General features: G+C 37.1%; 1 protein-coding gene across 5 annotated transcripts; it reads left to right on the plus strand.

The window, feature by feature from the left end:
* Nucleotides 1-26,210: 26,210 nt before the first annotated feature.
* On the plus strand, nt 26,211-59,087 carry LOC129246421 (zinc finger protein squeeze). Of its 5 annotated transcripts, none has more exons than XM_054885246.1 (4): nt 51,918-52,914; nt 52,965-53,052; nt 53,626-54,313; nt 56,854-59,087. In XM_054885246.1, the coding sequence occupies exons 3-4, from the start codon at nt 53,861-53,863 to the stop codon at nt 58,279-58,281; spliced, it is 1,881 nt and encodes a 626-aa protein (XP_054741221.1). In that variant the 5' UTR covers nt 51,918-52,914; nt 52,965-53,052; nt 53,626-53,860; the 3' UTR covers nt 58,282-59,087. The 5 variants fall into 5 exon arrangements, with proteins under 5 accessions (XP_054741212.1, XP_054741246.1, XP_054741221.1 ...); XM_054885256.1 differs by having other exon boundaries at nt 51,918-52,137; XM_054885263.1 differs by having other exon boundaries at nt 51,918-52,131.
* The last annotated feature ends 13,002 nt before the right edge of the window (nt 59,088-72,089 follow it).

Below are 72,089 nucleotides of genomic sequence, written 5' to 3' on the forward strand. Positions count from 1 at the left end.
TTCAAATCAAAATATAGATTTTTATTCCGTTTTTAAGAAACGGTATTGCACTTGAACTCTCCAAAATGGTGATATTTGTATGATTCTATTCATATACCCAAATTAAGTTCCTGAGTATTTCGGAATAGAGTTTCCTTGAGAGGTAAAAGAAGTCATCGACAGCCATCTTAGCAGTTTCAGGAAAAAAATTGCCAATTCTAGAGCTGGCAAAATCAATCTCGTTTAAATATATTTTTGGATCGCACTAACATCTGTATAAACAGAGTCATTGAACAGAGTTAGATAAAGAGTTGAATCCAACAGAGTTTCTTGTTTCCTCTAGGGGAGTCACATAAATTACCTCCATAGAGTAGGCTGCTCCATTTTTTGTTCAGCCACAGTTTCTAAGGCCTATACGTGTTTTGCTAAGTGAAGGGCAGTGGCAGAGTAGCTGTTCCAGAGTTCATCCCGCGTTGGCTTCGTGACATACATATTTTGCATGAATCGTTCTGCACTAGCTTCAGTGTGACCCCACTAAATCTTACACACTTTCCTGGGAAGATATAAAATATAGTTTGTAGACCTGGCATTGTGCCTTGTGAATTCGCTTCTTGAATCATTGATACATCTACTCATACATATATATAATATCTAGTCGTTGTTTGCAGAGAGGTGGTTGTATATCAGCCGTTCTAGTTACAGGAAGCGTTGCACCTGCTTTGGCTAGTTTATCCACTTTCTCGTTTTCCTCAATTCCCTTGTGTCCTAGAACCCAGTAAATGGTGGCTTGTTTCTCAGTTCCTAGCTCATCCATCCTGCTATGGCTCCTATGAATGCTTGGATGTCGATTTAAAAGTTTATTTGAGAGTTCGGATGCGTGTTCTCTATGGCTAAGTCTGCTGCTTTCTTTTCTGCGTAGATCTGAGCTTGGAATGCACTGCAATAGTCCTGTGAATGTTTATAGCCTAACTTCGAAGAGAATACCCCGGCTATAACACCATCTTCCAATTAGGAACCGTCTGTGTAGATCTTAAAGGTGTGGCGCGCTGAAAGTTATCCCTTCCGCCATCCGTCCTTTTCTCACGCTACCTTTGATTTCGTGTTGAAATTAGCGTAACGTAGTCCGAGTTAGAAACCTCTGCATATCCGGCTGTGACCATAGGGCCTTTGAACTAGTTGTACTGTTGTCAATAACGTAAGTGCTAAAACTTCTTTTTTCGCTACTCTGCCTATTGGGTAAAGGTCAAGCACCTTGTCAAGTGCCGCCGTAGGAGTGGTGCGCATTGCACCCGATATACACAGCTCTGAAACTCTTTATACTTTCTCCAATTTGTTAGCGTACATCTTCTTATTCCATACTAGAATACCATAGAGCATTATTGGTTTTACTACCCCTCATTAACTAAGCTCGTACCGCAATATTCGCCTACCAATTTTTATAAAGCAAAAGTGCCAAAAAAAAAAAAAAACATGGGAACACTGGGGAAGCCACATCATATATGGTATGGCATAAATATTTGTTAATTAAAATATTATAAAACAACGGTAGCTAAAGACGGTGGCCGCTATAACCACGAAAATGCTTAGACCGAAGCGAAACAGCTCTATATAAAAGTATGCAGAACTTAAGCGTCGGCAATGGAACAGGATGTGAACAAATAAAATAAATGGAAAAAATTGTGGCCTGTCATTGAGCGCTTTATCTATCGGCCTGGCTTTATGGAAAATGTTGACGGCTCACACAAACACATTAGGTAATGCCTCGCCAGCTGCTGTAGGGGAAATGGCAGCAACATTATCAATGGCGACATCGTCATCAACAACAGAAACCAAAATTGCAGGAGAGGAAACCAAAACAACAATTACAATTGCAGCAGTCACATCATCTACAATAATAACATTTGCCCGCAGCAATTGCGGTAGCCTCTCCGGGATCTTCCACTATGAGTAAATGCTAGAAGATGGACGACAATTCGCTTTGACATTTTTACAAAGTGCCGCGCATTTAAGTTAATGTTCGTTGTTTGGCAACGATGAGAAGTCGGCAGCCAGGAGCCAGCAACCAACGCAGGCGGACACGTGGAGGCTGGCAACGTGACGGACAACTGAGTGATGACTGCGTGCGATTTGCGCCTGGTCATTTGCGAAGACATAAAAATAAGTGTGTGCGCTTGTGTATGTTTGTGTGTGTTTGAATTTACGAAATGACGGTGAATGCCCGAGGATAACAAACGCCGACGGCATCATTTAATCGCTTGCAGCTGAGTAGCTACAGATGAGAAACAGATCAGCGTTAAAGAAGAGACGTGTGCACACGCAGGCGACAGGCGCAACTGATGGATAGATGAATGGATAAATGAATGAATGTGCGAATGAGTGAATGAGTGGCGAAAAGTCGAATGGTGGTAACGTATGACTTGGCACATGAGAGACGGCAACTAGCGAAGAAAGTGGAGCTTGGCGCCTTTACTCAACAGTTACCCTCCCACTCTACATTTACCCACCCACTTCTGTTGTCTGGCTGTGGCATTTATAAAGCGACAAATGTCAAGGATAACAGCATAACAATAATAACAAACAATAACAAGGAAGTTAAGCGGAAAAGTGCAATGGGGGCAATCGCCGTTTTCGGCTTTCGGGAGAGGACAACATGCAAGCGCAGAATAATCGTGGGACAATCAGCTTTGTACAACAATCAAAACAGTCGGACTGTGGGGTAAAATAATAAAAATTTCGAAATTAAAGAAAAACTCATAAATAGCTACTATCATAGTTAAAGGGGCTGAGCGCCTACTCTAATTTCTTGCGTCTTGATGACAAATGGAAGGGCGGACAGTTTCAAGCCGACTCCGAACGGCAAATGGTTTTTTTTTATGAGGAACGGTTACATGGAAGAAATGCATTCGTAGATTTGGTCATTTGGTCCTTCATGCACGGAGATTCGGCTACGGCGGCCGCCCAATGGCTTAGTGTAGCCAAAAAGCAACTATAGTTCTCCCGCTCCAGCCTTTGTCCCCTTCTAGTCCATGGTCTTAAGCATTCATAAACGTCAGCCCGTCAATTTATTTGCTGCAGTTCGCTTAAATCTAAGCCACTGCGAGTTGCGCTGTGCATGAGTTTGGCCTAAGAATGCAGCGACTTACAATTGAATACAGCCTTCGACTTCAAATTATAGAAAGATTTTCTATAATTTAATGCTGATATTTCATGTGCGCAGTGGGCTTCTGATCACGGACTAAGAGAATAGCAAGAACACACAGGTGAAGTCAACTCTGGTGGCTGCAAATTGAAATGGGCTTCGAAATAGAAATCTTCTGCCAAAAGCTTTCAATCTGGTCCCAGAAAAAGCTCCACATCCTGTGAGGTGAGTTGGTGCTTTGAAGACTTCGAGTTCGAAAATATAGAAAGCAAAGTTGAGTTTTGAAATTCATTTCAAAGCTTTAGAAGAGCTTTTTCCAGGTTTAAAAAGCGGGCTTGAAATACACTTCAACGTTTTTTTTAAACTGGCCAGCTAAATTTCTCCGACTGATCTATGCCTATGGCGTATTTGACTCTTTGGAGGTAAAATCCTTGTGCCTTATTAATTTCTGCTTGCATTCTTTCACAAATACAATATTTTTACATTTTACATTTAATAAACATTTCCTCAATTTGGCCCACTGTGTCGCACCGCCAAGCTTTGTTATTTTTATCTTTCACTATTTCGATATTTCACTTGTTGTTGTTGTTGTCATATGCCTGTGTCGATGATTTATTATGCTCATTGTTGCAGCCAAAACATGTCACCACAACATAGCAGAACAGCACAGAACAGAACACAACATAGCACAAAACTAGAAAAGGCACCAAAAATTTCAACGCATAAAGGCAAGAAGAAGAAGAACAACAACAACAATAAACAGAATAAGCATGCAACATAAAAATGACACTTCTCTTACGGCACATGCGGCACTACCGCCGCCGCCGCAAAACCTTCAGTAACCAGCGAAAAGGAATTTAAGGACTTTCACAGGCCGCAGACGAGTATTTGCCGCAAATCAAATACAATACAATGTCACATTTACTGAAATGTTGTTAGTTAGTGTTTTTCTTTTTTTTTTTTATATTCCTAGCCCCACTTGATGTCTGCGCCACGTCGCCGTTTCTTTGTCCCAAAAGCAGCTAAGATATCCAAGAAAAATGTGTCTTTTGACATTGCATATCCGTTTCAGTTGGTCAACCTTAGTGAAGTTTGCTGTTAGGCTTTTCAAACTCAACGGATACTAAGCTTCCTATTGACTTTATTTCGCTTTTGAAAAAACACAAAAAAAAACAAACAAACAACCACTAAGTCTTCTGGTCATTAGCTCTTCTCATGCACATAGTAAATACATACATACACACAAACATGGCAACTGGTTTGGTCAACTTTTGTTGAATTACACGCATCAAGACATTAGCCCTGCGTCAGTCATTTGTATCGGTTTAAACGCGTGTGTGCGACTGTCAGTCTGTCATAAATCGTTACATTTAAATTACACATATGCGCTGCTATGCCAATATTATGTACATAAGTGAAGCAACAACAGCGGCCGTAAGTTGATGGCAACAACTACAATTGGCGATACCACAATCTATCAATAAAATGGGTCACATCTGCAACATGCCACAATTTATGCTGTCGTTACTGCTCTGAGCTCTTGTGGCAGTAATGAAACCACATGCCAAACTCTCGAAGTTTTTTCTATTGCACCTTCGTGCAGATCACTCCACATTTGGTACTCGTAATTCATTTTGTTCTTTGCCATTCCCCATATTTCACCATTTAAGTTTTTGTGAATTTTGGATTTTTTTTTTTTTTTTGCAATTTTAGGCAAATTAAATTTCACTTTTGACATTTTAATAACCAAAGTGGCTGTAGTGTGCGAGTTTGTGGCAAACCAGAAATTCTTAGCTTTTTCTCTTAACTTCTGCCGAGGCACCATTCAAGAACAAACAAATTGAAAAGCCACACGTATCAGAGTCTTCTTTATTTACACGCTCGTTTTCGAACATCGTAAGCGATCGCACAAATGTGTATTGTACTCGTATATAATGTAAATGTATACAAATATATGTATGTGAATAAAGCGTGTATACTAGGTTGTTCAATAAGTTTTGCGGTTCGATAAGAAAACATAATTATATGGTTTGAAACGCACTTTATTATTCAGTATAGTCTCTCTGAACATCAATAAATTTGTTCCAACGAGATTCCAATTTATGAATTCCATCCCTGAAGTGAGAATCTGGTAGGGCTGCAAAATATGCTTCCACAGCTGTTTTGACCTCATCATTTGATGCAAAACGCTTTCCACGCTTTTAGGCCTGGAAGCAATCGCTAGGGACGAAATCTGGTGAATACGGTAGATGCTCCAACAATTCGAACTTTAATTCATGGATTTTAGCCATGGTCAAAATGCTCTTGTGACACGGTGCCTTGCCCTTATGAAACGAATTTCTTTTATTTTGTCTTTTTCACAAGTTTTTTCCTTCAGCTGGTCTAAAAGTTTACAATAATAAACAGGATTTATTGTTTTACGAGTTTCCATGTAATCCACAAACAAAATTCCTTTCGCATCCCAAAAAACTGATGCTAACACCTTCTTGGCCGATTTCTGGACACGAACTCGTTTCGGAGTCGAAGAACCAGGATCACAACACTCTTTAGCCTCTAATTTTGAATTAGGATCGTTGTGATAGACCCAAGTCTCATCCATACTGATGGATTGATGCATAAAACACACTTTACCCTTTCGAGAACGCCTTTAATGTTGTTCCTTTGTTAGCGAATGCGGCACCTATTGTGCGCGTAGCTTTCTCAAGCCCAATACTTCACTCAAAATATTGCTGGGCAGCATAGCAATGAGATGCCCAGCGTTTCTACTAAATCTCTTTCAGTCACTCGACGATTTTCCAATACGATGTCCTTTATTTTCTCTACTATTTCTGGTGTCGTTGCTGTTTTAGGACTTCCCTGCCGTGAATCATCTTCAAGGCTTGTACGACCACGTTTAATTTCAGCAGCCCAACTTCCTACTGTACTATTTGATGACGAAAAGTCCTTATAACTTTCCACATTCGTTCATAAATTTTCTTTCCCGAAATAAATACTTCTTTCTTTCCATTGTAGCAAATGCTGTGGCACGTCGATAGTAAATGGCTTGTAAACAAAGATCGAGTTGACAGATTGAAATGAAACTTCACCAACCAAGGGGCCGGACAACGATAGCATGGAATACTTTATTTTGAAAACGTTGGGTAATTTCAGCACTACATTTCGTAGTGCATCCCCTGAGCTGAACTCCATAGGTCCGCACTGGTTTAAGGATTTGTTGTATGCGAAAAGACCGATTGGCGATATGAGAGACCAGTAATTCAGTGAACTGCATCGAAAGTAGCGTCTTAAGTTCGTACATCAGTCCTGACTTTATCTAAAGCCTGTGCCACATCTAAATAGAAAAATCGCGGAGCAGGCGGAGCAGATGTTATTTTCCTCCAGAGCTTCTTCTATGCTATGGACTATTCTATGAAATTGGTTTATCATAGAATGTGTTCTCTTATTTTTTTTAAACGTAAGGCAAATAGCTTCTCACAAAGTTTTCCCATCAATGGCAGATTGGGCGATGCAAGGCCACCACATTGGCATTTTCCCTGTTTTAGGAATCATTACAATTTCAGAAATTTTGCATTGTAGTGGAATCTATTTTAATCTGTTGCATGCATACATAATCGTTACTAGTTTCATTAATTCCTTAAATGTTAGGTTAAATGGTCCAATTTCGGAGAGTTCTTGGACCGCTGCAGGTGATGTGAAACTATAATTTGTTTCGTGGGGTTATAATAACTTTTCAAGATGTTGCGCAAAGACCTCTCCATATCGCTTCTCGCTCAAGTTCGAGAGTTATTTAATTTTTTGAACGAAGGATTGTGGATGATCGGTGTTATGTACGTCTTGATATGTTTCCACAAATAGAGGAGACTACAGTTCTACGCCGCCTCCGACCGGCAGATGGTTTTTTATGAGGAACTTTTGCACGTGGCAGAAATGCACTTGGAGCTTTGACATTGTCTGCAGAGGATAGACCACCATTAAACAAAACTTTTCCCATTCATTAATGCTTCGTGCCCTTTTCCGAAAGTTTAATGGTTAAAAAGCACTCCTCGAACTTTTTGTTTTCGACTACTATAAATTTAAGCCATTTAGAAATCAAGAAGTGAAATTGTCTATTTTACAAAGTCTTGTAAATAATATGAAATTAGCTTTGAAGGGCTCACATTTCGTCTATCCATTGAGATTAAGCTAGGTTTCTTAATTTAAATATCTAAGGAAATAATAATTCCTATTTAAGATTGTCAAATTAATTACCCAGTACTCTAATTCTGTTATATTCTCCTTTATTCAGAACTTGCGCGAAATGCTCCTCTATCTATGACTATTTTCACCCTGCCGTAATATTAACAATTTTTCTTTCGAAGTCAAAAAGTCCATCCCAAATTTTAAATTCCATCACGAAATAAAATGTAAATATGTAGAAAAAAAATTATAGCAAGAACGACCTTCAGCCACATTTCCACCAACTTCTTTTCCGCTCTGCCACTGCACCCTCATTTAAATAACCTTTCAACCCCCCAAATTAACTCTACTGCCAGCTTAACTGTTTCACACAAACTCAAAAAATACGGAAAAAGAAACTGTCAAACTGGAAAGTGTATTTAAAAAGTGATTTTTTTATACAATATTTCAATACCAAAGATGTAAGTAAATATTCACACTTGGTATGATGAGGCGATTTACAGACTTCTTAAAGAAACTTCAAGCAACATTTTGCGCCACACAACTCAGAACATTTTTACATTCCGCCCTCTTCTCGTTCCGCAAACCTACACACTTAATGATAAACATAAGAACCAAGATTTGAGTATGTGGCCGCCGAGCCCGCTACGAGCGCGCTGTATGTTCGACGCATGTGAGCCTCAATGGCAATAATGATTTATGGGCGAGTTGTGCCAGAGCCGCCAATGCCGCCGCTAACACCACCAAGCAAGGAAAACGGCAGCAGGAAGTAGCTTGAGACAAGTACTCGTACTACAAACCCTCTTGAAGGCAGGAGAAAGCAGCTTTGGCAGCCGCCACAGGCATTTGCTACCGTTGAACGGTGTTGGGGACAGCCGACAAATGAGCCTCGCTGTGTTCAAGACTCGACGAAGAAGTGCGGTGGGCAGACATTCGTATAAAGAGCAACAAAGGCGGACAGAGAAACAGACAGCAAGACAATTCAAGTGGCAATGTGGCAAATGACAGCGAAAAGCGAAAGCATAATAGTATTGCAAATTTCCATGTGACAGTGAGGGGAGGTCGAAAAATGCACGTAAATTGTATGAAGTGTCTTGCGCTGGATGTGTTTTTCAAAAGATAGTGAATCGAATTATCGCAATAAGTGTAGTTGAGATATAAAGTTAAGTTATTTTGGATCTTTGTTATCCTTAGCACTGACATGATGTGCATTAAGGTGGAACATCTAATAATGTTGCGTGTTCTCCAGTCCAATTCTAGGAGCTATTGTATTTCATAATTCCCGCAAAAATTTAAATTGAGTTAAATTGAAACAGGGTTGCTCGTGAGTCCGACTGAAAGTCGGATTTACATCCGGCCAAGGACTTGTCTCTCCAGGACCATTCCCTATATGGGCAATTTTTAATGTTGCTACAACAACAACTTTGCACTTTAACAAGCATAGACATCCAATCGGGGCGTTATTTAGGCATCATTAGTCAACGAAACTCACTTCTCAAGTATAGAGAACTCCATCGTAGTAAAACCAAAATACTGAAACTCCAGAATTTAAAAGCTTAAGAGATACTTCAGACATAAACGATAGCACAAAACATGTTTACGGATAGCTCGAAGTTGGGCGGAAGAGTTGGTGGGGTAGTATTCTGCGAAGGGCTGTTGTGTTTACCAAGCCGAGGTAGCCGCAGTTAAGAGAGAAATGAATTTACTGCTAACTTCTGTAATTACTGTAAAGGACGTAAATATTTACTCCGACAGCAATTAGGCAACGAGGGCCTTGCGCTTGTTGGAACCTTGAGAACCTCTGTTCTACTCCTTCAAAGATATGTCCCCATCAGCTCAGCAAGTGCTTGGTTAGTGCGCGAGCGTGCAAGGTCGCGATATCCTTCTGGCCACTTTTAAGGTTAACAAAGTCACAGCTTTTGAAATTGGTAGGTATCCTTACCGGGCATTGTCCGTTAGGTGTCCATGCGGTTAGTCTTGGAATTGCTCAAGTCCTTTCTGTAGAAGCTGTCTGGAGGATGAAGTGGAATCATCTCAGCACCTTCTTCTCAGCTGCCCTGCTTTCGTCGGACACAGATTTAGACATCTTCTACAGAAGATGACAATATCCGATGAGGCGTACCTTGGAGTGTTTCATAGAAAGTTCTGCAGAAGATTTTTGAACCTTTGCACGTTGGCAACGGCGAGTATCGTAAGCGATGGAACAATGAGCTGTATGAACTTTAGGACGACATAGACATAGTCCAGCGGATAAAGATTCAGCGACTTCCTTGGGTAGGTCTTGTCGTCCAAATGGATACAACCGCTCCGACTCTGAAAGTATTCGATACGGTACCAGCTGGTGGTAGCAGAGGAAGAGGAAGACCTCTTCTGCGATGGAAAGATCAGGTAGAGAAGGACTTGGCTTCACTTGGGGTGTCGAACTGCCAAATCACTTAAGCGTTTATCGCGCCAATCAAAAGGAAAGTAAAGAGGAAGAATTAACATCCAAGCTACGGAAAATTGCTTTGACAAGATGCGCAGCCTTCAAATATACTTTTGAATGTGAACCACTCCTTTCCAATTCCATTCCCTCAAAGCAATTTAATTGTGAACACAATTCTTGCTACTTTTCGACCTCCCCTTTTGTAAGCACTCTGCGCTCGTCGCCAAGACGGCTTGGCTATACTTTCAAGCGCTACAACGGAGGTTATGCTTCTCATTCATTTAGCACAAACTGATTATTTTCGTATTTGATTTTATTAAAATTTGTCGCATGACTGCTACATATACTACGAGCCCATAATTTATGGCATTTAGACAACACATGAGCATACACACACATACAAGTATGCTAGTATTTATATGAAAGCTGAAATGAAATATCAGCGCGTTTAGCAAAAACCCACAGGAATTTAGCTGTCGCTTCTCGTATATGAAATTTATATTAATTATTGCTAGAGACATGCACACATACATGCATATGTGGAAATTTGCAGCTCCCAGCGTCTATACGGATGCTTCCAAATTGCATGTGTGTATGCGTGCTCGCATTTTTCTAATCTCATAATCCAATACAAACTATTAAACTTTAATTTGTATTTAAAAGCAATCATTTCGCCTTAGAAAAAAGAAGTTTTTTTACCAAAAACTTGAATCAGCTCAGCGCACTTGTTAACAACTTTTCCCATAAATGGCCTTGCAAGTCCCTGCACAGATTTCTATGTGACTTTTGTTTTTCTTCTAAAAACTTTTTCCGTTTGTTACCCCTCAAGAGCTTTCACCCTATTTCCCACTGTCCACCCATGTGCGCAATGATTTTTTTTTTACATATTTTTTTACTAACTTTCAACCACTCAAATACCTACATACATACATGTGTACAGTATGTGCGAAAAATAAGTTTCCAAATATCCTTTATTATTTATTGTAAACTTTTAAAACAAAAAACTTTTATTTTAACGATTTTTTCGCTGTGAATATTTCAGTTTTGTCATACTAAAATTGTTCGGGCTTCAGAAACATTCCACATAAAACTCAACCCTACTTTTCATACTTCCCTTGCTTCCCAATTGCGTGCATTGTTTCTATACTGACGAATTTTTTATGCTGATTTCAATGAATTTTCCTACCAAATCTACTGCCAGTTGTTTCAAGCCGCTTTCGACTATTTCCTGCATAAATTCTTTTTTATTTACATTTACATTGAATTTCCATTTTTTATTTTCATTGAAAAAAAACAGCTTGTCTTGGCTTCCAATCTGTTTGCTTGTAATGGACTAAATCTTATTTGTGCAATCGTCAGTGAATTGTGTCTCTTGAAGAGGCCAACCAAGAACCTTTTTTAACGATTTCTGAGGTCACTCAAAGTAGCATTTTAGGGCCTCTCCTTTTCCTGTTATTCAATAATGGAGGTTTGCACTTCGACTCAAAGGCCTTTTGTATCCTATACTCATCGCAATCGCTCATCCAAACCTAGTTCCCCTAGTAAATTTAAGATGGATGTCAATTGAGCTGAGTGTATCTACTTTTCTTCTGGTCTTAACAGGCCGAGCGTTTATTCCTTCTTTTCGCTATGGCATCGCATTCGAGAAGAAGGTGTATTGGAATTTACGGGAATTCATGTGAGAATTCCCGTGACCGTTCTCAGTTTATCCTTGGGGAGGGTTACGAGTTTTCTAAACATCTTTTGGTTGCCCCCCCCAATAAGGGTTTCGCCGGAAGTAGCCTCATAGTTTGGTACCAGCTAACCTCCCTTAGCCTTAACTCTTCACACTGAAAGACCCGTGAGGACTAGCAATTCGCTCATTGCTGAGATTCCTGTCTAAATTGATGTCTGCACCTCCGCTTGGAAGATTCTTGGAAAACTACCTATCGGCACAGATCGTTTGGTTCTGAAGTCGTACATTCCAGCGCCTATGCCTTCTTGTGCCTTCGAGCCATTTGTGTACCAATGCAGGGTATATTCCTGGAGTTTTCTTTCAAATCCAGGTGTAATCCAGTTTACTTTGTCGTCCAGTTCGATTCTGAACTTCTTTTGGATGACTTTAGTTATATCATCCCTGGAGAGCCGGGCAATCCACGGTGGGTCTTGACTTTGCTTTAACTAATGTTGCCGCCTTAATCTTTTGGATACCATTCCCTAGATACTTTTCGCAAATTTTATTTTTCACTTTTTATTTCTATGTTATTTTTTCGGCTGTAAAAAACTATTTTTATAGACAATAATTCATTAAAGAAATAATAATCAATTCTTCTGGAAACGTTTTGTGACAGAAATAGAATTTATTAAAACTTATTTGCTTTAGAAATATACTTTTTCAACATTGATTGTTATACTGACATAGACTAGCAAGTACCGTAACCCTTATATTTCGATAGGGTGATTAGTTTCTATGCATTGCCTTTGAAAATGAGTATGGTTAGAAATTATTCACTAGTTTAAGGCTGAACACACCATCCCAAATCAAAGTCCTCGGAAACTTATTTTTTCCACGTACTGTATTTCCATATAATTCCATTTATGTATATATACCTACGTATGTACATACTTACATTTGACTGACCACCATGACTTGTTACGCGCGGCAAGTTTTTTTGCGCTTCCGAAACTCACCAGTTTTCCCCCCGGTAGTGGCACTGATGTGCATATAAATATATGTGTTTCTGATCATAGTGGCACCATCTTTGGACGGGTAATTTTTTTCTTTTTATTTCTCTTTGTTAGCGAGCCCCTTGCTTTGTCTATTGGGGGCGTGAAATAGCCAATGATGCCATAAAACGATTTCGATTTTCAAACTCTGTCCAACCGTTTGCTCGATGGTCAATTGACTCTGTAGCCACTGGTGTTTGTATGCGTGTGGGATGGTGCATATTTGATGAAGTTACTTTTCCAAATAACTACAATAAATTGAATGAAATAAACTCGAAATTGCTTAAAGTCATTTAAAAGTTTGAAATTGTGAAATGAGACGAAATATGTAAAATTTGTATAATCTACGAGTATTAAAGACTTAAAGGGACGTTTATAGAATATTTACACAAAGGTTAGATACGGATACAAATGGAGGAAAATTCAGAGGTAGATTTTTCAATTTGAGTTTAAAGCATTACAAAGGGGTGGATGATATGTGGAAAGGCGTAGCAAGAAAAGCTAGGTACACGTGATTTTCCTTCTATGATTACAATGAAATTAAATGTAAAAAACTTACAGTAGCTTATTCTACTTTTTTAAAATTTTGTAATAGTTTTCAATGAAATGAAACGTAAGATTTTATATTATTATAATTTTTTTATTTTTTTATTTTAGCAGTCGGGGGGCTAAGATGAAGCTCTAACTTGTTTAAATAGGGGTGGGGTAAAAGTAGTACATTTGCCGAAGACTTGGTCCTACTACTATCAGAACCCTTTCCCTCAATTTTTGAAGGAGCATAGGCTGTACTCATCGATGGGCTGCAAGTTGCGGTCCCAAAGTCAACTCTGAAAAAACGGAGTTGATGCTATTCACCAGAAAATAAAAAACCTCCACCTTTTAGACTTCCTAGATTAAACAAACAGTTTCTTACACTCTCGTCAGAGTTATATTGATGTAATACTTGACCTCAAGCCCCATTAAAGCTACACCCCGAAAATAGAGTTAAGAAGGCCAGCTTACTACTCCTGCTAGTCTATGTTCGACAAAACATGGTCTCTCAAACTACGAGTCGCACTCTGGATGTACAACTTAATGGTTCTGCTAATTTTGACATATGGCTGCCTGGTGTGTGGGTAGCTCTTCGGAAAGAATATAACATAACTAAATTAGAGAGAGTGCAGAGGACTACATGTGTTGGCATCACTGGGGCGCATAGAAAAAAACCTACTGCCGCTCTTAAGGCTGATCTCCAAGTTCAATCTATTGCTGGTCAGAGTGCTATTAGGTTGAAGGAGGTTGGCCTTTGAAGGCAAATTCCTGTAAGACGTGGTAGCATTTTCCTCTGTACTTCGTACAGATCTCTCCATCCACAAACTGGGTTTTGAGGGTTGTGCGAAGGCTCTATTTCCAAACGAGCTGGATTGGAAGGAGAAGAGAGTCTGCACGGACATAGACATCCTCTGTTTTCAGCGACGGATACAAGATGGAATCTGTCTTTGCAGCGAGGGTTTTCTCTAAATCAGCCAAACGCAGAAAAAGACAGATGGAGTTTTATCTTTTCGTGTACTCTCTCAAAAATAATTTGGCTTTACCACGATAGAAACAGGACGCTGAAAGTGCCAAATTCATGGCGTTGTTCCCCAGTCACTAGGTAATCGGAGTTCATGTGGAGAAGCTTGGACTTCCGTAGAACACCCATTGCAGAAGTTGTGGATAACCCGCAGAGAAATAGACTGTTGAACACTTTATTTGTAAACATCTGGGTTTGGCGGCTAGGCGCTTGAGGTTACGTAGTGTACCTTTTGGCGATAGCCTAAGGCATTTCTCCAGCCTAAGTAAAAACGCGAACGAAAAATGGCATGGACTACCTACCAACACGAATCTATTAAAGGTGGAATCGGTAAATCCGCCGATTTGTTTTTTTCCTTTCGCCGTGTCCACGTGGCTGAAACAAGGCGAATCCATTCTTTGTTTTGTACTTTGCCGTGACAATCAAACCTACAAAACATTGTTGTTGGTCTAGTACTACTACCTTTAATGAATGCGCCTGGGCTACTTACTTATGTTCCCTCTCTTCTCTTCTCTTGCCATTCTCCAATCATGACTAGCCTACTTTTTCCTTAAAGCTCATGGTGAAAATTTTATCGGCCAATCGGAAAATCTGCCAAAAACTAACTGCACACATACATACATACGTATGCAATAACGTAAGATTTTAAATGAACGATTTGCCATAAAATTCTCTACTCAAAAATATGCTATCGCTCATAGTGTTATTAGCCGGCGAAAATAGCTAAGCATTCATTATCCTCAGACAAATGAGCCCAAACCCATACATGAACACCAGCCCGGACTTTACACAGGCACGCGCACGCACACACACACTCACACATACAAATATTCAGCTAATCCCACACTTTTCTGGCCGTCAACGCAGCCGACGCCATTTGAAAAATTCCAACTCATTTGTTTCAAGGGATTTACTTGTTTGTGATTAGATGAAACGCTGGCAATACTGCTAAGACAGACGCTGCTGCTGTTCGAAGTTCAAGGCTGAGCTGCGCATGAAGAAGTGAGCAAAGAATTTATAAATGAAATTTATCACAACACGCAATCAAACGCTGCTCCTTGCAATTTGCCAAAATATCTACTATTATTGTTATTAAATAAATGGATTAGCGCATTTTTGTACACAAATACATGCATGCATACATACATACAAAGGTGTGAAAGTGTTATTGGCTTAGTTAAGAATTATTTCGAATGGTAGAGCTATTTTGATTATCGTCATTGGCTTTACTGCTAATGCTGTTGTAGTTGTATTCGTTTTGTTACGTACCAGATGAGACGATGGACGAGGCCTTATTCACTGCGTTAAGTAACTATAGCAAAAAGTTACTTACGAACGGACGGGTTCCAGGACAACGCGGTGTTCAAGGAAATGAAATTGCCGCTGAATTGGACAACTGCGGATTAGCGATTACCCCACAGGAACCAGAGCCAATTGGAATCAGTTCTGCAGAAATCAAGAAGTATGTACAATAGCGATTATTTGTGCAATTTACCTAAAGGGCGATGGTCCAATCTACAAAGCTGCAGTACTGCAAAGGGTTTTGTGAACAGAAAACTGTCGACTTTCTTAAAAAACTTGATAGAAAAGACGTCCGGGGTGTATTATTACAGGGCACAACCCATTGGGTCAGCATATGATCACCATTAGAATCATTGAGGACCCGATTTGCCTGTCTTGCTTAGCCGGTTAGCACTAAGCATTTTCTTTGTGAGTGTCCGGCCTTTGCTAGAACAAGGCTACGAATTTTTGGTTCCGATGTCATGAAAATGAATAAAATTCGTTCTCTCAAACTAGTGGATATTTTTAAATTTGCCGAAGAATCTTGACGGTCGCCGTGGCCGAATGGGTTGGTGCGTGACTTCCATTCAAAATTCAGAAGAACTTACGTTCGAATCTCGGTGAAAGACCAAAAAGAAAAACATTTTCCTAATAGCGGTCGCCCCTTGGCAGGCAATAGCTAACCTCCGACTGCATTTCTGCCATGAAACAGCTACTCATAAAAATATCTGCCGTTCGGAGTCGGCTTGAAACTGTAGGTCCCTCCATTTGTGGAACAACATCAAGACGCACACCACAAATAGGAGGAGGAGCTCGAACAAATACCCAAAAAGGGTATACGTGCCAATTATATATATATATTGCTTATGTGTTTATATACAGCAGCTGTTAAATTCACAAGTGTCAAATATAAAGGGTGATTTTTTAAGAGCTATAGGAAAGTTTTTCAAAAAAACACACGTAAAATTCAGAAAAATGCATGAAATTTTTATTTAAGTCGATAGTACAGTCCTTATAATTTAATGTTTGAAGATTATTTTATGCAAATGTTGACCGCGAGTGCGCTTCAAATGGTCCATCCGCTTAGTCCAATTTTGGCATACCCTTTCCAATGTTTCGGCCGGTATCTCACATATAAATGCTTTAATGTTGTCTTCCAACGCGTTTATTGAACAGGCCTGTCTGAATAGACATGAGCTTTAACATAGCCCCACAAAAAATAATCTAAAGGAGTTATACCGCACGATCTGGGTGGCCAATTGACAGGTCCCGAACGTGAAATAAAATGTTCACCGAACTCGCCTCTCAACAAGTCCGTCTTGTCATGCAAGTCAAGCTCTTGCATTTTGGGCAAAAAAAAGTTGGATATCATTTCACGGTAGCGCTCACCATTCACAGTTATGTTACGATTCGCAGCGTCTTTGAAGAAGTACGGTCCAATGATACATCCAACCCTTAACCGCCCCAAACTGTGACCTTTTCTGGATACATTGGTAGTTCTTGCAATTCTTCTAGCTGATTTTCACTCTAAAATCGTCAATTCCGCTTATTTACGTACCCCGTAATTGATCCAAAAATGAGCTTCGTCGCTGAACACAATTTTTCGATTCAGGGTTAAATTATAGACCAAACTGAAGATGTTTGACAGTGAAACAAAACACGAAACGTGCGTCAGCTGTTTAAACCAACTGTTTAAAAAGATAATAGCTAAAAAATCACCCTTTATAATAAGAATCTGGAAAATTCTCACAGGACTAGCTATCTCTGCCTCTGTCTCTGTTCTATCCTATCTCTTTCTCTCTGTCACTTCTCTCCTCTGCCCCTTTTACTTTCCAGAGCTACGAATACAATAGGCATTTTAGCCTGAGTGCTTAGGGACTTACGATTCTCTCGGTGCTTCTTTGATCGCCTTTTTCAAACTAAAGCACAAGAACTTATTGGCAATGCAATCTCATAACCCTCCATGGAGACTTACTACATTTTCTCCTTAAATGTGATTCTTAGCGCGGAGAAGGTTGATGCATCTGAGCAGCCAGAAGGAAGGCACATATGCTCAGACCAACCCAGTTCTATCTTAAGTTTAATAAGGGAACTGGGTCTGGATGAGATAATGTGATGAGTAGAGCGCACAAAAGCCCATGAGGTCGAAGTGCAAACTTCAATTCAATTCTGATCTAGTCTAGCCTAATAGTACAGGAACTTATTGGAAACTTATTTGTTCGTCATTTAATTTTAATATTTTTTTTATGAAAATATAGTTCTTCCTCCTACTAGAAGCATATAAATTCAAGTTTCAAACTTTAGGTAAACTAAAAAAAATTTTATCAAAATTTCACCCTTTTTGTTTTGAATTCCGAAAAATTTCGAATATGCAGTTTTATAGCCCACTAAATTTTGTTGCAATGAAATGCAAGATTTAAATAACTCAAAAATCGTGTTGATTTTTAGACGGTATTGTTTGCTTTCCTCCATATAAAAAAATGTAAAGTTTTTGTTTTGAAGAAAATGCACAAGACCGCAAGCAAAAAAAAATTTCAAAAATCAATGCGAGTTTTGAGCCACTTTCAACTTGCATTTTATTATAACAAAGTTCATTATGAGCTGCTAAGCCCATTTTTATCTCTGCGGATATGTGAATAAGCTGAATTATCTCTTCTGCGCCACCGAAAAGCTACGTAAGACCGACTAAAAGCCATTATTTTCGCTAAAAAATACTGCACGGAGTGTGGCTTCCACTGAAGATGTCATCGTGCCTTATTTTTTCGAAATCGTCGTGGGCCAAACAACCACTATGGTCGGCAAGAGCTGCTCACAGCTCTCTTTTTTCGCAATCGGATGAATTGGGACTGGAAAACACATGGCTCCAAAGGCGCATACTGCACGAGCCACAATTGAAATTCTCTAGTTAACATAGAGAAAACGAAATATTTGCATTTGCAAAGAAAACAAGAGATGATGCGCATATTGAAATCGACTGAGAGTGCATAGAGAGAGTTGACAAGTTTAAATATTTAAGGGGTAACACCACTGTAGAAATTTCAAAAAATTGATTTTTTTTTTATATGCTTAAAAAATTCTTTGAACCTTTTAAAATGCAGAACAAAAAGTTTTATACGTTACCGAAGTCTATTTCATAAATATTTTAAGCTTTTAACCAAGCGTTAATGACTGCTACCTAACGACTTCTCCAAATTTCCAAACTTTAAACGCGTTTTTCTCAAAACACGTTTTCTGAAATTGGCACGCAGCATAACTCAAACAATTTTAAATATTTTTAATCAGGTTTTTCACTACGTGTGTATAATAACCTTCTCAAGACAAGAGCGTAGGGGATTTTCGATAGATTAATTTAAACGATTGTTATAATTACTTAAGTGCCGTTTTTTTAGTCCAAAATAGAGTTTTTTCCTTCAAATGCTTGCTAATTCCACAAAAATAAATATTTTTTAAATCCCCTGTGTTTCTCTAGCTATTCTTATCTAGATTAAGAAAAAAAATGTTTCTTTGTTCCAGATTAAAATTTGCACCCTCTGCGCTGCGTGCCGCGGAGCTCCTTCAAGAGAAACCACATTACAAAAATGTCTCCAATGCCGCCATTTTGTAAAATTTTTCGATCAAACTTTGTAGTTTTGTATTTTAGTATATAGGTAATAACTTCCCAAATCAAAGTGATTGTTTCCCCTTTCCTTCTATACAAAAAAAATTCTTTAAAAATCGTGTTTATTTTACGCGTGTACAGTGGTGTTACCCCTTAAGACAACATATCATTAATAATACTGACATATTTGCAGCAATAAACGAGCGAGTAAACGCCTCAAATAAAGCTTTCTTCGCTCACTTGAAGCTATTCAAATCGCGATTGCTAACAAGAGCTCAAAGAATGAAAATGTGCATATGAAGCCCTAGTGAAGCCCATACTAACACACAGCAGCGAGGTATGGAAACTTAGGTTAGGTTAGGTGAGCCAGATTGCTTTTCTAAGACAAAACACTCGGTACCCTAAGGCCCATTGTGATACCTGCAATTGATTTCCATGGGTATAGGAAAAAATGTATTTTCGTGCATCCTCGTACTAATGTTATTTTCGTCAAATTAACAAATTAAAATGCTATTCAAAAAGTGATTTTCCGTCTGACTGTGCACGGACTCGAGCTAACTTAAGGCAAAATTCAGATAGCAGAGTTCGACCGAAGTCCACCGTAAAGAATAATTTAATTCTGAAACGATAATTAATTCAATTTCCCATGAATACTCAATTTTGTCTGTCTCAGATAAATAATGACCGTTTTTTACGCTCTCTGTCATTAGTTGCAGCAAAGTCAAACACCTTTTTGCTTATTTGGCGCAGTTATTCGCTCTACTTCATTTCCACACTTAGATGGCGCTCTTGTCGATTAAATTTATTGCCACCGGAAGTCAAACGAACTGTAGAACCAGAGAATGTTAATGGACTTATTTCATGCCCACAGCGAAGCGAATGAATTTCCGATTGGGAAAAGTAAATAAGCGGTCAATTCATGGCGCAGTTGCTAAAGTCGGCGTATTGTTTGTATGATGTTTGAGGCGCGTATTTAGTCCAGGTTCAAGTCCTGAATAGCTATAAGTTTTTCCTTGCTCAATTTCGTTTTTACAATTCAGTTTGGTAAAATTGTTGAGTTTAATTTAATTATAATTGCTTTGAAATACTGTTTTAGGTTTTTTTGAATTTGATATTTAGAAAATTTCTTTTCTGTATGAAATAGTTCATACTGGATATGAACTGATTTTATATAAATCAAAAAGGAAATATGTAGATATAAACATGCATATATTTAATCTCTTTAATCAAATCTAAGCTATATTGATGACAAAATATCATTCTAATATCCGTCCAGAAAGCCAAACCCGCATACACACATACATATGTACATATATAAATACGCATACACACACGAACGCAAAATGTATGCAAATAAAACAGCAAATCGAATAAATGACCGATTGAAAGTTAAATTAACCATTATAGATTAGCGCAAGCATGAAAGACATGTATAGGCGTACTACATCGTTCCGTATTTGACTCAGGTTCAAGTACTGTACACACTTTTTTTCTTTGTTCGATATTTTTATTTAATTTTTTGTATTTGGTTCAATTAAAATTGATTTAAAATAGTGTATTAAGGTTTTTCTAATACCTGTTATTTAGAAATTTATTTTCTATATAACATTATTCATACTTCTTTTGAATTGATTTATATGTAAAACAGCCATAAAGGCAATCATATGAATATGCATTCCTATATTTAATCTCTTCAGTCAAATCTGAACTACTTACATACATACATACACATATTGATGAGAAAATATTCTAATGCATCCAGAAAGCCAAACGCGCATACACGCATATGTATGTATATAAAGGGAGCGTGTCATTATTCTGTATTACAAAATTCTGGGTGACAAAATTCTGTAAATTGAAAAAAAATTCTGCTTTTTAAAATTCTGCTTTTTTAAAATTCTGCTTTTTAAAATTCTGCTTTCTAAAATTCTGCATGTTTAATGCGAAAAATTCTGCTTTATTGAAGTTTTGTGATTTTCGTCATACAAGAAGTAACAAAATAAACATTTATTCCATAAATATGCATATGTATATATATTCAAATAAACATTTATTCCATAAATATACATATGTATATGTTTAAGCAATTACAATATTTTTTGGAATTCTTTTTAAATATGTAGTGTGACTTAATTAATTTCTTTTCTTAATAATTCTTCGCAGCTGTTCGTTTTTTTTAGAAGAGTTCTACGCAAAAATACGGTGGATTGCGTAGCCGGAGTCGGACTGATGAGGGTTATTTTTTTGAAGCGCGGCCGAAGGCCGCCCACGCGGAAAGAAGTTCTACGCAAAAATACTGTGGATTCTATCGAAACTGAAGAAAAAATTATTATTATTATTATTTTTTTTTTTATTTAATATCTCGAATAATAACAAAAAAAAATAATAATAATAAATTAAATAATTACATTACCTCTTTAACATTGTTAACATTATATTTTAATACAGAATTTTGTAATACAGAATTTTGAAAGCAGAATTTTAGAAAGCAGAATTTTAAAAAAGCAGAATTTAAAAAAAGCAGAATTTTAAAAAGCAGACTTTTAAAAGGCAGAATTTTGTTTTTAGAATTTTGTACATACAGAATTTCGACACCAACCCGTATATAAATATAAATAAATATATACAAACCTTCAACGAACGCAAAATGTATGCATATAAAAAAAAAAAAACAACTGCGACCGCCTTCTTGTCCGTCAGTGAAAAGATGGGATATGTATACCCTATGAGCAAAAAGAACCGGGAAGGTGATGTTGACTGTTTCCTTCGATTGCCAAGGCATAGTCCACCATGAGTATCTTCCATCGGGCCAGACAGTCAATAAAGAATATTATTTATCCATTTTGAAGCCTTTGAGAGATACTGTATGTTGCAAACGGCCGGAAATGTGAGCAAATAATTCTTGGATTTTGCGTGATGATAACGCGCCATCGCACCGATCAAAGAGAATACGACGAAGGAGCTGAAGGCCATGTTGGCCTGCCGGGGGTGTTTGGAGGACTGGGTTAAACGTTGACACATGTGTGTTGCTTCAGACGGGTCATATTTTGAAGGAGATAATATAAATTTGCCTTAAATTTAACTCTGTTTTGTTTAATTTAAACATTTGATCATAGGGTACATATGTATATGCGGCTTTGCGGACAGAAATGTGTGATTCGCTGGAATTGTTCATGGAATCTAAGTCGCATTAACTCGCGACTGTCGAATAGTTAGAAGACATATTTACATACATATAAGGGTGCATATGCGAAATATTCCAATATTGACTATTTTCGAATGGTTGCGAAAATTGGCATACGAGCGGCTCGTTTTATGAATGAAATTGAAATGTGAGCTCGAACTTATGAATGAACGTTTTGTTTTTGCTCTAAATTGTTCAGCGCCGTCGTTGATAGAATCATGGCCGCTGCGACTGCGTCTACGAATGTACATATTTTGTTTTTGTAGTCGATAGACTTAGCTTTGGTCGACATGCGCATGTGAGGTATGTGTTTTTGTTGTGTTCTAGAACATTTTAGAATGTGTGGTGGCAAAGCGGCCATCGCGTTGCAATTGCTGTTGCTTTTGCGTCTATCAAAGTATTGTGTTTTTGTAAGTACAATATTAGGAATATCGACTGGGGAAAGACAAAAGTACACGGAAGCAAGAAGGGAGCGCTGTGCTCGCGCATATATCTATGCATGAATGTATGAACGTATATGGATGTAGTAACATATGAATACAATTATTTTGTAGGAAGTATAGAAGGCAAGTAGGTATATACATATGTATGTATATACTGCTAGGACATAAAGTGGGTATATATAAAGGGTGTTTTTTTTAGAGGTTAGGTTTTCAAGATGAAATAAAACGTATATAATTTAATGTTATGGCCAAGAATTTAGCTTTATTATAAAGATAAAGGTTTGCCATTATGTTTTAAAAATGATTTCGGGCAAGTGGCCGCCGCAGCTGGCTCGAATAAATTCCAGCCGAGAGGCCCAATTTTCGACCACTTTTTGCAGCAATTGGGGCCGTAAGTCAGCAATAACGCGCCGAATATTCTCTTCCAAGACGTCAATCGTCTTGGGCTTATCTGCGTAGACAAGCGACTTCACATAGCCCCACAAGAAATAGTCCAGCGGTGTTATATCGCACGATCTTGGAGGCCACGCCACAGGTCCACGGCGCGAGATAATGCGCTCACCAAAAGTTTCCTTCAATAAATCGATTGTTGCGTTGGCTGTATGGCATGTAGCGCCGTCTTGTTGGAACCAAAGGTCGTCCACATCAACATCATCCAATTCAGGCACGAAAAAGTCATTAATCATGGCTCTATAGCGCTCTCCATTGACTGTAACATTATGGCCGGCTTCATTTTTAAAGAAATATGGACCAATGATTCCCTCTGCCCATAGAGCACACCAAACAGTGACTTTTTGAGGATGTAACGGCGTCTCAGCAATGGCTTGTGGATTATGTTCACTCCAAATGCGACAATTTTGCTTATTGACATACCCATTCAACCAAAAGTGAGCTTCATCGCTGAACAAAATTTTCTTTGATGCGTCGCGCGAACCGAACCATTATTTTCGTAATAAATTTGCACGATTTGCAAACGTTGTTCAGGTGTAAGTCTATTCATTATGAAATGGCAAACCAAACTGAGCATAAATCAAATGAGAGCTGTCAAAAAGACCATCTACGAAAAAAGTAGTGCCAACTTGAAAACCTAACCTCTAAAAAAAACACCCTTTACATACATAGAGCAGAATTGTTTTTGCACTTGTTAGGAAGAAACTCGTTCTCTAGTGCGTATGTGTATTTGATTTCTTGTAAGAATGTGATGTGCTGTGACATGTGTACAAACATAAGTCAAGGTTATTTGGGCATACATGCATATGTACATACGTATGAAAGGAAGTTGATGTTCTTGCGTTTGTGCATTATTATTTTTCATATACAAATGTACATACATACATATGTATGTAAATGCTGTCGAATACATAAACTATAAATTGACATAAAATATAAAATAAGTGTTGATTTATCTTAAACCGTTCTTTTTTTCTGAATGCAAATACCTCCTGTTGACATGTATGTACATACATATTATGTATATTGTCCTATACCATCATTTATGTACATATACATGGAGTATACGTTCATTTATGAATGTATGTAATGAAAAACGTCATGAATTACTTTCAGAATTTATTAAAACTTATTCGCGTCGCGCGCATACATATCTACGTAGACATCGCAAACCTTTTGTTCACAACGCAGGCGCAGAAATAAACGCTCTGCGTATTTATCCTCCCCATCTGACTCGTCATCAATTCTTGGCGCAAATTTTTTTTTTCGTTTTTAAATTTTGTTTTTTTTTTAATGTAATCGTAAAAAAATTTGTAATAAATTTTATGTATCCGCTTATCATTTCAAAAGTAACAAAATGGTAAAAAAATAAGCAGTCGAAGAAATAAACATACCGCCTATTTTTCCTCGCCACATGTTAGACCGATTTCAATTCCCGGCGCAAATTTTTTTTTATTAATTTTTTTTTAAATTCGTTTTTTTTAATGTAATTGAAAAAAAAATCATGTAATAAATTTTACGTATTCGCTTATTATTTCAAAAATACGAAAATAGTAAAAATTTAATTGGTTTAATGTCGAGGTGAGAAATGTGTTGTGTGTTGAGGTGAAAGATGTGTGGTGTTTCTAATTTTTGTGTGGGCAAAAGTCAGTCTCTGCCGAAACTTTGTGCAGGTCTTTTATTGTCCCTTTTGTAACAGTGTAGCTAACCCTGACAAGTGTGGTGAAGCCACTGGCCGTTATCATAAATCTCATCTCGTTCCCACGATAGTCGGTTTTATATTCGGCCAAGGACTGTCACTCCAGCAGAGTTGTCCGTACATGTATGGGGAATGTTTATGCTGCTACAACAATAACAATCCATCTCATCTAACAGTAAGCCCAAAAACATGCATGGTAACTCCAGATATCGTTGATTTCTTATAACTTTTATCCTTGGTCGTGTTGCGAATTTTCCTTATAATATAAATCCACGAAACCTTTTCTTATATGACGAAAATTCTCAACACCGTTAGGGAAAAAATTTCTAAAATCAACGACAATTTTGAGTCACTTCCAATTTGATTTTTATTATATTAAAATTTAATGCGCTGAAAAACTAGGTATCCAAATTTTTTAACTAACTATATTATAAATTTTATTATAATAAATAAATTTTCCTTTATATCAATTTGAAACAAATTTTTAAAACCTATTGGAATTCGCTTTTCAATGAAATCCGCGAAATATCTTTTGAATATTTACAATTTTGCATAACAAGTTTTGACAAAATGTAGCTCCGCTCTTTTCTTCATAACATGTAAATGGAGCATACAGAATTTTAGTAATTAAACTGCAAACATAAAAACTTAAAGAGCTAGAGCTTCAACGCCTGATGCACAGCTTATACATATTTTTTAAATTTATATTTATGCATTAATTAAAAATATTTCATAAGTTAAATTAATGAATTAAATTTAAAAAGAGTTCTTTGCAGTTTAAATCGTGAACATGCATTTTCTGCATTCTCTTTTTGATACCGTTTAGTGGAATTCCTAATTCCCTCCCTAATATTTATTTACTTGGAACACTGCTTCTGCGATACACGAGAGTCATTCAATTGCTCCCCGCTCAACTCATTGCATTAATTTTTGCTCTGTTCTCCTGTCTCTCTCTGCGACGTATAGCAGCAGCAGTATAGCAACCCGCCAACAACAATGCCATCGCTGCCTTCGCCCAGAGGTAGCTGCAGCGCTACGTCGCAGCACCAGCATTGGCGACGACGCAGCGACCGATTTGAAAAAATCGTGATGTGATTTTTTTTTGCTGGTAGCGACAGTCAAGTTTTTGCTTTGGCAAAGAACGGACGCGATTTTGAGAGTAATATTAACTTGTGAAACCCCACTGTGCGTGTGTTTGTATGCGCTGTAAGAAAAAAGTTACACCAACAACAAGAAATTGTACTGAAATCAACATTTTGTAACGAATAAAAAAAAGTAAACTCATCTATGTTGCAGGAATTTTTCGCACGTGTTTTTGCACAGTTCAAAAAAATCCAAATACATAGAATTTTATTTTTCGGGAGTTAGTGCCAATAAGCGCGGCCATTTTTTTACTTCGCGTAGTTCTTTTTTATGGATGGCTAATTGTATGTGAGCGCGTTTTTTCGTATTTCATGCGACGGTGTGCCGAAAACAAAGAAAGAATATGAAAGAATGGTAAAGAGAAAATAGAATTGAAGGAGGAGGAGCAGGAGCAAAAACAACAACACCAAGAGTAAAAAGAGTGTCGTATTTTTTTTTTCTGTACTCGCTTGTGTTTTTGTGCGCGTTTGCCGTAGGCGTCGAATGAGCGGGAAGTGGCGTAGTGGAGCTGAAGTTGTAGAAGCAGCTACCAGCTAAAAACAAACATACATACACAGGTATTCGCCGCCAAAGCGCAATATTCGTTTGATTGCAAGTGTTGCAAAAATCAACAAACCACAATATTGAGAAAAGCAAAAACAAAAAAACCACCAACGCAAAAGCACAATTGATAAAAGGGGCCAGCCACTTGGGAGCAAGAAAATTTTATAAAACGTATAAAAAACGATATCGCGAAAGCACAACAAAGGAAACTAAAAAGAGCTAAAATATAGGAACATTGAAAGCGCAAGCAATAAAAACTGAAAGATTGTTTTTATTAGAAAGATGCGTTGGCGTACGATTATCGAAATTCTGCAGTGAAATTTGTAAGAACAAAAAACCCCATAAACGCTTGGCCGATTTACATTTGTTTGCCTGAGTGAGGAGTAAAAATGCATTTTTGACCGCCGCATAACACGTGCCGTTTGAGCAATTAGTGCCGGTGCATTGAAACTGTGTCACTACGAAGCTGGAAGCATCACTCATCGCTTTTTGGCTACTGTGAAATTGTGAAAAAGCGTACCGGGGTTAGTATTTGATTTATTTTATTTCTGATGGGAATTTGTAATTTGATAAAATTTCAAAGACAACCGAAATTATAAAACAATTAAGAATTCCACATTTAGTGCAACGTTTCTAAATGAACTGGTTTTAAGTAGAAATTTGAAATGTATTATGCGAAAAAAAGCATCAAGTCGATGCAACAACCCATTCAGGCATTAGTAAAATCTGTGGACTATTGACTAAATAACGAAAATTAACCAACAATAAATGAATTACGGGACTTAAATGCAATATTCATAACATTTTTTTTTTTTTCATTTCTTGTTGGCTTACAATCAATTTCAATATTAACTGATTTAAAACATTAAAAAATTAAGGAAACGAAGTACTGGACAATAAATCCTTCAGGTCGCAGTGCTAAATTACCTCATAATAAAAGTAATACTCCCGTATGGCTTGCAAACGAATGGGGAGGTGGCGATGGCAAATGATAGCGGGTGTTTTTTCTAAGAGCTAGAGAATTTAAAATGATAATAGAAAACAGAAATATTGTTGAACAACATTTTTTTATTATATTCTGGTAGATAATTTCATGGAATTTATTTTTTGTTTTAGCATTTCGGCGATGTTGTTGTTGTAGCGGCATAAACATTCCCTATACATGTACGGGAAATGCTGCTGGAGTGACAGTCAGTCCTTGGCCGTATATAAATCCGGGTCGTTCGGGTAATGTGGATCTGACTGTCGTGAGAACGCCATTTCGGCGTCTTATTCAACTGTTTGCTTATTTTTTTTAAGTAGTTTTTCACAATTTAGAAGCGTTGTTCTGGCATTAAGCGATTCATGATGACTTGCCAAACCTTATCGAACAGAGATGTTAACTAAACACTGTTTGCCATTCTCAGCGATAATTTTCATGCAGCTAAAAAACACCCGATACCACTCAACTCTCCAACCCCTTGGAAACCAATTGAAGTAGGATGTTTTTTGAGACTACAAAAAACAACATTCTCCCGACTTTTTTAAATTTGTTGTCGTAAGAATATTTTAAATAAAGGTAGGATCTTGAGATACAGTGGCTCACACCGCAATTCGAGTAAACGTTTAATGTTAGTATTTTTTGTGGTGAAACTAATTTTTTTTTTCCAAAGGAGTAAGTTGTTTTAAAACATCAATTATTAGAGAACGTTTAACAACATGGTTTGATAGATAGCAATCCAATGAAATTAAAATAAGATTTTCATTAGAAATAATGCATAATTGAATATCAACAAGTATCATTTTCATCATATTTTTATTATTATTTTTTTTTTATTGATTTGTTATTTGTTATTTATTAATTCATTTATTTATTTTTTACTTTTTTAAATATATATATATATATATGTATATATTTTTTATTTATTAAATTTTTTTTTTAAATTTTTATTTTATTATTTATTTAACACTGGCACTTTGTTGATAATGAAGCTCCGAGGGATCAAAACGAACGTCTATACAAAATAAAACCACTTTTGGACCTTGTTATCAATAACTGGAAGAGCTTACTAACACCTAGTGAATGTATCGTCATTGACGAGTCGATGATGCCGTTTAGAGGCAGGATATCTTTCCGTCAATACAACCCATCAAAAGCTCATAAATACGGCTTGAAAATCTATAAACTGTGCACAGAAGAAGGTTTTGTCTGGAATTATGATATTAACATAGGGCATGACCCCGAGATTGCTGATTTGGATAGGCCTGGGAGTGTCGTAATAAGAAATAATTAAAAATAATTTGTGAATTCTGCGTAAAATAAAAATATTTTTTCTTATGTCCCGGCGTTTTTCTCTACTTTATTATCGTACCAGCACGTCCAGTGTAGAAACTGTACAGTTCCGTTACGTCCAGTCGAATAATTTGCTTTAGAAGTTTCATATACCCCCTGACGCACATACGGCTCAGGAACGTATCAGTGCTTATCAGGCGCACGTTTCCTGAACCATATGTGGCTCAGCGGACTGGGAACGTGTTAATTATTTATTCTTATTCTTTTTATTATCTTATCTTATTTCTTTATTTTTTTTTCAACTTCTTGCAGCCTATTCTAAATGTTTCGCACTGAATTTCGTGACGTAGTTTATCCTGTAAAATGCGCTTAAGGACCTCCTTGTTTCTACACTTTCTATTTTATATAGTCGTGAGGTATTCTTCTCCCATATAGAACTTATCCTATAAATGTTCTATGACCTTAAAACAGGAATTTTTGCTAGGGAATATAAAATTTAAGTCAAAATGGTTTTATTCAATTCAGTTATTGTGTTCTGTGCACGTATTGTCACTTGGATTTATATATATATATGTATACAGCGGTGTGCACTAAGTTGGAAACGGTGCCCCTAATATGCTAAAAAAGCTGAAAATTCTTATATGTTGCATATCAGAAAGTTGTATGCCTGTACCGAATTGACAGTGCAGACAACAATCCAATTGGGGCACATAGAAGTATGTGAAAAAGAGAAAAAGGAAAATTACTCACAAGATCATACATTTTTATAAATTCTTTGAATAGACCTTGGAGGCAAGGAAAGCCAGAAGTTTTGTTGAAGACTGCCTACAAATATTTTTATTCAAACAACAAGCGCTACAAGGTATTATTTTTTTACCTTATAAAAATATATATGTATTTCACATAATCATCAAATTTCATTTTTTTTCTGAAAATACAAATATAATTTTTGAAGTTTAAATTTAATTTATTTTTTCGCTTAAGATTGAAATATGTAAAATAATGTCATTTAAGATTTATACGCAAAGGCATAGCTCGACTATACTGACGAGATCCACGACCAGATACGACTGCAACTACTGGATTGAGCAGTTTGCAGGCAGACATTAAACGACATTCATCCCGAGTATCTTCGAGAGCTGTGACGACGATCGGTGGTAATACCGCTCAACAACAACCACAAAAAACTAACGCGCATCAAGATTTTGACCAATTTTAACTATTTGTCTTGTTCTTTTTGAATGTCCATTTTTTTTTTTTTTTTTTTTTTTTTTTTTTTTTAAGAATGTCTGAGAAAACCATACAAATCCAAATTTCAAACTATACAAAAAGTAGCACGGAATTTCACAAACTTTTCATCACGGCTTTTAATTAGAATATCTAGAAGAAATTTTGCTATGCAGTTTTATTGCTTGTTAAATTTTAGTATAATAAATCGCAAATTTTATTTTTTAGCGGTCGATGCTAGCGCTGCACTACTTTCAGTTTGTATAGTAATTTAATTGTTGTGTAAACCGGGTTGGTGTCGAAATTCTGTATGTACAAAATTCTAAAAACAAAATTCTGCTTTTTAAAATTCTGCTTTCAAAATTCTGTATTAAAATATAATGTTAACAATGTTAAAGAGGTAATGTAATTATTTAATTTATTATTATTATTATTTTTATTATTATTCGAGATATTAAATAAAAAATAATAATAATAATAATTTTTTCTTCAGTTTCGATAGAATCCACAGTATTTTTGCGTAGAATTCCTTTTCGCGTGGGCGGCCTTTGGCCGCGCTTCAAAAAAATAACCCTCATCAGTCCGACTCCGGCTACGCAATCCACCGTATTTTTGCGTAGAATTCCTTTTTGCGTGGACGGCCTTCGGCCGCGCTTCAAAAAAATGACCCTCATCAGTCCAACTCCGGCTACGCAATCCACCGTATTTTTGCGTAGAACTCCTTTTCCCGTGGGCGGCCTTCGGCCGCGCTTCAAAAAAAATAACCCTAATCAGTCCAACTCCGGCTACGCAATCCACCATATTTTTGCGTAGAACTCCTTTTCGCGTGGGCGGCCTTCGGCCGCACTTCAAAAAAATAACCCTCACCAGTCCAACTCCGGCTAAGCAATCCACAGCAATCTTCTAAAAAAAAACGAACAGCTCCGAAGAATTATTAAGAAAAGAAATGAATTAAGTCACACTACATATTTAAAAAGAATTCCAAAAAATATTGTAATTGGCTAAACTAAAATATTGTTATCGCTTAAACATATATGTACATACGTATGTATGTATATTAGGGAATAAATGCTTATTTTGTTACTTCTTGTATGACGAAAATCACAAAACTTGAATAAAGCAGAATTTTTCGCATTAAACATGCAGAATTTTAAAAAGCAGAATTTTTTTGCAATTTACAGAATTTTGTAATACAGAATAATGACACGCTCCCATGTAAACCTTTATAAAATAAATAAATAAAATTATATATTATATATAATTGGCGCGTACACTCTTTTTGGGTGTTTGACCCAGCTCCTCCTATTTGTGGCGTGCGTTTTTATGTTGTTCCACAATGAATGAAAATGAAAATAATTAAAGCAGATCTAGTAATAACACCTTGTATGAATTCGTCTGCTCTCTTTGCTTCGGCGACTCCCATAGTCCAACTGTACCAGAAACAGTAACATCTTGTTCGGTGTTTTCAAATTTAAGGATCTACAGACCCTCGAATTGCGTTTGAGCAGCAGATATAGGTTTTTGGAAATTTGTAGTTACACATAATTACTAAAGTATACATACGATAAAATATTTCTTATTTTCTTAGATTTAAAATTGTTTTTCTTATTTTTTGTATCCAACACTAATAAATTAAATTAATCTTATTATTTTAACAACACCCTGTGTATTTTTTTTGTCAGCGTTGATAAAATATGTACTAAAAACACTAATAATGCATCCCAGTAATGTTACATAAGTATACATACGCGAGTAGTTGTTTTTATACGCCGCTAATAATACCGTTAGAAATTTTATGAAAATGCGTTTTGCTCATTAATAGAAGATCAGTGTTACGACTGATATCAGTTTCTCCAGACTTAATTGTTATTTAAGATAAAAAACGTAAAAAATGCCTAAAACTAAAGAAATCTCCGAGGATATTCGTAAAATGGTTGTAAAACTAAGGCGCGAAGGAAAATCTTTACAAGGAATTGGTGAAATTTTAAATTTAACAAAACCTACTGTACAGACAATAATAAAAAATTTCGAAAATAATGGAAATTATGCGAACAAACAGCGATCAGGTCGCCCACGTAAGCTTACTGAAAGACTGGAGCGGACTATTATTCGAACAGTGAAGGATAATCCAAAAAAAAGTGCGGTTGCAATTAATAATGAAATAAGGCTGAATCACGATATTGAGGTTTGTAGCCAAACGGTACGTCGTTGCATTAAGAGGAATGGGTTTTTAAGCAGAGTTGCCCGAAAAAAGCCCCTACTGAGAGCCGTAAATTTTGTTAAACGGTTGGAATATGCTGAAAAGTATAAAAATGTCCATGTTAGCGATCCAACATTTTGGGAACGAGTTATATTTACGGACGAATGCAAGTTTATGGTATTTGGAGGAGACGGGCGCGCTAAAGTTTGGAGAAAACCAAACACGGAGTTTTTGCCACAAAACGTTAATGCAACTGTGAAACATGGTGGAGGATCTCTTATGGTATGGGGATGTATGGCAGCAAATGGTGTTGGAAATTTAAGGTTTATAGAAGGTACTATGAATAAGACCATGTACATTGAAATTTTAAAAGACAGTTACATTCCCAGCACGCAAAAACTTGGTCTCGCAGAAAATGCTATATTCATGCACGACAACGATCCCAAGCATTCCTCGAATCTGGTGAAAGAGTGGCTGCTATATAACGTAAAAAATAAACTGGAACATCCACCCCAATCACCAGATTTATGTAAATGCAATTGAACATTTATGGGATCATCTGAAAAGAGCCTTAAAAAAACGATACATAACGTCCATTCCATCATTAAAAGAGGCTTTAATTCAAGAATGGAATTTAATATCGGCAGAAACAACAAGAAAATTGGCACTGTCCATGCCAGCTAGATTATCTGCTGTAGTAGATGCCAAAGGAAGCCATACGAAATACTAAAATATATTTTTTTTTAATTATTAAACAGCCGTATGTATACTTTAGTCACATAGCGAATAAGTGTAATTTAACAAAATTACAATATTTAAGCATATTTAAGTGAAATTTACATTTTTGTTTATTTTGTTTTTATTAATATATGAAATAAAATGCTTTTAAGTTTAACATTTATATACCATGTTTGATATCTTACCAAAAAATAGGACTTACGCTCCCGTATGTATAATTTAGTAACTATGTGTACATATATTCGTTTTTTTCAGTTTAATAATTTTTTCATTATAGCCTGTCGTGCCATCGACAACAATCAAATACCGCGCAGCATCCCCCCTCTCAAAACCAATCGCAAACGCTAATCAGCTAAAATTAGCAGTTTGCTCTACTACTACCGTCAGTAGCAAAAACGCAAATCGTTTTACGAACAAAAAAAATAATAATAAATATGCATTAGAAATATAAACGCGCACATAGGCAGAGCGGAAGAAATAAAGTAAAAGTATCTAAAAAACTCAGCGCGTGGCGGCGCCGCGTAGTTTCATTCATTTTGGCTCTCGCCTTCTGTTTTTTTTATACTCATGCAAATGCCTCTTCCATAGTTCACAAATCCTTTAACAGATACATCTACATACATACATACATATCCATATGTATGTACATTTGTGGGTAGGCCATGATTCCCCTTACCCACACCCACTTACCGCCTTTCATTCATCATTCAAATGCACGACCAACCGTCCCGCGCGTTATCCGCAAACGTTTATAATTTGTGTAACTTTTTTTCTTTCACACATTTTCGTTTTGCATAATTTCATTTGCTTCATTCAATTTTCTTCTAACCGTTTTTTTGTACATTTTATTTGCTGGTCTCTCTGTTGTTCTTTTTACTGCGTCTTTTTTCTCCACGTTTATGTACATTTTCCTTTTTTCGCATCAACTGGCTCAGAGAACGCTGATATAATGCACGTTCTCTGCTGGCTTTGCGTTGTTTTTTCTCGTCCATCCTCGCACTCATAATACGCTCTCCACGCAGTCCACTCGACGCTCCCTCGCACGGTGACTGCGACGGCGAACGTGGACAGCGAGCCAACGCTATCGAGTAGCCGGCCATTCGGCGGTGCTGCTCCCGTCCGCCTCGTGTTTTGTTTACATGTATTTGGCATTTAAGCGCGCAATTCTGTTTTATTGACTAATTCGTTTTTTTGTTCTTTGCTTCTTTCCACTTTTTGGCTGCTCTGCTTGGACGCAACAATGCAGTTAATCAGATGCCGCTGTCACTGCTCGGCGCTGCCGAATGTTTTTTGTGTGTATAACATTTTTTATGAGTCGTGTGGTTTTTAGTGAAGTGTTGGCAGCGTGTTGTTGTTGGTTTTGTTTTTTGTTCTACTTGTGAGCAAATAGCAATATTTCTTACCCACTTTTCTTTTTATGTTCTTCTGATGATTTTTTTTCGTTACGTAGGAGGAAGAAATTATATTTAAAGCGTGGAAGTAATGATTTAATTTCGTTGGTGATTTACGAGAACAAAATTTTGGAATTTCGGTTTTATATCGAATGACAGGAGTTACATATGTACATATGTATATTTTTTGAACTATAGATAAATTATCTTTTAGACTTAGTTTTATTTCATACTTTTAATTAATTTTCTGATGATTTTATATGTATAAATTTATGTATATTTAGTACGATAATATGAAAAAAGAGATTCTATTTAAATGAGATGAAAGCGAATATCCATAAATATATATACATATGTATGTATATACGAGTACACCCGTTTTTTTGGGTGTTTGGCAGAGCTCCTCCTCCTATTCGTGGTGTACGTCTAATGTATGAATAAAAAATGTATAAACCTATTATTCTATTTAAAATAAATAATAAATTTCTAAAATAAAGCCTGTTAATTTTAAAAGTGATCTTTGTAACTGAGCATCAGTTATTGTAAGCAAAACTTTTCCAATAAGTTTTTGAGAAATTTTGTCAGATATTAATCCGAATATAAGCCGAAGCGGTGATGCCAATTGGCCGCCTATAAGTTGCGCTTTGTACACCAATCTTCTGGGGCTATTCGAGTAAAAACAAAACAAGCGAAGCTGCCATTAGTGAGATAAGTACCGAAAACATACTGAAAAATTAAATAAACTTAAGGCTTACTTCTTCCAATAAAAAATCGTTTGACAATGAAACTGAATTTCAAACGATATATGTACCACCTTTTCTATACACTAAGCATATATCGTACATACCTACATAGATATGTATGCGCAAACCAAGGCACGTCAATGAGATAACAGCAGCAGAGCAGCTGATTTGACATTTTTCTGATTTTATGTTTTCTCGAAACTGCCCAACTTTTATTATTATTTGTTGTTGTTGTTGTTGTTGTAGCAGCATAAACATTCCCCATACTTACATACGGGGAATGCTGCTAGAGTGACAGTCCTTGGCCGGATATAAATCCGGGTCGTTTCGGTATCGCAGAACCTACTGTCGTGGAAACGTGGACTTTGTCTTTTACTTTGTTGTTGTCCAGAAAATTTAATCACCAATAAAATACACATCACTGAGAAATTTGAGATTTCGCGTTTGACGCTCTGGAGAGTTTAGGCAACAACATATCTCCTCTCATATAGCACCCCTCTTCCTGTTTCTTGGGTTGATGAGATTGAAAACAGTGACCGGTGGTTAGTTCACCGTGCCTGGCAGGGCTTGATGAATTCCTACAACAAAGCAATCCGTCGTTGTTGGGTTTGCTCTACTTCTGCTACCTCTTTGAAGTGCCCTGGTATTAAATAAGGTGTGATTAACAACCAGTACAACTCTCCTTTAAGGGACTAGTATAATGTCAAAATAATAAAAAAAGAAAATAACTCTTAGTAGTGCATGTAAATGTCGTTGCCTGCATTACGTCACGAGCTCACAAGCTGATTGTATCAAACTCATTCAGAGAAGAATATTGGTCCGTGGAACGTTCAATACTCTGCATTTTTCGAGGCGTTGAGCGCCTTTCTTCTCCGCTCCGACATTATGTTTTCAGTAAAGTGACGGAGGCAAAAAAAAAAATTTGGAATATCCGCTCCTTATAGTTATAGATTTGTATTTACTTACATATTGATTTCTTTCTTGCAGCTGTTTCAAAAATTATTAATATTTATTTATCCCAAAAACAGTCGCCAAACCCTCAGAGCAATATTTTACATTTTACTATCAAGGAAATATAGATTTAAATATTCCTTTTGCTTAGCGATGATATATCGGCATTTATATTAGTAAAAAAAAGTAGTCAAGAATGGATCAGTGCTAAGAGAATCAAAGTTTCAATTCTACAAAAGGGAGTATTTAAATAAAATTGTATGATGTTTTCATGCGATGTTTTTCACGAGAGGCTCATTTGTCAGTGAGCGAAATTGAAAATAACAACAAAATACTGCTTGTACTAAAACACCAACAATGACGTCGGAATGCTTAGAAATTTAAAATTATATCTTTTTCTACATTTTTGCGTTGTGCTAATATTTAAAAATTTTACTAATTTATTTTCCGCTTTTTGCAAACCGACATAAATTATTAATAATATTTATTGAACTTGAACATAAATTCTGCATACAAAAGAAACAAAAAATGAAAACGAGCTATAAACGAGCCGTGATTTTATGTAGCGTGAAGAAAAACAAAACAGAAAAGTATTAGCTGTTGTTGTTGTTGTTGTTGTTCTTGTTGTAGTAGCATAAACATTCCCCATACTTACATACGGTGAATGCTGCTGGAGTGACAGTCCTTGGCCGGATATAAATCCGGGTCGTTTCGGTAACGTAGAACCGACTGCTCGTCACGATCACTGCCACACGGAGTTGGCCTTTGCGATCACATCAGTGCAAAAGCAATAATAAAAGTCGTCACTGCTGTCCAGCGTTAGAACTTAGAATTTTTCGAAATGCCGACTTTCCCTATATTGTATTATTATACATAGGCGGGCATAGAAATGGGTACGCCAAGAATAATAAAATACAAACTTTTGCAGGCTCAATAAAAATAGATGAGATTTGTGAGAGAACTAGAAAAAGAGTGTTAAAAAAGACAGCGATAGCAAAAAAAAAAATACCAAAAAACCATTTTGGCATATTCATCACAGATATAAATCCGCGTCGTCGTTCCAGTAACGTAGAATCGACTGTCGTGGGAACGAACCAAAACAAGTATAAATCCGTGGTGAATAATTTTGTGATTTTCGGAGGTCCAAAGGGGCGTTATGTGAGTTAAGATTTGCTCAATGGAGAAACTTACTGCACAATGGATGGCAACTGGTCACGCTTTCCTAGACTCTAAAGCCATTAATGCAAATTTGCTGCCTTTTGCTTGCCCGTTAATGTAGTTTAACCTAGTTGATTTATATTTTTACGATTTTTATTGTTTTTTAATTATTTTTTATTTTGTTTTATTTATTTTTACTTTATTTATTTTTTATTTAATTTTTTAATTTGATTTAAGTTTTTTTTTTCTACTTTTACCCCACACCCATTTACGTTGTCCTCTATCACCGCTCATATTTAGATTTATTTTGATAATTGACAGTAGACTCACTTATCGCTAATAATTTATAATGACAACAAAAAAAATTATGTAAATAAATAAATAGTAAAAAGGAAGTGAGCCAAAGAAATAAATAAATCGAATGCCGCGTTCAATAGGAATTGGTGGCACCGGCAGCAACCCTAAATAGCACTTCTATTACTGTTAAAACAACAACAACAACAACAAGCACTTCGCGCTACCCATTCATACAATTTTGAGTTTTTGCTCTTTCTTTTTGTTGTTGCTCCTTTCCTTCTCTGGTTTTATTATGATTTAAAAAAGAATGAATAGAAAAATAGAACATTGCGGGCGCTCGTCAAAAAGTCGAATGCCAGGCAGAAAGGGAAGGTAGGGAGCAGCGGCAACACGCCGATTTGGCATGCGACCAAACAGCGGCAGTTGACCGGAAGAAATACTATGGGGTTGGGTAGGAGAGATTGGCTGCCAAAAAAGTGGTAGGTTAGCAGGCTTTAGAATTTTTTTATGGAAGCCCGCGTTGTAAATTTGAAAACCACTGAAAACCACGAAAAGTGGTTTGGTCACGACGAAAATATGTGATCGCCTTTCTTTTGGGTGCGCAACTCTATTTAGTAATATACTTTCGACTGCCGCACACACAAATATCGTAATATTTACTAACTGGCGGCGTGCGTTACTCTATTTTGAATAGAATATGAGCGGGTGTCGTCAACTTGAGTAGCCGCAGCATTTGCAAAAGTTTAGCAGCGCTGCTGTAGTTGCACGTCATGAGTTTTGCATATGTCAACACAAAAAAAAGATACCAACATGAAATGTTCGCATGGTTGCATTTTTTGTGCGCTAACGTGGTGTAAACAACGGAGTTATTAGAAAACAAAATTTCAAAAATGTTATCTCATTAAAAGACAAGGGACGAGTGAAAATGGAGAGCAAAATTTCAAGGCCATGCAACGTTTTGGGCATTTGCGTTCCGCGAGAGAGAAAACAGATATAACTTAGAGGAAAAGGAGAGAGAGAGAGCTATACATATGTCTTAGATAGACTCTAGGCTATTTTTCCTGAGTTTTTCCTTGTGGTTGCTAATTTCTGCCTATTTTTTGGCGCTTGTTTGTTGGTGTAAACTTGTAGGAAATATATTTTTGGTGCCTACTTTTTGGAATTATATATTTCCTTGGTGGCTACTGTTTTGGGGGTTTTTTGGTTGCATTTTTTTGGCGCTTATTTCCGTTTCCTGGCTAGTGCTTGTGCGTACTATAAACTGCTTTCCATTCCAGCGTCGGATTTATTGATATTGCCTTGCAGTAATTTGTGCCGTTGCTGTGGTCCTGGAATAGCTGCGTTTGTGCGTGTGATAAACGCTCGGAGTAGTGCGCGTTGTTACCACGGCTTATGTCCGGCGTTTACCTACACCGATCGAGCCTTCTCCGTTTCTTTCTCTCCCTCTCTCTCATTCTCTCTCGGGTCTCTCCCTCTTTCTTTGTCTGCCTTGAAAGTTTCACTTCTAGTATTATGTGTACTACGCTACACGACACTTTTTTGTTTTTTCACCAATGTACTTCCGATATATGTGAATAAAGCAATTTTAATTTTTGCAACTATTAAAGTTTCATATTTTGTGTTGCTATACTCAAAACCTTTAAAAGGTTCCATTGATTTGGAACTGTCTATGGTATATTAATTCCGTTAAAAGAAAAACAGAAAAATGAATATCAATTATGAGCTCATTTCATTGGTGTTCCCACTACTTGGTGCAATCATGAATTCAATCTACTCAAAATATCTACGAATCTCTGATTGTGACTACTGTCAAATTAAATATTATACATACATCATTTTTTTCATCATACTTACGCGTCAACAACGTTTACAAATCGTAAAATTGTATTACGAAAATTGAAGCTACGTGGAAAGTGTTCATCGCGCGCTCAGGCCGACTTATGGTGTTCAGCGATGTACCCAAAACCGTTCAAGAACAGCCATTACACGGATTGAAAACAACCGTTTGGTGCGACCTATGGGATGGAGGATTCATCGGCCAATATATCTTCAAAGACTAGGCTGGCGCCAATGTAACAGTAAATGACAAACGCTATCGTTCCATGATAAATTACTCTTTAATGCCGAAAATTGAAGCCCGTAATCTCCACAACATTTGGTTCCAACAAGACGATGCTACTTGCCATAGAGCCCGTGAAAACATGGATATACTGCGTGGTCTTTTCGGTGAGCAATTTATCGCTCGTCTCGGACCATTCAAAATTGGTGTTTACGGATGGCCGAATTACGCCGCAGTTGCGGCCAACATTTAAAAGGGATTATCTATCTATATATGTATATAAAATTCAAATTATAATTATGTATGTATCTATAGATCGACTTGCGTCCTAAACGCATAACGAAGTGGATAGCTTACCGGGATGGTCATGGGCTAAAAAATATTTTGTATATATAGGGGGCGTGGCACCTCCCATACAAATGGAATTTTTAACAGTCCGTATTTGTGGAAGTATTTACGTTAGACTACTGAAATTTGGTAAGGGGTTATATGACATTAATCCTTACCACATCCAGAAAAACTGCGTATAACGAAAAAGGGGGCGTGGCACCTCCCATACAACTGGATTTTTTTATAGTCCATATCTCTGGAAGTATTTAGGCTAGACCAATGAAATTTGGGAAGGGGTTATATGAAGTTAATCCCTAACACCTCCAAGAAACTGAGAAAAACGATAAAGGGGGCTTGGCATCTCCCATATAAATGCAATTTTTCATTTTCCATGTCTTCGGAATTATTTGGGCTAGACAACTGAAATTTGGTAAAAGATTATATAAGGTTAATACCTAACACCTGCATGAAAACTGGTGATAGCTAGAAATGGGGCGTGACACCTCTTATGCAAATGGGATTTTTCATGCTGCATATCACTGGACGCATTTATAGAAGAATACCAAAAATTGGTAAAAAGTTTAATGAAGTTAGTATTTAGTACTCCTAGAAAAAATATGGGCTTAGAGAAAAATGGGGGTAAGACCATTTGATATAGAAACGAATTTATATTATCAACGATAGAGGTATTGCTGAATTGAATGCATTCTCTTATTGGTAAAGCTTTATCGGTAAGTAAACAGTCCAGCAATCTAAGCGAAATATCAATTTTATTTAAAAAAAAAATGCTTAAAAACTACGCCATGCCTAGATAATAATGCCGGTTTAGCTACATAAATATTACACTCAAAGCTATATGATTACGTATGTAAGCTAAAATAGTTTTATTTTAAAATTAAACATGAAATAATCTAAATTAATAAAATAGCAAACCACACACATCAAATTGAAGTGCAAGTTTAACTAGCGGAAAATATTGACAGTGTACACCACAAGTTATAAAATCATCGTTTAATCGCCATCACTGTAAATATGTAAACAAAAAACAGCTGATGCATTCCATTGTAATATCTATATTCGCAAAAAGCTTTTAGAAAGGGGGTCATGATAATTATGCTGCGTAATTTGGATCCTCCACGTTTATGCAATGGCACAAGGCTAATCATCACGAAACTTTCACCGAATGTTATAGAAGCTATGGTTTTATCAGGAAATTTTGAAAACCACAAAGTTTTCATACCAATTTTAAACGCCTCCAATTTCCTATTAGACTGGCTTTCGCAATGTCCATAAATAAAGCTCAGGGACAATCATTAGCTGTAGCAGGAGTCAATCTAACCAACTCATGTTGTACCCATGGCCAATTATATGTAGCCTCCTCCAGAGTTGGCGCACCGAAAAACCTTTTTATTTATACTCAAAATAATATAACAAAAAATGTCGTATATCCGATCGTTTTAAATAATACCTAAACTGACTTAAAAAAGTTAAAGTTGTTTTATTTACATTGCATACTTCTTGATAGAAATGTGGGGTGAAACCCACGGGTATAAGCTAGTAAAAAATAAAAGTCATGAATAGTTCTACACAAAAATAATAAATATTGGCCAATCAATTTGAATTTTCGTTGTTTTATTTCAATTTAAAATCCGATGACTCTAAATTGATCACCCTTGAAAAGAAAAAAACAAAAATAATATCAAGTTCGCTTCTTTAACATTTTATTTCAAAGTTTGATTTATTGCGTTTTGCGAGTAATACTGCTTTTCTCGGTGGCCACGGTATCAAGAAAACGCAGCTCGGTTAAAAAACAGCGCAAAGGAACAAAAATGTGAGGCATTTTTTGAAGATACATTCGCAATAATGGGCACAAATGGATTGATTTCCCTTCTTACTTGAGTTTTTTTTTTTATTCAATTCTTAAAGTTTTTGGTTCAAATAATTTGGTTTTGTAGTCGTTATTAATTTTTCATTGAAAAAGTATTTATTTAAGCCGGTCCTAGGATTTTTTCAACTACGAAATATCATATATTTTTTTATTGCGGAAATGTAGTCCAATGTTTACCAATTTAGACAATTTGATAGGCTGATGAGGTGCTTGACGCAGATTAAAACAGTGCGCCCAAATATTTTCAGTGGTCTACTTAGACATACGCATGGAAGTTGCTGTTGAATAGATAGGTACCGAAATTCGTAAAAACGTACTCAAAAATTAAAACGACCACAGAAATCATTTGAATTAAATTTTTCTTCCATGTATGTATATTGACGGTGCTTAATCTTACTAAGAAAAAATATCGTTTAAGTTATTATTGATTTTATTACTTTAACCAAACTCATATCTTTAATTGTATCACCCTGTATATAAAAAAAACATCCGAGCATGAAAGCTCATACAATATTTTTGAACAAATTGTAAACACTTTTTTTTATATTCATGAGGTAACACCTACCAAAAATCAATGAACTCCGTAAATAGACTAGTAAATCATTAAAACAAAAAAAAAACATGTTTTTTTATAGGAAGCATTGCTCTCTCATCCCTACTGCTGTAAACCAACTTGAAAATGTATGCACAAAAAATAGTAAGAATGAAAATAGTAGGTCACGCGTGCCGCGCACATGCAACAGTGTTTGCTTGCTGAACTCAATTTCGCTCATTGTGCATATTCTCACTCGCGCAAACTCTCTCGCTGGACCAGTGATGCAAAATCAAAACCGTAAATTGTACCTTATTTGCTTGAAAATAGTACCTCATTGAATATCCTTCAAAATAACTTAAATTAAAACGTACCTGCATACGTAGAATAGAATACGAATAGAAATAGTTTTATTTACACATTTGAACAAGAAAAAGTATGGTATGGAATTTAAATGCACTGAAAGTTTAAAAGAATTACTTTATTCCGGATAAAGCATTTTTAACCTTAAATGTCAAACGTTCTTGATGAACTATCATTAATTTTTTCGACGATAATTTTTCGAATATATATGAAATGTAAGCGCTGTCGATATTCTCCACAATTTCATAAAACAAATTTACGCCTGATTAATACTAGGATATACATTTTCAGGAGTTATTTCTGTTCGCTCACTGCAATACACAATTTTGCGTGAAGACTTGGTCAAAATGGTAAACGTTTAACTGAGGAATCTCCAATTTCACGCACTGTATCGATGTTTTCTGGTGATTGCACACTCTGTGAGCGACCTGACCTTTCACCATCACTAATCGCTTTGCTGCCCAATTCCTTTCAGTAGGGCATAGTCAATCATCACTACATGCCTTTGAAGCATGGGGGAGTTTCTTTGTTTCCATGGTGAAAAGATTTTTAGAGATATGCTCTTTAGCAGACCGTTATTCGGCGAATTTGACAGAATCAGCTGATAGGCTGACATTACTTGGGATCTGTTTACAAAAAAACTGAGATTGTGTTGGTGATATACGAAAGAAATCAACCAATGACACTTCGTTGCCGTCTGAACATTGACTGATTGGACGAGTGTGTGAATAAGTACAGGGTGGCTGATGAATTTTGCTACATTAAGAAAGTCAAATAACTTTTTTTTTAGTGTATGGAATTCATTTATTTTTTTTTTCAAGTTGAAGGTCATTAAATTTTATTAAATGTAGCTTAACTAGTTTTAAAAATAATTGAATTTAAATGCCCCCCATGCTCGTTGACACAAGTGCGGCATCTTAGTAAAAAGTTGTTCATTGCTGCTTTGAGAGTTGCGACAGGAATAGCCGCAATTGTTGCCCGAATGGATTGTTTTAGTTCATCCAAATTTGTTGGCTTTGTTTTATAAACTTCTTGTTTACATAAACCCCACAAGAAAAAGTCAGGTGCAGTAAGGTCTGGCGACCTGGGGGGCCAACGAAATTCGGAGTTTCTTGAAATCAGTTTATTGGGAAATTTTCGTCGCAACTCTGTCATAACAGTCTGGGCTATGTGAGATGTTGCCTCATCTTGTTGAAACCACACAGAGTTGAAAGGAATTCTCTTTCGGCGTAGTTCTGGATAGAAAAATTCTTTCAGCATTTTCAAATAACGGTCTCCAGTAACCGTAACGGTGTGACCATTTTCTTCAAAAAAATAAGGCCCGACAATACAGCGTGAAGAAACCGCACACCACACTGTCACGCGAAGAGGATGCAATTCCGTCTCGTGGAGTATCTGTGGGTTAGAAGTACTCCATATTCGACAATTTTGTTTGTTCACATTGCCGTTTAAATCGAAATGGGCCTCATCAGACATGAAAAGGCAGTTTAACATGTTTTGGTCTTCTTCCACCATTTGCAGGATCTTCTGGCAAAATTCCAAGCGAATCGGCAAGTCTGCTGCATTCAGTTTGTTAACCATTTGAATTTTGTAGGGAAATAAGTCTAAATCTTTGTGCATTATTGTTTGCAAAGACTGTCGGCTGACACCAAGTTGAGCAGATAAGCCTCTTGTAGAAACCCTTGGATTGCTTTGTATAGCTGCAGCTACAGCAGCGATCGTTTCCTCCGTCCGAACTGGTGGGTTTCGATGATAAGGCCTTCTTGCGACGGTTCCTTGCTCAGCAAAATTATTCACCAGTCTCATTATGGTCCATCTGCTCGGGGGATCGCCGCCAAACATCCTCCTGTACTCTCTCTGTACCAAAACTACGGACTCCAGTGCGTGATAGCGGCGGACTATCCAAATTCTTGTTTGCGTGTCCCAGTTATCCATTTTAATAAATTTTAAAGATCAATCTGCAAATTAAAACAAAAATGGAACAGATAACTTAAAAAGAAAAAAAGTTATTCAATTTTTTTTTGGTAGCGGCTTTCATCAGCCACCCTGTATGAAATGGTAGTGCGAAATTTCGACTGGTGATATAATTGTGTTAGTGATATATACTATAAGTACGAAAAAAATTAACAGTCTTCGCTCATGTTGCTTCGTTGCATTGAGCAACGACTGATTGGACGAGTGTGTGAATGCATGTGAAATGATCGTGCAGAATTCGGCTGAATCTCTCAAGTGACATGGTAGCCCCTTACAATTTTCTTTTTCACCATAGTTGAAGAGCAAACCATATAGTTCATTTTTAGAGTGCTCCATTTTACACGGGGAAGTACTCGTAAAGTAAAAAATTATGTGAAAAGTGGCCTTAAAAAACTGACGGTTTATTTATAAAAGATATTCTGTAGATCAACTTAAACAGTGGGCACTAACTACCATAGTCTTCAGCCTACTGAATTTTATGATTTTAATACATATAAATGCCCCACAAAGTCTGCGTTCACCCTACAATAACTTTTTAGTGAATGAAACACACAACCTGATTTTATAATTTTTATAAATTTGTATATATTTATATGTTTATTATATGTTTAAGTTTCAAAAACAAAAATAAATTTCAAGATTCCTCACATAAGTTTTTAGATAACGGTGAATAATGGCTGTAACAAGTAAATAAAGCGACCATAAAGTGTGCGTTCAGTCTTAAAGTCTAATACAAAAACATGATATACTATATGCAAAAATTAAATCTAATATTTAGATGGATATCCACGTTGCTTCAGGACTTCACTCAGCCTATTTGGCATTGAACTTACTAGTTTCTCTGTTTCCTCTGATGTTATCTTCCACCATTCTGCCTGCGTGACACTCCGCAAAACCTCTTTACTAGTAATCACTTGCTGACGAATTCTTTTTTCCAATAGATCCCACAGATGCTCGATGGGGTTAAGATCTGGGGACTGTGGCGGTGTTTTAAGCTGTTTTGGGGCGTTGTACAAGAGCCAAAGCTTAACGATCTCGGCTGAGTGCTTCGGGTCGTTATCTTGTTGAAACCAAAATGTTCTTGATAAGCCGAGATTTTCTGCACTTTGCTTTAAATTCCGTTTTAGTATGTTCAAGTATCTCTATCCATCGTCGAATCAATAAATTCTAACTGACCCACGCCATTTGCCGCCATGCAGCCCCAAACCATAACCCCGCCACCTCCGTGCTTAACCATGCCAACAAGATTTTGCTTTCAAGAGCAGTTCCAGGTTTTCGCCAAACAATTTGACGGCCTTTTATTCCGAATATACAAAAATTACTTTCGTCCGAAAATATTACTTTTTTCGAGAACTCGGGAGGCTTATTTATGTACTCATTAGCAAACTGAATGCGTTTACGTCTGCTCACAAGAGAAATGAAAGGCTTTCTTCGGGCGACTCTACCATGGTATACAGCTTGAAGCAGAATTTTTCTGGCAGTTTCAGCGCAAATACTTTTTTTAAATGTTTGATTTATGTTTTCAACTAATTTTGAAGATGTAATCCGGAGGCTAACCTTTGCCAAGTTGATTATACAACGCTCTTCCCGGGTCGATAATTATTTCGAACGTCCTGACCCGGGCTTAGATGTAAAAATTCCAGTTTGCCGAAAATTTGTTACAACTCGCTGAATAGAGGAATACGATACAATACAATATTTCGGAAACTTTTTCCGTCTTGCCACATTTTTATAATTATTTTCCTCTCAGAAACGCTTATTTCTTTTCCCTTTCCTTCCATGTTCTTTAATTGTCTCCAGTTATAAATAAAATGGTCCACTAAGCTTTGTTAACATTCAGTCGAAGTAATGCGCAACCAAAAATTAATATAAACAAAGAAAAATATATTAAAATTAACGGTATCATCAAAATAAACAGGCTGAACGCAGACTTTTTGGTGCCACATTTACATGCTGTTGAAATTATTTTCCCGTTATCTAAAAAGTGAAGTGAGGAATCTTGTTTTTTTGCCCTTAAAAGCTGGGAATGTATAGTAGTGAATAAACAAATTGTAAAGATTTCAATTTAATCATAATATTCTATTTTGTTTTTAATAAATTTAAGAAGGCTATTCGGGTGAACGTAGACTTTGTGGGGCATGTGTTACATGATTCGTTAAATTTGAAAGTAGATACAAATGATTTTCTTTCAGTATGCTAAGAACGATTGAAATGTTATATAATAGTAATTAACTTCCCTTCTTAATATGTTCTTTAGATTATTGTTGCTGTGTCCATTGGTTGTTTTTAGTTTAGTTTTCGTTTAGGTGGTCGATTTTTATCGTTTGGTTGGGGCAAAGAAGGATCGGTGTGTTCCAATAGGAGACAAGTATATTTCTGAGTGTGGATACTTTCGCTATTGGCTAGATATGGCAGTTTCACCAGCGACGTGGTTTCCTCTTATCCCAACACGGCTTGGCATCCACAACTATTTCAATTTGTTTTGGTGGGCTATTAATAAGTCACGATTTTTTGAAATACTCGAATTTCGATAGTGTACGTTCTCGATGGTTCTACGTACAAATCATGCGCTTCCTGGTGAAGAGTTGTAGGCTGTGACGGCGAAAGCGTTTCCTTTAGATTCTACGGTGAAAATTAAAGAATAGTACTTTAGTCACGCAAGATGTATGGTGCATTCCACTGTTACGTACAGACAAGTTCAACTAATTTTACGGCTTATATTACATATAGCATTTAATTGTTTTATCAGATATATACTTTTTTTTTTCTAATTTAATAGATTATATACTAGTCTTTAATAGTGCGAAGAAACATTTAAAATAAGTCGTGAAATACTGAAGAAAATGCAAACAACCCACGTCACGTACGGGACACATCAAGTCAACCAACATTCGAAATCGTTATAGTTTTATTCAGATTTCAGCGAATATATTACAGGTGCATAAAAAGTGTCTTCGAAGGAAATTATAACTAAGAATCAAGCTTGCTACTAGCGAAAAAAAATATTAATGAAAACACATATTTATAATTCAAAAACATTTTTTTATATTTGTCACGTACAGACAAGTTGCGTCACGTACAGGACATAGTTCAACTTAAATCTATAATATATTGTATGTAAAGATCAATAGGTAAATACAGTTTTGTCTTGGCAAAGGCAATGTTTTCTGCACTCCACAACTTTCTCCTCAGTTTTAATAAAATGGAAGTTGGAAATTCCAGTTATCGCTTTGGCATTGTCCCACGGCGATGCACTTTTAGTCCTTTTATAAATTTCAGAGGATGGCACATAAATCACACGGGTTTTTGTGACTAATTGAGAAAAGTCCTTGGTTGATTGGACAACAACATATTCATTTTGGCTCATCATTTTCTCTCTTACCAGTCTTTTGATATTTCCGCCAACTCCGTCTATCACACCTTTTCCATGCGATGTAGCAAAACATTTCCAATAAAAGGGCCTTTTGTACTTTTCACTCAACATTGATGTTAGTTTAACCATATAACGGTTCTTAAATTCCGATGAAGGGCCGTCACTTCAAATAATTTCCGCTGAAAGTAAGTCTTCATTTTCTTTATGCATCAAGTCAAACAACTTATTGATGAAAACAAAAACTGTATCCTTGTCTTTCGAATTTGCATCTGAGCATATAAGATATGTTTGGCAATTGCCTTTGTAAAAACTTGCAGCAGTAAATAAAGAACTTCATTCTGGTATTCACAGCCAAAAGACATCGCAAAATCAACTTGAAGGATTCGCACATTTTCATTGCGTTGGTCTTTTTGAAATTCACCGGCTTGAACTCGTTTTAAATTAACATGCTTCATCATAATATGGATAGAATCAATCATTTTTTCTTTAAGTTCACCTGAACTTGTTTCGTGGTTTACTAAACGTAGTTTATTTTCTGAGTTTTTTTCCCATTCCTTCCATACACTGATTGTACTTAAATCCATAGAAATTAATATTTTTTTGCGATCAGAACAAGTATCACATTCATTTTTCCAGCACTTCGAATCCAAAGAAGGATCACATAAAATCATAGTCTACCAGTCGTTACAATAATTTTGTTTCAAACCTTTCAATTTGAATATAAAATTTTCATGAGTTAAACATTTGCACTGATCTGAAGGTGTGTCTTTCATTAGCAAAACGTTTTTCGGTCTTAGACTACAACATTTTGAAAACCCAATTTCGATATTAGGAAAAAATTCTTTAAAAATGAAAAAAGCTTCTTGTAGGTACAAAGTCAAATAATGCTTTGACACTTCTTCTTAATGCCGTTTTCCCAAACAACGATGATACACAATATCCGGACGATAGTAAAATGCTTTCACATCGTCATAACGTGTATCGTCACCTGGTGTGCTAATGTTTGGGCTTTCGGCTAGAGCAATGTTCATTTTACGCGCTAGTTCTGTAACAACCGCTTTTTTCTTTCTTGGTGATTGAGGTAGTGCTTTTAGAGACTTTTGAACAGCTTTAGATAAAGTCTGTTTCGACTTGTACGGAGATTCAGTACTTACCAGAGAATCAGTAGGATTTTTAAGTTCAACCCGCTTTTTTGCCCTTTGCAATCTCTTCTTGCAAGTTGCAACGTGTTGTATCGTGTTGTTATACATATTCAAAATTGACGATGTGCAGTAGCGGAGAAATTATTGTCAAAAGGGCGAATGAAACAAAAATATTTCCAGACATATGTCCTTTTAGTATACATCATGTTTACTTTTATGGCTGCTGCTCGCCCTCTCTCGTTAACAATGGGACTAACATAAGCAGCGATGGATAAAGAAGGTTTCCCAATACGTCTTTTATAAAACATTTTTTTCAAAATTTGGCTGAAATTGTAATTTAAAACTTGAACACTTTTTTTCCTGTTTCCTCTTAGAATTGGAAATTGTAATAGATTTCATATGAAGTGTAATAGCGTAATAAACTGAGAACAAATGTAATAGATCTATTACAATTGTAATAGACTGGCAACACTGATCTGATAAGCAATAGCGGCAGCGACCTCGCAAAAAGTTGTGTAAAGACTAATGAAAAAATCCGACTTGTTGTTACTCTCAATAAATAACGGTATTTACAAAAAATGAGACATAGTCACCACAACTTTTTTAAATTATTTCAGATGAGAACATAATCTCACTATGTACGTGCAATAATATATAAAAAATGCATATTTGTAAAACAGTTCAGAGTTCCACTTTTTCATGGAATGCTCCTATGATATTAAATTCTGCTTTTACTACTGCATAAGCCATACCGGAGAGGGATTTTGAGCCGCCGGTGTAAACTAATGGCCAGCTGTAAGTGTTGAGCGTTTCATTGAAGTACTTACTTTACGTAAACTAAAATTAATAGCTTTTTCCGCAAATATTAGTTTGGAAAAAATAAATCCATTATTTTTGCATAAAATTTTTGCGCAAATGGTTTACAACTGTTTTATGGTGGCTCTTTAGCTTCTGGGGTATGCTACGACTACTTCTATGCCGATCAACTTCGATTAGTTCTGTGACTTTATGGACATTGCTTTTAACATTAAAAATGCCTGGACAGACACGACGAAACCAAAGTTGCACGTAATTAGCTGATACAATGCCTGGCTTGTATTTTTAAATTGTTTGATTAATACTTTACGATATATTGATCACTACAGTCATCTACCATCTACATTTTCCCATGTAAGAATAAATGAAATGCGGATAGAACCTGCTGACAAATTGGCTTAGATGACCTAACTTGGGGCAAACATTTAAAACTCTTTTCTTATAGGCTTTTTCCAAACTGAAGTGGATTCGGAGACTTTTCATTGCCTACCGAGCGAAAGCTGCTATTATATGTTAAGCAAATTGTATGCTATTATAGGCTTTTCCAAACAGAGGTGTTATTTTGATATTCAAAGAAAAATTTTAATATAAATGATCGGACGCTTATTTCATTATGAAGAGGAAGGTATGCCGTTAATAGTGGGAAATAACATCAGGTAAATGACCACCACGACAACGATTGCAAGACTATATCCTTGTCATGAAACTTTCCATAGCTGAATTGCGAAGTGGCTGGCCCATGCCCTCGATAGCCTCACGAATTCCATATTTGAGGTCTTGAATCGATCCTGAGCTGTTGGCGTAGGCCTTCTCTTTCACGTGGCCCCAAAGAAGAAAGTCACAAGGTGTTAAATCACAACATCTCGGTGGCCAATTATGATCACCTCTTCCAGAGATAATGCGGTCCGGAAACTTTTCCCGCAAAAGATCAATGGTTTCGTTGCTTATGTGGCACGTAGCGCCGTCTTGTTGAAAATAAACGTTGTCCAGATCAATACCATCTAATTCCGGCCATAAAAAATCGTTAATCATCTCTCGATAGCGCAATACATTTACCAATACACCTGTTATTGGAAAACCCTTTATATGTATAAATAATTGGTATTGAACTTTGAATCTGCTGCCCTGTATAATCTGAACAACTAAAGGTTTGCACGCTTGTTTTGGTACCCAAAATGGATGGGGATGCGTTTGTACCTTCACCTTCGAGTTTAAAGCATCGGAGAAAAAGGTACAAGTAATTATGTATATTTTCCTCATCACTGTCCAGTGGTGGCTCTCGCGCGCTCTCTGTGCTTGTGACTGCATTTTTCGCACATGGTCGTACACATACACACACACAAGTACGCCCTGCTGGCGCCGTCGCATGGCAGCTGCCGTTGTTGCGTCTATCAATTGATTGCTGCTGTTTGCGTTTTTGAATTCGCTCACATACATACATACACACATTTATATGCACATATGCAGATAATTCGTTTTTTGCCATTTTCGTGATATCAGCAAAAAACTGATGTGTACGTGTTTCTTCCATGTGCCCATGAATGCATTTTGTAGTTTGAGTGTGTAAGTACGAAAGTGTGTTGCACCTTTTTTATTGATTTTTTTTTTCGGGTGGTTGCCTGTTTGTTGGTTGCTGGTCGCTGGTCGTTTTGAATTTCGGTCGTTTTTTCTGCTCTGCCTTTTCGTCATTCTACCTTTGGTGGTGTAAAGAGAAATTCGCAAAGCATTTTTCATTTGTTGTTGTTGTCACTTTTTTCTCAGTTTTTATTTGTCGGCTTATGTATGTATGCATATGTGTTTTCCTTACATTCTTCTCACTCCCACTTTTTGTCCATTTCTGCATTTTGTCTTTCGGCTTTTTTGGGTTCATATTTTCCTCGGTGGCGTTTAAGTGTTTTCATATTTAGGTATAATTTTTTTCGCTCGTTATCTTTTATTGTTTTATACCTGCATACATATGTATGTATGTACCAACAATTTTTTTCACATGCTGCCTTGTTGTTGCTACTCATTGACACCATGCGCTTCGTATTTTTTGATGTCGCTACTTTTCGCAAATACCGTTTTTTCCGCTACTACTATGCGTTTTTTGCGCAACGTGTGTGAATTTCACTTTTTATGTAGCAGGCGCCAATTGCATTCAGCTTTTGTCTGGTGTTATGTCTTTTTGTTGTTTACATGTTTTTTATTGTTTTAATTAAGCACGCGTTGTTTCATATCGGTTTTGTTTTTGTTTTCAAACAGCAACAGTTGATTCATGTAAAATTGAGAAATTAGCCAAGTTAAGTTGCTCAAAAAGTGAAGTGAAATGGGCAAAATATCAGCTGTGTAGCAACAGAATTTAAATTCTGTAAAAAATGTACCGGTCAATAAAACAAATAATTTGAATATTTTTTACGCACTGAACAATCGGGTGTTGTTGTAGCAGCACAACATTCCCCATGCAAGTACGAGGAATGCTGTTGGAGTGGCGGTCCTTGGCCGGTTATAAATCCGGGTCATTCCGGTAACATATAACTGATTGCCGTGGGAACTGTGTGCAGGAGTTGATAGCTGTGTACCCATTAGAAAAAACGCTTCCGAGCAACCCGACATATGATTAGCATTATTGTATAAGTATGTACTAGGGTGGCCAATATGAGCTGGAAATTTTAATCCCAGGGTTTCGGGATGTTTTTAAAATAATAAAAATTGTTAATATAAATAAAAATTCTATAACTGCAAGCACTGAATTTAAGAGGCGAATTTTTTGGAACCGTGCAATATCCAACTCGGACTTGCTAAACAAAGCTAACAAGCTTGACGTGGCGAGTATTGCAGGCGATGGAATAAGTGCTAATCGCGACATTCAAGAAGAAGATGAAATGGCAGTGGATAAGGCATACATTAGAAAAAGTGATGACAACGTTGCTAGGCAAGCCCTTCGTTGGAACCCCTTCCAACAAGTTGGCCGAGGAGTGGATAGGCCAAGTACAACCTGGAGATGCAATGAAATCGTCATTACCACTACAGTCTTGTGCAAGCCATTACTTCCACTGTGGATTCGCGACAATGAATACTGGTATAAGATTGCCAGCCTTAGGATAACCACTTCTTTTGTTCCATTTGCCTCCATTTCACTCTAGCAGCATTCTCCAAACATGTATGGGTGATTTTTATGCTGTTACAACAACAACAACCGGTCCTTTTCAGAGCCAACAGTCCAAAATGATGATAGGTAAACCATCGCCAAATCATTACGCTACCTTCTGTGTAACAGTTCTTCTAAAGCAATCCCCCGGTAAGTGTTCGGCCGATCTATGCTTCATATAAGCCTCTATCGGATCCAAACAAATTGATTTTGAATTCAATTAAGAAAATCTCCTTTCTGACGCGGTATGACGCAATGATGCAAATTGGATCATTTATCATCCATTTTAAAACTTTTTTTTACGCATTTTTCGGTGATGAAAAGTGGCTTTATTACAGGTTTACTGAACCCAATTTTTTTTCTGATATTGGGCATAAAACGGTTAATGATGGACAATTTTTTTTAAATGCGTTTGTTCTAAGCCTACAATTTTTTACAATTGTCATGAAAATTTTTCGTATTAAAGAAATGTATCTGCCGTTCAGCGTAGTCACACACCAACTTATTCGGCAACGGTGCGTAAAAATCGGTTAGGTGTAGATTTGATTTAAAACCGATCAATTGAAAAAAATCACAAAAAAATATCAAAACTTATTCTATAATATAATTGGCACACACAAATTGTTGATAACACATAATTTAGTAGAATTTGCTTACCGCAACATTTCACAACTCGACACTTCTTGCAAGCACCAACTGACCAACTTTTCTTTCCACTTTCAGCTGACGCAACGGATATCGATTTGGCAAAAAAAAAAGAAACTTTGCTGGCGCCACCAATTAACCTAAAAGAGCAACTGACCACGACACACGACGAGTGCAAAGAAGAAATTCCCAGCAGTTTTTTGCTCACCGTCCTCCGTTTAACACTTCGCGGCGTTGGCGCACTGCAACTGACGCCTGCGTAACGTACACATTTCGATCAAATTTAATAACCTTTGCGGCTGCCACCACAAAAATGGCCGAATTACCAGCACCTACGAGTGATTACCTTCATCGTTCGATCGATCAGCTGCGCTCAATGAACGAACGGAATGTCCTCTCATCATTGAGCCATCATCTGACGCCGATGGAATTGCGCAATGCCGCACAATTGGCAGCACACGATTACAAGCCTTTCAATATCAATGAGTTTCGCCAGAATGTGGAACGTTTGGATTACTCATTGAAGAATGGCATTATACAACAACAGCAATTGCTTGCTGATCATCAGCAGCAACAACATCAGCAGCAGCAAGCGCATGAGCAGCAACAGCAGCAGGTTCATCAACAGCAGCAGCAGCAACAACAACAGGCCCAGCAGCAGGTAGCGGCGCATCAACAACAACAGCAACAGCTACAACTGAAGCAATCATACAGTCCGCCAAATTCACCGGCCACACCCACTATGACCGAACAGCCGGAACAGAAGGTGAGTAGTAACGGTGAAGTGGAAATAATTGAAATTGGAGCTATCGCTTGAAGTGAATTAATTGTCTTGAGGGGAAAAACATTTTAAAGTCTCAGCTCATAATCGTAACTGCGTACAACAAAAGTAATATAAATCAAAGTTTCAGACTTTATACAAAATTAAAAAAAAATAAAAAATCATCAAAATTTCAAATCTCGTATAAAATTAACACAAAAAAAGCTTCATCAAAATTTAAAATCTTATACAAAATTAAAAAAAAAAATTATCAAAATTTAAAATCTCATGTAAAATTAAAAAATAAATTTAAAATTTCACATCTTAACAAAATTTAAAAACAAAGTAAAATATTTTATCAAAATTTAAAATCTTATCCAAAATTATAAAAAAAAATTAATCAAAATTTACAAATCTTATACAAAATAAAAAAATTGATCAAAATTTCGAATCTTACACAAAAATTCAAATCTTAGAAAAAAGTAATAAAAAAATTAAAAAAACCATCAAAATTTCAAATCTTATACAAAATTAAAAAAGAAATCCAAACCTTTTTAGTCAAAATTTTTTGAAAGTTTTAGTCAGATAAAAAGGATATTTTCGCTTCAAACGAATGTCAACTAACTACTACGATCAAGACCTCACATATACACCTTCAAATCACCTAGTAATATAGAGCGAACTCAAAAATAGTATCTGCAGCGACACCTCTTACGAGGGCGGAAACTTATTCCCAAACCCAAAATTATATTGTTGAAGTTTATTAAATTTGCTGCTGTTTGAGTTTTGATAATTTTATTTGTTGACGGTGTTATGTATTTGCTTCCATGCTCGAAAGTTTTTGTACATAGGGAAAAAATGCCAAAAATCAATACTAGATTTACTAGAATTACTAGAAATAGAAATAAATCAATATATAATAACATCTAGAGGCTCTAGATCGTCTATTCATAGCGAGTGTCAGTTCGGAAATTGTTTACATTTTTGCAAAAATGGTATTTATGTGCCTTTCTTAAGGGACACATTTTTTCTTTTCTTCTGTTATTAGACAAGAACTTTTCAGGGAAGTTATAATCCTGAAACACTCATCAGCATTTTGTTGTTGTTAGATTAGCTCGATATGGGAGATTTCACTAGAGGTATGAGAAAATACAACTCCTCTCGTATGCCATAATTAGGATCTTAAGTACCATTTTGGATTTGAAATTGTGTACTCCGAAGTTAAGTCCTTTCGACGGTGGCAAATAATATACCACACGTCTCTAGTAAAGCCCATCTTGTCATATTCCGCAAAAACGTGAACGATGGCATAATCTGAAGAGGCGTTTCTTGTGATTTTTGGGGCAAGGGCATTCCGAAAGTCGCATTAAATAGATGGTGGGAGGACTTCGCTAACATCATTCGGGGGTCGAGAGCTTAGGAAGGTGGTAAGAGCCTTCAGATGAATGTCTTTTAATGTGTGTTCAATACAGGCTCCAAAAACTCTATCTAACTTTTTTCCAATTCCATATGTCCTCCAAAAAATGCGATTTTCCTGCATTCCCAAAAATGAGCAGTAATTTTTTAGATTAACTCTTTATTCTTTTCTATTCACTTAAATATCTACCCATCGTGGCATTTATTTATATTTGGAAACAGAAAAAAGTCGCAGGGGCCAAATTTGGACCCAAAAAATTATCGTCACGGTCTTGTTAGCTGGCACATTCATCTTCACCTTCTCCGGCTTTGGATTGAAGATGTTTTGTCGCCTCCCAGAGCTCATTTATGTGAATCAAAAATAGATAGGACTTGAAAGTTAATTAAAACCTTCGTTGAATGTTAATTAAAACCTCCGTTGAATGTCTTTCTCAGAGACTTACCACTACCATCTGAGAGCTCGAGTTGCGAAGTACAATTGGGTGGGAGTAGTTTAGCCGGTTAAATTTTGGTGGATAAAAAACGTCTGCTATGCCAAGGTATAATAGAAGTAAGTCCTTACAATTGTGGAGCAAGGAGAAGCTTATTCATGTCGCCAGCCACCTTTTCTTATGTTTGCTTAAACTAACAACTCACTCTCCTTTTAGTTCAACCCGGCCAAGAGAACCTACGCTTGTCGTTAGATGATCTCTATGACCACACTTGGCTCTCTTATATCTCTGACTAAAATCTCTTACGAATATACATACATGCATATATGAATATTTATATACGAGGTATGCACTCCAGATGGCGCTGAGGTTGTTATATTTCTAAAGATTATATTTATGGCTCGATTAGGCTCATACCCGAAAATGATGTGAGCTACATGAAAATGAAAAAAAGAAAAAATAAATAAATAATATTCCATAAGGTGTTATCCATTGAGGTTCTCAGGCAGAGCCCACCCGTGTTGAACTTCCAGAGCAAACAGTAAACCTTTTTTTTTTGGGAGTTTGTTGATATTTTCCATCTATTAGCTATTAGCTAATTTTTTCTCCTCAACTTATCACATTTTATTACGCTTTTTTTCATTTGCTCGGAGCATACACCTTTAACAGTATCTCCTTTTCTCATCCTTTTAATTGCAGTATGATCCTCATGCAGCCGTTGTAGAACAGCAGCAGCAACAACAACAACACACCGTCAGTCACAAGCAACAACGCAACCAACAAGGCTCCCCCGATGGTCGTGATGCCAAGCCCTACAAATGCACCCAGTGCACGAAAACCTTTGCCAACTCGTCTTACCTATCGCAGCACACCCGCATCCATCTGGGCATCAAGCCGTACCGCTGCGAGATCTGCCAACGTAAATTCACACAACTATCGCACCTGCAGCAACACATCCGCACCCATACTGGGGACAAGCCCTACAAGTGCCGTCATGCCGGTTGCCCCAAAGCCTTCTCGCAGCTCTCCAATCTGCAATCGCACTCACGCTGCCACCAAACGGACAAACCCTTCAAATGTAATTCCTGCTACAAATGTTTCACCGACGAAATGACGCTGCTGGAGCACATACCGAAGCACAAAGACTCGAAGCACCTGAAGACGCACATCTGCAACCTCTGCGGCAAGTCTTACACGCAGGAGACTTATTTGCAAAAGCACTTGCAAAAGCATGCCGAGAAGGCGGAGAAGCAACAGCAACGTCATGCGAATGCTACAGCTAACCCACAACACCACGTGCCTGCCGGCGGTATCGGCCTAAATTTGCAGCGACAGGTGGTGATGAATGCCGCCGCCGCAGCAGCGACCAGCGATCCTAATTCGTATTGGGCGAAAGTGGGTGCTGATAGTGCAGTAAATGCCGCCACGCTAGCTGAAGCTATACAACAACAACAACAACAAGCTGCTGCTGCTGCAGCAGCAGCCGCAGCGGCTGCACAGCAACAGCAACAACACTCGCAGAATGGCTATAACTTTGCAGCGTTGCAACAGCACCAACAACAACAACAGCAGCAAGAACTGTTGCAACATCATCAGCGGCTGGTGAATGGTGGTGCAGGTAGTGGAGGCGATAGTGCCGGCAGCGGCAGCACACCCAATCACTCACAATCGCCCAACGATGAGGGCGAAGATTTGGTGATGCGCCAAACACCACAACACCACCTGCAACAACAGCAGCAACAACAACAGCAGCTCCAACATCAACAATCACACTCGCCAAATCCGCTATTAATGGGCAATGCGGCGGCAGCGGCAGCAGCAGCAGCGGCGGCCGCGGCCAATTATGACGTGAAAACAACAAGCGCCTTTACACCAATCAACACGGCGCCACCACACTTGAATGCGCTAGCTGCGCAACAGCGTCCACCCGCCGCCGCAGCGTACCTGTACCAGCAGAATGCCGCCGCGGCAGCCGGTTTTCCGACGCAACTCATCTCATTGCATCAGATACGCAACTATGCGCACCAACCAAGCGCAGCAGCAGCAGCAGGGCTGTTGGCCAGCGATCACCTGCTCGGCTTGACTGGTGTGACTGCGGGCGGTGCCGGCAAGGACAAGGGTCAATAGTACGCCGGGCATCACAGCGGTGTTGGCAACAACAACAGCGGATGTCGTGGTAGAAGAAAAAAATGTAAAAAGCGGCAACATGAACGTGCACGTGAACGCAGTTAGTTGAGTTGACTGAGGTGAAATGGGGAAGATGCAGAGCATTAAGTGACCAGTCGGCAGGAGGGCGCACAACAGAGCGTTGCGAGACATGCAACGTGAACAACAAAAGCAACAGCACAAACTCAGGTTATAAAGATGGCTTCAACAAAAGCAGTAAAAGCAGCAATGAAGCAAAACGTACAAGAAACAACAAAAGCAAAAAATTATTAAAAACTAAGGTACACGCAGTCGAAGCACTTAGCTGCTGGCAGCAATTTAATTTGCGCGCAAAATACGAATACATCTACTAATATAAAAAAAACAGCAAGCAGAGATACTGATAATCTTTGCTCCCACAATTCTTCAACACCACCTACTTACACTGCTTCTTATATTATCTATATGTATGTGTGCATGTTTGTAAGTGAGGCCACCTTTGGCCCGTACATTTGCATGCCTGTGCGTTTCTCTACAGAAATCTGGTACCTGTGTCTTTTGCACTTTTCAACGGCAGGTGCTTCTCTTTGCCATCTCCCTTTGCTATACGAACAACCACCACCAGGTTTTCTTCTCTCATTTGCAGTGCGCCTGTGCGCATTTACAGTATACAAATTATACAAATTGTAGCATATAATTAATTATAGTAATTACCTGTAATTAGCGATTAGTAACTCATCTAGTAATTAGGTAATCGTATTGTAGCAAAAGTAGTTTGATAAGCCGAATTTACTTTAGGTAGTTTAAGAGTTAGCTAGGATTAGGCGATTCGGAGACAAAAGTATATACCTATGACTTTTGGTTTCACGCTAATTTTTTATAAATTTTATATACATATGTAATATACATATGTATGTGCACCTATTTGTATACGACATCCACTTCTAACTTCTTTAAGATTTTGTGAAACAAAATTTTATTTGTTTAAATTGTATTTTGGAAATTTATTTTCGTAGCTACATGCATGCATTAAAAATTTTATTATACTACTTAATCACTTATAAGTAATTACCTAAATATTTGTATTACGAATTTATGAATCTCAATAAAAATACTTACTTTTTCTTACAAAAAAATTTTCTATAAAAGTTTTCTAAAAAAAAAAACAACAGCACATGAGTAGCTTCTTCTAGACGCAGTCTCATGAGGTAATAATTAAAGGTGATCTAATAGCCTAGCTACAGATGGTGGCATTAATCGGGATTAACTACTTAATTCGGAATAAATCTGAAGAATTAAGTGCAACTAATGCGGATTGACAACTATACTTAATTCTCATAATTTAATTAGGGATTTTCGATGGCAACATTGCCGAAAAATTACAGTTAAATTTGTATTGTGAATGAAAAATCATGAAATTTTTAGCCCTCCGATGGACACTTTTTTTGAAAACCTTCGGTAGGGCACGCGGGTCTGGCGGGACCGCTGTGTATTGGGTTGGGGAATAAGTTCGTAGCGTTTTTACCGTAGACTTTTATTTAAACAAAAAACAATAAGTTAATCAATTATGCATTCGCCATTTATAATTTTTCATCGAAGATTTATAATTTTTACAAATACAAATTTAATACAAATAATTGTTGCGCCAGCTGCAGCTGCTGCCACATAAGTCACGACGGGCAATCCGATAAGGAATTTACCAGCTCAAATGGGGGTCAGCAGTGAGGCACTGCAGATAATTCTACACAGAGGTTTGAGTTGTTTTTCTTACAAGACGGAAATTGCAACCAAAATAAATGAAACAGACTTACTACTTTGAATTTTCCCAGAGTGATTTTCGCTTGGAGTGTTCGAGAGAAAGATTCTGCGTAAGATTTTTTGACCTTTGCACGTTGGCAACGGCGAATATCGCAGACGATGGAACGATGAGCTGTATGAGCTTTACGACGACATAGACATAGCGCAGCGAATAAAGATCCAGCGGCTACGTTGGCTGGGTCATGTCGTCCGAATGGATACAAACGCTCCGGCTTTGAAAGTATTCGATGCGGTACCAGCTGGTGGTAGTAGAGGAAGAGGAAGGTCTCCTCTGCGTTGGAAAGATCAGGTGGAGAAGGACTTGGCTTCACTTGGTGTGTCCAATTGGCGCCGGTTAGCACGAGAAAGAAACGACTGGCGCGCTTTGTTAAACTCGGCCAAAATCGCGTAAGCGGTTATCGCGCCAATTAAGGGGGGGGGGGTAACGTTTTTAAATTTTTTTTGCGCATTTTTTTTTTTTATTTAGTTTTTTAAATGAAGAACCTTTCAAGAATATTGTGTGAAAATTTTAGATGAATCGGAGCAAAACTTACAAAGATACAGCCATGTAAGTGTTGCTACCTACCTGGCTCAACCGCGCGCCATTTGAACTTTAAAGCGTTGTTCCCACAACTTACGTTTTCAAAGTCGGTGCCCCTCATAACTTTGAAACTACTGCACCGATCCTTTTGAAATTTTGAACACTTTTTCTGTAGATGTTTTACAAGGTAACGCCGAAGAGTTTTTTTCGAATTTGTTGATACTTTTGTTTTTACGGTAGCTAATTCACCGATTTTTTACGCGAAAATCGTGTTTTTGACTTTAACGTGTTCCCAAAAATCGAAAAATTTTTAATTTCAAAAAACCCTCTCGGCGTTACCCGGAGAAAACGATTATCTAACGAAATAACTTTGGTTTTTTGATTTCAGATGATTTAACACCGAGTTATGAGGGGCACCGCAAAACTACTTTTTTTTGAGATGCGTCCGAATAATTTCTGCCATTGCCGTATTTTTAAATATTTTTGGATGAAAATTTCACAAAATATACTTCAAATGCTATAGTTTTATGTAGTAAAAGATTTGACGAATAAATTTTAACTGTGTCATCAAAAAAAAATCATAAAAATGTGCCTTTTTTTCCATGAATTAACGTTACGCCCCCCTTAAGAAGAAGGAGAATTTTCGAATGAAAATAATACGAAGCTCGACTTCATTTTTATATCAATTTCCCATTTTGACATAAACGGCAATTTAAATGAGAAAATTTTCTGAATTCGAAGTTACTCTAGCAACGAAATTCTTCACAAGACGCAATATTATGGAGATTAAAAGGTGACGTGAAATTAATCACCCTCGCGAAAGATTTAACATTTTTGCAAATTGCGTCGTACGTCAATCATATTTGACACTTGTGAATTAGGCTGCTGCAGTTTATAAAAAGACATGCAATGGAGTGCGAAAAGGTCAAAATGAAGACTTCCATCACTCAAAATCATTATCTTTTATTGGGTGATTAATTTGACCCCCCTTGTATATGAAAAAAGTAGAATTTAGAAATTAACCCTCGATCACTAAAATTAAATTAGTGTTACTCTGTCACTAATCAAACGTCTGACAGACTACAAATTAAAAACAAGTATATTTTTATATTTCCTTCTTTTATTTCAAACAAATGAGTGTCAATTAAGAGAAGTGTTATATTATTTCTATTTAACTGTTTATTAAAGTTCTGTTGAATTCGCTAAACTGCAGGCGTGCGTACTCTATTAGACGAATGTTTTGTGATCCAGGGGTAATAATGAATAATTAAAAAAAATGTTTGTTCATGCCAAACTCTATTTAAGAAATTATTTTATGATGAAAATAATTCAAGAGCCTTTTTGTAAATATTTTGTACATTTTCCTTTATAAATAAAAATTCTCATTCTGGTGGAGCGGAGCCCCCATAGCACTTTTCGAGCTATTGCTTCGCTTGAACGGTATGTTTTACATTTAAGCAAGAAACTCTTTTTAAAAATAACAAAAGTAGCGTCACCCATGGACAATAACTCACAAACTAAGGAGTAAAATATCATGAAAATTTAACTGCTATTTTTTTAAATTTAACTCTAACTGAAAAAGCGGTGATGCAATAAATATGTTAAAAAAGAAAAAAAATCAAGTAAGAAGTTTTATAGCCCATTGAATTTTGCAAGTTTCAAGTGGCTCAAAAAACGCGTGGATTTTTGAGAATTTTTTTTTTTGTTGCCGATCTTTTGCATTTTCTTTATATATTTTAATGACTGCTCAATATTTCTTTTATACGAGTATATAATATAATATAAACAGCACCTAGTTGAAAAATTCAGTAAATACTGACAAGTTTTGCCAATTTATTTGTTTCTTAATAAATTTTGATAACTTTTTTATGATTACATAAGTCCATTCTCTTACAAAATCCATATAGAGTTTGTCAAGAAAATGTTTTGACATACCAAAATATTCAAGTCATTTTGCATGACTGAAATCGTATAATATATTAGCTCTCGCAATTTTTTTAAATCATCTAGTTTCCCATCTAGTTTGGTTTCATTGTCGATAACAAACAAACCTCAGCTTAAATTCTACCAGGGCTACCAACCAAAACACAAAGGTGATGTGGTCAGATTGTGACTTATTTTTAATTGCAGTCAATCATTGGATATATCAACCCAAACCTCCCTAGAATGTTTGTGGACATATTTAAAGAAAAAGGTTGAAAAAAAAAAACATTGAAATAGACGAGCAGAACTCAAAAATGTTATTTTAGAAGAAAGCCACAAGCCACACAAAATTGATTCATTCTATGACAAAGAGTTATAGATATTCGGGATAGTCATAGAAAGTACCGATTCACATTTTTTTGTTTAACTTATAACTAAAAGCTTCTAACTACAAATGTAAAACGACTCTCTTGGCAGCTGTATTTGAAGTGCATATAGTTTTTGCTTTTTATTTTTTTGCTTCTTTTATACGAAATAACTTTATTTTCTAAAGGATGATCAATTTAGAGGTACCGGATTTTGAATTGCATTAAAACGACAAAAATCAAATTAATTCGGCAATCTTTATTATTTTTGTGTAGAACCATTCATGACATTTATTTTTTAAAGATAATCCCTTTCAAATGTTGGCCGCAACTGCGCCGTAATTCTGCACTGCGTAAACACGAATTTTGAATGACTCTCTGGGGAACTTCGGTTGGCATCTCGTGAATAACTTTAGTAATGTTGGCTTCCAATGCCTTAATCGAAGTTGGTTTATCCACTAAGCTTTTAGACTTTACATTGGGTGTTTGACCGAGCTTTTCCTCCTATTTGTGGTGCGCGTCTTGATGTTAGCATATATTTTTTATGAGGAGGTTTCTCATGGCAGAAATACACCCGGAGGTTTGCCATTGCCTGCCGAGGGGCGACCGCTATTAGAAAAATTTCTTTCTTCATTTTGGTATTTCACGGAGATTCGAACTTACGTTCCCTCCGAATGATAGTCACGCACCAACCCATTCACAAATAAAAGTACAAAGGATGATATCTCACGATCTTGGTGGCCAATCCACTGGTGCGAGACGAGAGATGAATTGCTCACCGAAACGACGACGCAGTAAATCCATAGTTTGCCGGGTTGTGTGGCAAGTAGCGCCGTCTTGTTGGAACCAAATGCTGTGCGATCACGGGCTTCAATTTCCGGCAACCGGCATCAAAAAGTCGTGTATCATGGCGCGACAGCGATCGCCATTCACTGTTACATTGACGCCAGTCTCGTCTTTGAAGAAATATGGGCCGATGATTCCTCCAGCGCATAGAAAACGGTTGTTTTCAGTGGATATAATGGCTTTTCTTGAATGGCTTCGGGTTGCTCTTTAGCCCAAATACGGCAATTTTGCTTATTAACATAGCCATTAGCCAAAAATGGGTCTCGTCGCTGAACACCATAAGTTAGTCTGAGCGCGCGATGAACACTTTTCACAGAGCGTCGATTTTTGTTGAGGCGTAAGTATTTCCATTATGAAATGTCCTAAAAAAAATTATGTATAATATTTAGTTTGACAACAATCACGCGTGATCTGTCAAAAAACCCCTATTGGGAAAACGTACCTCTAATCGGATCACCCTTTACTTATGATTTATTTATTATTAGTCAAATAAAATCAAAAATTGAAAGAGAAGCACGAAATAATACATATTTTCTTCTGCAATATATCTGAATTTCACTAGCGTAGTCGATGTTGAAACATTTCCTTGACAAACTGTAAATTCAAGTTTAGAAATTCGTGCAAATTAAAAACAATCAACAAAATTTCACACTTTTTAATCAGAATTTCAGAATCTGTAACCTCGAAACGCTAAATTATGAAAAAAGCCGTTCCCTGAAGTGACAGGCGAACTAAGTTTCCATACGCGCATGACATGACAGAGTAAATCAGTTCAGAATTGCAGCCGGTTGAGCATCTCAGTCATTGGTGAATGAAATGGAGAGCATATACATACATAGAGTTCATTCGCTCATTCCAACAGCTAACAGCTTTATCGATGTAAACCAATTTACGACCGTAGAAAAAGGCAGTTTGAACTCAGTTCACGCGCTCCATTCACACCAATCACTTTAGCGCTTGAGAAGCGTGGGCAAAAATACGAATACACAAGCGCTTGAGCTTAAAAATTAATTTGGAAAATAAACTTAAGTAAACTTTTGAAAAAAGCCATTAAATGGAAGTTTTATTGCACAACTGATTGACAACTACAACATAAAAACAGCTAACCAGCTGTCAAATTTGCTCAGTTCTTCTCGCTTTAATTATCTAATGAAAAATATCATTTAAATACTACGAGCATTTATTTCTTTATAACCTAACATTAAACTTTTCTAGGTACATACGTTTTAATAAGAGATATATGTATATGTATGTATGATTTTTAATGAACCAATAAGCACCCATTTCTAAAAGGAAAATCCATACCTGCTGTATACGCCCATTACTTTTAAATTAATTTTAAGGGGGGAAGCTGGTCTAGAGCGCAAGAAATGGGCATATTTTATGAATTTATTTTGACTCAACAAAGGAATCAATCGAAAATCTGTGAAATAGGTTTAATAATATAGCTTTCATGGTACAAATACAAAATTTTTCGTCTGAATTAATTTCAAAATGGCCGCTGTCCAGCAGTTCTCCTAAGGCGCCTTTTTTTCTAGTGGGTCCATTGCCGAAGACGTAAACTCCTTAATTTTTGTCCTGGATCAAAAAATAAAATTTTTTTAGTTTCTATATAACAACAGAAAGAGACGTACGTAGGATTTTTTCGATATTTTGTTTTTTCGCGAAATGGTGCACGTTTGAACAAAAAGTTACAATTTTCACTATAAAAAACGACATAAAATTGTTGATTAAAAAAAAAACTATGTAATATAAATAAAAAATCCTACGTACGTCTCCGGAGAAAGGTATTTCGAATGTATTGTCAAAATTTCGTAAGAATCGGTAAAGATTTGTTCGAGTTATGTCTTCGGCCAGTTTAAAAAAAGTGATTTCGAGAAAAACGCGTTTAAAGTTGTAAATAGCGTTCGGGGCATACCTGCGAGGCACTGCCGTCGAATGAAAAATTTGGGCATTTAGACATTTTTGCTGGCATCCCTCATTTGGTATATTATTTCTAAGACCCTAAAGCACCTTTTAAGACAAAAAAAATTTTTTCGATTTTTTCAAAATTCTAGACCAGCTTCCCCCCTTAAACGTTGATAATATTAATAATCATTTATTATAATAAGCCAACACGAATTCTACATTCACTTTTGCTAAGATACAAAAAAAAGAAAACAAAAATAAAAACTTCAATAACAAATAGAGTTTAAGGTAAATTAATTAAACTAAAACCATAACAAAGCAATTCTATGTAAATAAGTATGCACAAACGAATAAAAAATATGCAACGGTAATTTAAAGCAATAAACCCACACCAATGGCAATCACTGTTTTCTAGTGTACAACAATTAATGAACGGTAAAAGTGTAGTAGAAAATTAAAAATTAAAAATGGATACTAAACAAAAAATGAGTTAGTACACAAAAAAAGGTTAATTACAAAAACACGAGCAAGAATTATTATAACTATGATTCATATTGAACAAAGTGCGAAGTAGCTAAAATAGTAGGGACGCAAGCCATTAGAACTATTGGAAAGTGTTCGCATAACAATGGGTGCCTCGCCATTGCAAGAGCCAATTAGCAGTACTTGACAGTCAGCTGACTGACGAATACACAGGCACACCCTTACATCCAATAAGTTACTTATTTTTGAGAAAATTGTTAGAAAAGCGAACCCAACTGCTAAACGCACACAGAATCTCTGCTAAGCCAAATAAACACAGCCTTGTCAGACTGATTTCCGTAATAACGGTGCACTACCTAATAAGCAGACGCGCCCACAGGATGGACGAGCAGACACATGACTGCTGCAGAAGCTGTCTAAATGAGGAATATGAAGAGGCAATTTTGCAGCTTCTGTGTTTTCAATGATTTGGAAATCAGGGTACTTCCAAAGTTTCTGCACAGTTCAGATTGGTTTTAGAAGAGATAGGGACAAGTCCCCACGCAGCATCACAATGGGCTATGAGCCTGAGTGAGTCCCATAGTGCAAAACCGCTACCACCTAATCCTTTCCTAACTTTTTTACTTCTAATTTTTGCTCACTGCAAATTTTAACGGCCCGTTTTTAACGAAATACAAAAAAAAACTAACTTCCATTTAATTTTAGTTATTTCCTCTATTTTAAAAAAAACTTGTATTTTTATAGCAAACAACTAATTTTAAAATTGTAAAAATAAAAATTATATTAATTTTTAATTAGAGAATCTTTAAGTCGAATGCTCAAATGAAACTGCACTAATAAAAAATATAGCTTTAATTTTATTATGTTGAAGGAAAATTATAAATGCATAAGAAAACGAAAGAAAAATATTTAAAATATCAGACATTGATGACAAAATTGTAAAAATTAAGCTATAAGTATAAGCCGTAAACGAAATTTAAGAAGAAATATAAAAAAATATTTGCTTAGAAAATAGTTGTAACGAGACTTTTTTCTTTAGTTGAGTTAATTGGAACCTCAGTAGGTGAAAGTACTTTTTAATACTTTCGTAAAACTTCTTCTGTGATGGCGCTGTGGGCGTCCAAAGAACTTCTTCGAGTCCATAAACGACCGCCAGATATTTTTCCCAGCTGCGGACAACTGGCAAAAAGCCAAAAAGGCACCCATTACTGTAGCTCGGCATATTTTATAAAATAGGATGCCCAGACTTCTCTTATCACACCTAAACTCTTACCTAGAGAACATAAAGCCAAAAGATTTCATGATTAATATGCCCTTCTAGTGATCTACATTGTAGGTGTGGAGTGTGTAGGGAGGAAGAGGAAACAATCTTCCTCTTCTTGATTAGCGCAATAACCGCTTAAGCGATGTTGGCTGAGTTTAACAAAGCGCGCCAATTGTTTTTTTTTCGTGCTAACCGACGCCAGTTGGATAGAATAACGGATGCCAAGTCCTTCTCTACCTGATATTTCTACCTACCAACCGTCTTCATCCATGATCTTTATTCGTTGCACTGTGCCTTTTGTTTTTTTTCCTTGTTCACTCCTTCCGGGAGCATAGGGCCTCGACAAGACTCTTCCATCGTACACGGTTTTGTGCTGTTGTTTTTGCACCGCCCCATCAGCATCGACCTTCTCCAAGTGTTTTTTGGTCGACCGCGACCTCTGCTCCCTTGCGGGTGATGTGCCTAAGAATGGGTTCCTCGTTCGTTAATCTCTACAATGCGTCGTTACTGATGGTGTTTGGCCAGAATATTCTGCAGATGATGCGGAGGCATATGTTGATGAAGGATTGTAGCCTCTGTGTGACGGTGTTAGAGACCAGCCATGTTTCGCTTACGTACAACAATACTGCCTTGAGCCGAATATTCGTAGTTTAGTGCGCGTGGACATTTGCGAACTCTCCCATACCATATGCATTCGCCTGAATGCCGCCCTTGCTTTGTTTAGTCTGCAGTTGACCTTTCATCTGCTCCACCATCTGCCGTGATGATGCAGCCGAGGTAGCAGAAGCTTTCAACGAATTCCACCGGGCATCCGTCAACCAATATCTGCCTTGCGTTAACTCTCATGCCCTTGGTCTTAGCGATATTGACCTCCAGTCCGACAGTACGTGCCAGTGCGACTAGTTTGTTCACCTTCGCTTGCATGTCGGAGAGTTTGTGAGAGAGGAGGCAGATGTCATCAGCGAAGTCCAGGTCCTCATGATGTCTGGTGCAACTCCATATGAAACCTTTTTTGTGCAGGGTCAGTTGACTCATGACGTCATCAAGGACGATGGCGAAGAGAAGGGGCGACAGGGGACAAGGAGTTCTCGTAGGGATCTTTAATGAGGCGGATTATCTTGGCGGGAACTACCTTTCTACTCAGTGCCAGTCATATCGCGTATCGTTTGATAGTGTCGAGCCCCTTATTAAAGTCTACGAACAGCATGTAGAGTGGGGAGCGCCACTTAACTGAATGTTTTACTATAATCCGAAGTGTGTTGGCTTGGTCAACACAGCTTCAGCTCTCTTAAGGAGCGTTCCATATCTTTGAGCCTGCTTTTTACGATTACGGCTACAATTTTGTGGATAGTGTTAAGTAGGGTTATTCCTCGCCAGTTGCCGCAGCTTGGGCAGCTTCACTATGATACCTTTTGTCCAGGACGGAGGCAGCTTTTCATTGCTCCAGACGGCGGTGATGTGGGGATGAAGAATTTCCCCAGATATTTGCGGGTCGGCTGTTATTAGTTCTGGCTGTATGGCATCTTCGCCCGCACTTTTGTTGAGCTTCAGATTCTCAATTGCATCCTTAATCTCGGCTAGGCTGGGGCAGGTTGTTGCTATTTTATTGTTGGTTGTTGTTGTACTGCCACTTTGAAGATAGGTATACTGCTAAGAGCAATGTTGCTAGTTGCTTCAAAGTGTTCCTTCCATATGCGGGTCTATGACCAGACCCGGAAGTCAGCAAAGCACCATTCAGATCTCTGATCGGCTGGTTGCTGTTACTCCGCTGGTTGGTTAGGTGGCCAACTATGCGGTACAGATGTCTCATATTGTTTACTCCTGTTGACGCTTCGGCTTCGCTAGCAAGGTCTTCAACGAACTTTCTCCTATCATTTCTGGCTGATTTTTTTTACTTGCTTCGCCACCTCTCTGTAGGCTGGCCGAAAGGAGCCATTACTGTGTCTATGTCATCGTAAAGTTAAAAAAGTAAAGATCGAAAAATCTTCGGCACAATCCACGAGGAACATAGAACATTTCATGTGTCGAAGTCACGGAACTGGGTAAAGTATCTGATCGCCATTCAATTGGTAATTGCCAGGAACTTTCGAGCTTCGCCCAAGCATCCTCAGGGTAACTTCCGAACATCGGTTCTAGAGCGAGATAATGCGAGAAAGCAAAACAACCCAGAATATCTGGTTGTGCACTGGGTCTTGGGACCCGCCACGTAAAAATCCTCCACATTGAAAAATCAATAGGAAACAATATAGAATATTTAGAAGGCTATGCTAGGCCCACTAGAACTCGTTATAAAAATAGACATTGTTATAATTGTAGAATAAATTACACCTGGACCTGGACTAACGTAGAAAACAGATAACATCCAACGCTGAGAACTCAGAAATTTTAAGCTGGGGATGGCCATATCTAATGAAAAAATAAACTGTGCAATTTGAAATTTAGTACAAAATCTGCCGAAACGACTGGCAATCAGGCATTTGAAAACAAGCTTAAATACGAGTATATTATTTTCTCAATGAAATCGCTGGAACTTTTTTGGCAATCTGGCGGTAGTACAGTATATCAACTCTCTATGATGAGACTATCTAATCTTATATCCTTATTACTGATACTCTCGCGAATATATATATATATAATAATATGTACTTATAGACACATATGGCTCTATTTCACAGTTATACCAATTGGTCATGGATACTTAAAATCGGATAATAAAGGGATTTAGCACACCCAGTAAGTACTAAGGGTTTAGAAAATCGAGTGCTTGTCTTCTCGTTGATAATTAGAAAGTAGTGATCCTGCTGCGCAAAGCCGTAAACCAGAGATAAAAGAGGAGCGCAAACAGCGATGCTAATGAGCTCGAGGCGAATTATATAACATAAAATCCTTCGCACTCGGTAAGAGAACAAAGGGGGAGGTAATGTATAAAAATTGGCATGTGCGTGCAAGTATGTATTTGCGCATGTGCCACTACGTCACTATATGCTGACGGTCAGCAGCTGAAAATATTTAAAACTGAATAGAAAAATTAGAAAGAAAAAAAAAACAAATGTGAATTAGGATATTTAGCTGAGATGAAAATTTAACATTTGTCAAGTATTAAATTATATTTTATTTTTGAACGATTGTATACAAAAGTTTAATTTCTTATGTACACTCAGACCACAAAAAGTGTGTTACCACGTCACGATAACGTTCGCCGATGACCGGCATCATTCTCGAACAAATACGGACCGATGACTCCAACAGCTCAAAAATTACACCAAACAGTGAATTGTTGCGGGTAGTTTTTTCTCGTACCAATGAGGCAGTTTTTTTGTTAACTGCAGAACGAACATTTTCATAATATTCTGATCACTTTTATGCGTTCTTCAACTGAGTATCTCTCCATGACGAAATTTGTCAAAGCCTGTTTGAATTATCTGAAAAAATACATAAAAAACATTTACTTATCACACATAATTATTGCCAAAGGACTCAGCTTAGGCGTCCACTGGACTTCGCAATTTGTGTTCACTGTAATCTGAACCCCTCCATTTGTGGAGCAACATCAAGACGCACACCACAAATAGAAGAGCAGCTTGACCAAACACCCAAGAGAAGCGTACGCGCCAATCATTCTTTTTTTTTAAGTGTTGGGTGGGGCAGAATCGAATCAACCAGCACATTGAAGTAATTATTTTTATCAATCCTATTAGCGCTAGGTTTCAATCCTTGGTTAAGAATACCTGCACAACTAGCTAATCGCTGATCTACTTTCCAAATTAAATCTTAGTAGAGCTTGTTGAAGTCAATATTCTGGCGTCAGAAAAGTTCTGCATTACTTAACGTCTTTGTTTTCTTGTAAAATATGTATATCAGAGCCAAAGGAACAACCCTGGCTGAACAGCTTGTCTTAAAACATGGGGCGCGTCATGAATGTGCCGTGACTTACTACGATCCAAAATGTGGAAGCGTTATCTTCTGCATGGGTAGCACGTGCAGAATCAGAAAAATGGATATCGTAGCTCAACCCCACGATGTGTAAGTGTTGGTTCCAGGTAGATAATTTTTAATGTAACGCAGTCGCAGCAGGGAACACATTTATGTGTACTTGGTGAAAAAACTTCAAAAGGTGTGGCCAATATCAGACCGTGAATTTGAAAGATTCAGCTGATTGGCTGACGTAACTGGGGCCATTACAGCGATTGGTTTACGAAAAACCTGAGATTGTATTGGTGATATACGAAAAATATCAACGCAGTTTTTCCTCGTGTTACTCCGTGTGAAATGAGCGGGCAGAATTCTGTTGCCGAGTATCTGGTGATGTGGCAGCCGAATTACTCGCTCAATTTCGTTTTTACCATAGCTGATGGCCAAACCTGGTAATCTATCACCCTAGATACTCACTTATAGTTGTTGTTGCAGCATAAACATTCCACATACGTGTATGGGAGATGCTGCTGGAGTCACAATCCGCTGCATCTCTTAAGTGAGCCTTTAACCGATATCTTAGTTCGGACCCAAAAAGGGATTTGGTTGTTATCTGTTGTTGTGGGTAAATAACAGAGGTCTGAAGTTGTAAGCTGCTTTAACCGGATGGGCCAGTTGAATGACAGCCAAAAGTTTTCTCTACTTGCATGGACTATACACGGGACTATACTCCTTTAGTTTCGGCCCAAAT

This window comes from Anastrepha obliqua, chromosome 1 (assembly GCF_027943255.1).
Source record: "Anastrepha obliqua isolate idAnaObli1 chromosome 1, idAnaObli1_1.0, whole genome shotgun sequence".
Lineage (NCBI taxonomy): Eukaryota > Metazoa > Arthropoda > Insecta > Diptera > Tephritidae > Anastrepha > Anastrepha obliqua.

Excerpts from the sequence above, each read along its gene's own strand:
- LOC129246421 (XM_054885237.1), top strand. The coding sequence starts at position 53,861 with ATGGCCGAATTACCAGCACCTACGAGTGATTACCTTCATCGTTCGATC. Across the intron at positions 54,314-56,853 it reads CCGAACAGCCGGAACAGAAG|TATGATCCTCATGCAGCCGT; the intron begins GTGAGTAGTAAC and ends TTTTAATTGCAG.